General features: G+C 44.0%; 2 protein-coding genes across 4 annotated transcripts; both read right to left on the bottom strand.

Moving 5' to 3' along the window:
• Window positions 1-11,134: 11,134 nt before the first annotated feature.
• LOC310672825 (uncharacterized protein) lies at window positions 11,135-15,428 on the bottom strand (the record flags this gene model as incomplete). The annotated part of the gene is made up of 2 exons (XM_083430481.1): window positions 15,218-15,428; window positions 11,135-12,268 (listed from the first exon to the last, which is right to left on the bottom strand). Exon 2 carries the CDS (start codon window positions 12,176-12,178, stop codon window positions 11,135-11,137), a length of 1,044 nt encoding a protein of 347 aa, XP_083286607.1. The 5' UTR covers window positions 12,179-12,268; window positions 15,218-15,428.
• A 10,112-nt stretch (window positions 15,429-25,540) lies between these two features.
• LOC310670294 (uncharacterized protein) lies at window positions 25,541-57,443 on the bottom strand. Of its 3 annotated transcripts, none has more exons than XM_083425424.1 (3): window positions 56,260-57,443; window positions 52,049-53,038; window positions 25,541-26,231 (listed from the first exon to the last, which is right to left on the bottom strand). In XM_083425424.1, exons 1-2 carry the CDS (start codon window positions 57,314-57,316, stop codon window positions 52,077-52,079), a joined length of 2,019 nt encoding a protein of 672 aa, XP_083281550.1. In that variant the 5' UTR covers window positions 57,317-57,443; the 3' UTR covers window positions 25,541-26,231; window positions 52,049-52,076. The 3 variants fall into 3 exon arrangements, 2 of the variants coding, with proteins under 2 accessions (XP_083281550.1, XP_083281549.1); XM_083425423.1 differs by lacking the exon at window positions 25,541-26,231 and adding an exon at window positions 35,049-35,680; XR_014507556.1 differs by lacking the exon at window positions 25,541-26,231 and adding an exon at window positions 43,980-44,258 and having other exon boundaries at window positions 51,956-53,038; window positions 56,260-57,442.
• Window positions 57,444-60,217: the final 2,774 nt, after the last annotated feature.

The raw sequence follows: 60,217 nt of genomic DNA, 5'->3' as shown, positions 1-60,217 counted from the left end.
AAAAAGAAGGCACTTTATTATATGTAAAAAAACTTTTCAATTATCATATGGAATCCACACAAACAATAAACAACAACCCAGTTGAGGCAATGTGTTTTAGTCACTTAAAAGACTCAAGAACCTGCCCAAAGCATGTATTATGTGTGTGTATTGGGAGGTTCAGGTGGGGACGTGGCCTCTGCGTGGCTCCTGCGACGCCCAAACGATGGACACCGGGCTGAGGTCACATTCGCACCACCCCTTTAAAGCTCATTTATAGCCTTTCTATGGTTTCTTAAAAGAATTCTGGAAACAGTAGTTGGTATTTCATAGACTTACAGTTCCCAGCTCCCTTAAGAACTGAAGTTCCCGGGATTCCTTGGGGGGAAGCTTTAAAAGTATTGTGTGGATGTGACCTTTTTAGCATAGTTGAAGAAGTTACATGGTTTCCATCCGCTGTGCGTTCTCACCTTCATGAGGTCTTGATTCATCATTTAAACTCTCACTAAGATTTGAACCCTGGTTGGGCGTCTCCCTTGTGTGATGCTTTCGATGCCTCTTGAAGTCTGATTTACGGGTGAAGCTCTTTCCACATTGTTCACACTTGTACAGTTTCTCCCCTGTATGGCAAGACCTTGTATGTCTGGAAAGACCTGCGCTCTCTCTGAAGCTTTTTGTACACACAGGGCATTTGTAGGGTTTCTCTGTTGTGTGAGTTCTTTGATGTCTAAGGAGATTTGCCTCCTGACTGAAGGCTTTTCTACACTCTGAGCATTGAAAAGGTTTCTGTGCTGTGTGGGTTCTTTGATGAGTAATAAAAAGTCTCCTTGAACGGAAACATTGACTGCACTTGGAACATACATAGACTTTGTTCCATCTGTGTATGATTCTCTTATGTCTAGTAAGGACTGACGTGTTGCTGAAACATTTTCTACACCCTGAGCATTTATAAGGTTTCTCTGCTTTGTGTGCTATTCTTTTATGTTTGATAAGGTATAACCACTTACTATAGCTTTTCCCGCAAGCTGAACATTTATAGCTTTTCATGCGAATCATTTGTTGACTAGGAAGATTTGAGCTCTTACTAAAGCTTTTTCTATCCAGTGATGACTTAAAAGGTGTCTTCCTCCTGTGAAGCTTTATATGTTTAGCAAGGTTTGACTTCTGACTGAAGCACTTACCACACACTGAGCATTTATGGGGTCTTTCCCTTTTGTGAATCCTCTGATGTCTAGTAAGGTTTGACATCTTAGCAAAACATTTATTACAGACTGAACATTTGAAAGGTTTCTCCCCTGTGTGAGTTCTTTGATGTTCTTTAAGCTTTGAGCTGTTAGTGAAGCTTTTTTGGCACTCTGAACATTTGAAAGGTTTCTCCCCTGTGTGAGTTCTTTCATGTTCTTTAAGGTTTGAGCTGTCAGTGAAGCTTTTTCCGCACTCTGAACATTTGAAAGGTTTCTCCCCTGTGTGAATTCTTTGATGTCTAGTAAGGCTTGAGCTGGTAATGAAGCTTTTATCGCACTTCGAACATTTGTAAGGCTTCTCCCTTGTGTGAGTTCTTTTATGTACTGTAAGGTTTGAGCTGTCAGTGAAGCTTCTCTTGCACACTGAGCATTTGAAAGGTTTCTCCCCTGTGTGAATTCTTTGATGTTTAGTAAGGCTTGAGCTGACAGTGAAACTTTTATCGCATTTGAAACATTTGAAAGGCTTCTCCCCTGTGTGGGTTCTTTGATGTCTTGTAAGGTATGACCTGTAAGTGAAGCTTTTATCACATTCCAAACATTTGTACGGCTCCTCCCCTGTGTGGGTTCTTTTATGTAGTGTAAGGGTCCATTTCATGCGGAAGCTCTTTCCACAGTCTGCACATTTATGTGATTTCTGTGCTGTGTGACTCTTCTGATGGGCAGCAAACTGCTTCTGATACCTGAAGCTCTTTCCATAGTGCTTCACCTCTGTAGGGCATGTGGGGCTGTTTCCATTGTTTCTGCTCCCACTGCTTATTTCTCCAGATTCTGCCATTTGAATTGTTTTCTCCTCTGTGGACGCTCTCAAAGAGTCTCTGTTTTCTGGTTGGTCTCCTTGCTCAGTGAAGAAGTCACTTTGAGGAATGATGGATTCGGCTGTCTTCCGTTCTGTGTGGCTTCTCTTTCCCCTCCTTGGTCCATTGTGACTCAGGAGGTTCTGCTCTACCATCTCATCCTGTGCTTTTTTCAAAGATTTCCTTTTGTTCTGTCTCCACTGCAAAACACCTGCTGGATAAGAGAGAAGGAAAACATGGATGTCAGAGAGAGAGATGGAAAATGAAAAATTCAATGTAATATGTTTTGTCTTTTTGATACATTTCTGGGCCATTGCTGTCTTAGCGAGCAACGAGTTGCCATCATGGGTGACCTTTCTTCCCACTCCGCTCAAGATCCTGAGTCTGGTTTTGCCGTTGCGTCAGATTCACCAGCAAGTTTCTACCTGTAGAGATTTTACTCTCGAGAGCAAATATCTTCTCAGTCTGCAGGTGGAAGCTTACATTGGCTTTAGGAAGCATAGCTATATTGTTTGTCCCTCAGGAGGTTGGATCAAGATTTCTAATTCTTGATGCATTGAAACTTTTCTAATGCTCAAGAGCAGACAATAAAGCAAAAGTAACAGACTACAAGCATAGGGAAAGTAGTTGTGAAGAAATAACAAAAAATCAAAAAGTACCCAGCTAAATTGAAAAATTTATCTACAAGCTGCATGTGCGTGTGTGTGCGCACATGCACACGCACACACACACACACACACACACACACACAATTCAAGAGTAGTACAGTTTCCTCAGCAAACAGAACCTACATAGAGTGGGTTCTAGGTCCATTACTTTTAGTGGGTCTATTGTACGTTGGTGTAGCATGGGATGACCTCAAAAATAGCCCTGTGTGCTTGTCATTAAGACCTGGAAGCTCAAAAGGAATTCTGCCTGGGGCTTCCCTCCCCAATATGCATTTCCCCGGGAGTCCCATTACTCACAATTATCCATATCTCTCTGAGCTGTGGCTTCACTGGGGGCTGTTCCTTGAAAAATGGGGATCTGTCTAACCATTTCCTTATGCACAGTGCAGGAGTCTTGTTCCTTGGTGGCATCAACAGCGGGCTGGAAGGTGGATTCCTTGGGGCCTTTCCAATCTCCTCTGCCAGCAATAGGCTTAACTATATCCTCCCCTCGGTGTGTTTCCTCAGGAAACCCAATTCTGATATGGACTGTGTGCTTTTGTAGGACACCTTGGTCATACACAATGCAGATGTCTTGTCCCTTGGCAGCATCAACAACAGTCTGGGCTGGAGGTTCGCTGGGGACACTGGAGTCTAGTTTGCTGTGAACGGTACCCTCCACTGAGAGCGTTTCATGCAAACACACTTTTCTCTCACAGATGTTGGGGTTCTGCCAGATGTTTTCCTCACCTACAATGCACACATCCTGCTCCTTAGCAGTGCCAGGAACTGTCTGCACCATGATTTCCCAGGGGGATCTGCAACTTCCTCCATGAAGAAGGGGTACATCCTCCTCCTCGACTGGGTGGGATTTCTGCTGACCCCCCGTTCTCTTGTGGATGATGGGGTTTTGCCTGATGGGTTCCCCATAGACAATGCACAGGTCTGGCTCCTTCCAAGTATCAGGCATCGCCATCCTGGCTGTGGCATCAACAACATTCCGGCCTGGCGTTTTACTTGGGAAAATGGAGTCTCCTTTGCTGTAAACTGGACCCTCCCCTGAGCTGATTTTCTGCAAGCACGTCTTTCTCACGCAGGTGTTGGGGTATTGCCAGATGTTTTCCTCACCCACAATGCACACATCCTGCTCCTTAGCAGCACCAGGAATTGTCTGTACTGTGATTTCCCAGGATGCTCTGCAACTTCTTCCAGGAAAAAGGGATACATCCTCTTCCTCAACTGGGTGGGCTTTCTTCTGACCCTCCGTTCTCTTATGGATGATGGGCTTTTGCTTGATGGGTTCCCCATAGACAATGCACAGGTCTGGCTTCTTGCAAGTATCAAACATCATCATCCTGGCTGTGGTCCAACTGGGCTCCTTGCAAGCTTCTTCTTAGGCATGGGCGTCTTCTGCTTCATCTACTGGGTTGCCGCTTTTCCCTTTGCCTGTTTGAGAAAGTAGATTGTTTGAAATAAGGCATCTTGAGAAACAGGAGATGCAGAGAATTAGAAACATAAGAAGTATCCTGTTCAGCTCAGCCTTCAAAGGATATATTGTGTGCCCCATATGCACACTAGACACTCTCCATCTTACTCTTTTAGGAAAATAGCTCAGAAATGAATGTTTTCCTTCATGATCCTCATATACACAAGAGAATAGTAACTTTGGCCACTTAGCTCAGTATTGTCTACACTGACTGGAAGCAGCTCTCCAGGGTTTCATACAGGAAGCCTCTCCCAAGTCCTACATGGAGATACTGGGGATTGAACTTGCCACCTTCTGCAATTGAAGGCAGGCACCATTGAGCTGCATTCCTTCCCCCTAAGACTCTTCTGCTCTTTGCTTCAAGAAATGTCGCAACCTCCACCTGCAGAAGCCCTAATACACATCCTGTCGCTCTTTTCCTTTCTGTTGTGGACTCTGGGTTGCACGTCTGCCTTAAACAAGCTCCCCCTTAGTGAAAAATGTAGATGTAAGAGAAACAGAAAGAATTACAGGGAGAAAGTGTGGCGGAAAAGAATATAAGGTTAAAGCTTTCGCCGACCATATAGTCTTGACAGTTCAGGAACCTTTAACTTTGACAATGGAAGCATTAAAAGTAATTGAAGAATTTGGAATGTTGGCAGGATTGAAAATTCATAAGGGTAAAACAAAAACGATGGTGAAAAACATGAACATGGAACAAACAGATCACCTGCAAAGTAAAACGGAAATAACAGTGGTAAAGAAAAGAAAATATTTGGGGGTCTGGCTCTCCCCGAAAAACACAAACCTATTCAAGGACAATTATAAAACAACATGGAAAGAAAGAAAGACAAATTTGGAAATATGGGACAGATTGAAAGTGTCCTTCGGGGGAAGGATAGCAGCTGTCAAGATGAGTGTCTTACCTAAGATGCTTTTTTTTAATTCCAAACTGTGCCTATTGTTGGCGGATTAGGTCAATTCAATGAGTGGCAAAAAATGATTTCTAGGTTTGTATGGCAAGGGAAGAAACCTAGAATAAAGTTTAAACTTCTGACGGATAAAAAGGAAAGAGGAGGCTTCTCGTTACCGGATCTTAAAATATATTATGAAGCTGCTTCTATAACATGGTTAAAAGAATGGCTTAGTTTTAAGAACACAGACATATTAGATCTAGAGGGGTTTGGAAATAGATACGGGTGGCACGGGTACCTTTGGTATGACAAGGATGGAGTACACCGAGACTTTCTAGATCATATTATAAAAAGATCATTGTATGAAGTTTGGAAGAGATATAAAGAGTGGTTTGAAAGGAAAACACCATGGTGGCTGTTACCCAGAGAAGCCTTCTCAATGAAAAAATTAAATATGAAAGGAGAATGGCTAATGTACAGAAACATGTTGATAAAAGAAAATAATGTAATAAAGATCAGGCCTTACGAGGAACTAAAAGATAAATTATCAAGCTGGATGGAGTATCATCAAATGAATGACATTTTCTCAAAAGATAAAAAAGCAAGAGGTTTCGAACAAACCAAATCAATATTAGAAACTGCAGTATTACAAAACACAAAAATATTGTCCAAGGTCTGTGAGTTTTTATTAGAATGGTACACAAAAGACAAAGAAATCAAGAGCATTGTGATTAAATGGGCAATGGATGTTGGCCATAACATTGAATATGAGAAATGTATAAAACTATGGAACTGGGCTAAAATTCACAGCATGTACTTTGTTAAAAGAAAATCTGTTAAAAATGATGTACAGATGGTACCTCACTCTAACTGGAGTGTTAGAGTGACTCTGTTAAGGATGTACAAAACAGGAAAGAAGAATTGCTGCAAATGTGGGGTGAAAGAAGGTAATTTCTTTCACACGTGGTGGTCATGTGATAAGATAAAAACGTACTGGGAAAATATATACAATGAGCTAAAGAAGATCTTTAGATATATGTTTTTGAAACAAGAGGCATTCTTGTTAGGAATAGTAGGAGAAGATCTGGTTAAGAACGACCAGAAATTGTTTTTATATGCAACAAAAGCGGCGAAGTTACTGTTAGTGTAGGTTTGGAAACAGCAGCAGTTACCAACAGTAGAAGAATGGAGACAGAAGGTAATGGAATATGCAGAAATAGCCAAACTAACAGGGAAAATTCAACAACAGGGTGAGGAAACATTTAAAAAAGAATTGGAAAAATTTATGTTGTATAAAGGAAAGGAAAGATGAAATAGTAAAACTAGTAGAATTGGAAACAAACCTAATAACGGGAAAGATTAAGAAAAGTGATGGATAATGAAAATATTAAGAAGCAAAATGTATAAGGAAACTAATATAACTAACAGTAGTGGTAAATGAATACAGATTGACAACAAGAATTGTATGAACCTGAGGACTTACTTGTTTATGGATACACTATGCTCAAATACGGAAAATGATAACAATATATAAAATGGAAGAAAAAAAAGCGATAAAATTATATGTGATATAAAAAACCAGAAGAAAGGAGGAGGCAAGTCAGCACTGAAGAGCAAGTATAAATGTAAAATGTAGTACAATATGTGTATGTGGAGTATCTCATTGAAAAACTAATAAAAACACAAAAGGCAAGAGGCTGCCTTCCGGACCCCACCCCATCTCAACCTCCCAGGGGCAGAAATCTCACTCTTGCACCCTTCCTTGCTACCCACATTCCTCCTCCTGCACAGTGAGAAATCCTATGTTTTCTCTTTCTTATTCTTCCAAAGGGCTGTCATCCTTTGACTCACCCAGGTCCCCTTAGGCTTAAGGAAGGTCTACACTCGTGGCCCAGAGCAGCAGCCCCTTGTGATATCAAGTCTGCATTTCAAATACCACAAAGGAGATGAAAGAGGGGAAAAACAGGGACCCCCAGTTCAGAAATTTCTACCCAATCTCAGCATGTCTTATCTTGAGTTCTTGGTAGGCTCCAGCTCACCCCTTCAGATAGGCAGTGATGAATTCACAGACTTTCCTTCTTCATCTCAAGCCCCTTCACTGTCCCACTTGGGTGTTTGCTCAGCTAAATGGATCCAGGTGTTGATCGTTTATGTGGGAAGTGCAATGGCTGCTGGGAACTGGAGTTCACAGAAAAACATAGTGTGGCAGGGCAGAAGCGTGATCTGAAAAGAGAAATTAAACAGGAGAGAGAGAAATAATGATGATGATGATGATGATAATGATAATAATAATAATAATAATAATAATTTATTATTTATACCTCGCCCATCTGGCTGGGCTTCCCCAGCCACTCTGGGCGGCTTCCCAAAAAATATTAAAATACTATAAAACATCGAACTTTAAAAGCTTCCCTAAACAGGGCTGCCTTCAGATGTCTTCTAAAAGTCTGGTAGTTGTTCTTCTCTTTGACATCTGGTGGGAGGGCGTTCTACAGGGAGGGCGCCACTACCGAGAAGGCCCTCTGCCTGGTTCCCTGTAACTTTGCTTCTCGCAATGAGGGAACTGCCAGAAGGCCCTTGGTGCTGGACCTCAGTGTCCGGGCAGAACGATGGGGGTGGAGACACTCCTTCAGATATAAGACATAAATGCCCTCTTTTCCCTTCTTGCACTTGATTTATAGCTTTCTCCTTCTGTTTTTAAATTGTGGCTTGGTTTCACATATTGTCAACATAATGACATCATCTTTTGTAGCTTTCTTAAAAAAAGACTCCTCCTCCTCCTCCGTGTGCCTCCGACACGAGAGGCCGGGAGCCTGGCAACCTGAGAACCGGCCTTTCCTGAGGTGCCTCCTCACTTCTGGAACGCTCTTCCCAGGGATGTTCTCCTGGTGCCTTCCTTCCTTCCTTATCTTTAGGCACCAGCCTTTCAGCCAATGAGTGAATGCAGAGCTGTGAGTGATTTGTGAGTGGTTTAGATACCAGGCAATAGGAATCCCCGGAGGCCTCAAAAGCTGCTTCTCCCTTCCTTTGAGTGTACAGTGGTGCCCCGCAAGACAAATGCCTCGCAAGACGGAAAACCCGCTGGACGAAAGGGTTTTCCGTTTTTCAATGCACTTCGCAGGACGAATTTCCCTATGGGCTTGCTTCGCAAGACGAAAATGTCTTGCGAGTCTTGAGATTTTTTTTCGCTCCCCACCCCCTTTTTCTAAGCCGCTAAACTGCTAATAGCCTTTTAGCAGGTAATCCGCTAATCCCTTAAGCCTTTAATAGCCGCTAAACCGCTAATAGCGCTAATCTGCTAAGCCGCTAATAGGGTTGCTTCGCAAGACGAAAAAACCGCTAGATGAAGAGACTCGTGGAACGAATTAATTTCGTCTTGCGAGGCACCACTGTACTGATTCTGATCCTTGTGCCTTTAACAGCTGTGTAGCAGGCAGAATTTCAACAGGTCAAGCTATTTCTCAAAGGGAAATAGAACTATGGGGAAGCTTTCACATTCTGTCTGCCACAATTTCAGTTACAGGTGCGGCCACTGATTTATAGTTGATAAAGTCTTCATATATACAGAGGACCAAGTCTTGCTGAATAAAATCCAGCTTGACTTCTGCAATTCACCAATCTTTTAGGGTTCTTTGAGCAGCTAGGGCAAAGTGGTTTAACCATCAGTTCCTCTCCCCCCAGTAATGCTGGAAGCTGTGACATCGTGAGGAGAATAGCAGGTCTCCCCTAACCCATCTCAGCACCTTTAACAACCTTTAGCTCCCAGAATTCCTTGGGGGAAGCCATGACTGTTTAAAGCGGTATCCCATTGCTTTTACTACATGGTGTGAATGGGGGCTGTGTGTACTGGAAACTGCAATCTAAATTGGAAAGCTGCATCCATTTTTGTCCTGAGGAGCCAGTGAAAACAGAAGAGCACAAAGCATAATATTTACACAACTTTATTATTCAGGATTGGTAGTCTCAAAACAAATCTAAAAAGTAGAAGCAGCTACTGTGCCTATTTTACATTTCCAACGGGGAAGCCTCTGAAACTTCCCTTCCTTCCTTGGGTCAATCCTTCTCTTTGGTTTCAAGAGCCTAAATTATCCCCAACATGGTTAATTCAGCCGGATGAACAGAAGAGCCCTCACATATATTGGGGTGCCAAGAGAAATTCCCAATGTCAAGAGAGAAAGGTGCTGGTTGACTGTACTCTGGCCAAGGAAAGAGCTGAGTTTTCTCTAGGTTCACCGAAAAGCAATTTTCATAGCATAACTGATGACAATAAAGTAACTTTAATATATATATATATATATATATATATATATATATATATATATATATATATCACTATCACATGACATGCAATCTACACAAACAGTGGACACAAAACCTGAGGCAATGTGTTTTAGTCACTTAAAAGACTCAAGAACCCACCCAAAGCATGGATTATGTGTGTGTATTGGGAGATTCAGGGGGACGTGGTCTCTGTGTGGCTCCTGTGATGCCCAAGAGGTGGACTCTGAGACTGAGGTCACATTTGCACCACCCCTTTAAAGCTCCTTTGTAGCTATTATATGGCTTTTTCAAAAGAATTCTGGAAATTCTGTGTGGTTTCTTTCATGTACTTTAAGGTTCGAGATGTGTGCGAAATGTTTTCCGCACACAGAACATTTGTAGGGCTTCTCCCCTGTGTGAGATCTTTTATGTACTGTAAGGTTTGAGCTGTCAGTGAAGCTTTTCTCACACGCCGAACATTTGAAAGGCTTCTCCCCTGTGTGGATTCTTTGATGTTTAGTAAGGCTTGAGCTGTCAGTGAAGCTTTTCTCACACGCCGAACATTTGAAAGGCTTCTCCCCTGTATGGATTCTTTGATGTCTAGTAAGGTGTGAGATGTAATTGAAGCTTTTATCGCACTCCAAACATTTGTGCTGCCTCTCCCCTGTGTGGGTTCTTTTATGTAGTGTAAGGGTCCATTTCATGCGGAAGCTCTTTCCACAGTCTGCACATTTATGAGGTTTCTGTCCTATGTGAATCTTCTGATGGGCAGCAAACTGCTTCTGATTCCTGAAGCTCCTTCCACACTTCAGACAAGTAAATCGCTTCACCTCTGTAGGGCATGTGGGGCTGTTTCCATTGTTTCTGCTCCCACTGCTTATTTCTCCAGATTCTGCCATTTGAATTGTTTTCTCCTCTGTGGACGCTCTCAAAGAGTCTCTGTTTTCTGGTTGGTCTCCTTGCTCAGTGAAGAAGTCACTTTGAGGAATGATGGATTCGGCTGTCTTCTGTTCTGTGTGGCTTCTCTTTTCCCTCCTTGGTCCATCGTGACTGAGGAGGTTCTGCTCTACCATCTCATCCTGTGCTTTTTTCAAAGATTTCCTTTTGTTCTGTCTCCACTGCAAAACACCTGCTGGATAAGAGAGAAGGAAAACATGGATGTCAGAGAGAGAGATGAAAAATGAAACATTCAATGTAATATGTTTTGTCTTTTTGATACATTTCTGGGCCATTGCTGTCATAGCGAGCAGTGAGTTGCCATCATGGGTGACCTTTCTTTCCACTCTGCTCAAGATCCTGTGTCTGGTTTTGCCGTTGCGTCAGATTCACCAGCAAGTTTCCTGTAGAGATTTTACTCTCGAGAGCAAATGTTTTCTCAGTCTGCAGGTGGAAGCTTACATTGGCTTTAGGAAGCATAGCTATATTGTTTGTCCCTCAGGAAGTTAGATCAAGATTTCTAATTCTTGATGCATTGAAACTTTTCTAATGCTCAAGAGCAAACAATAAAGCAAAAGTAACAGACTACAAGCATAGGGAAAGTAGTTGTGAAGAAATAACAAAAATCAAAAAGTACCCAGCTAAATTGAAAAAAATCTCTACAAGGTGCATGCGCACACGCACACACACAATTCAAGAGTAGTACAGTTTCCCCAGCAAGCAGAACCTACATAGAGTGGGTTCTATGTCCATTACTTTTAGTGGGTCTATTGTACGTTGGTGTAGCATGGGATGACCTCAAACTAGCCTTGTGTGCTTGTCATTAAGACCTGGAGCTCAGGAGGAATTCTGGCTGGGACCTCCCTCCCCAATATGCATTTCCCCGGGAGTCCCATTACTCACAATTATCCATATCTCTCTGAGCTGTGGCTTCACTGGGGGCTGTTCCTTGAAAAATGGGGTTCTGTCTAACCATTTCCTTATGCACAGTGCAGGAGTCTTGTTCCTTGGTGGCATCAACAGCCGGCTGGAAGGTGGATTCCTTGGGGCCTTTCCAATCTCCTCCGCCAGCAATAGGCTTAACTATATCCTCCCCTGGGTGTGTTTCCTCAGGAAACCCAATTCTGATATGGACTGTGTGCTTTTGTAGGACACCTTGGTCATACACAATGCAGATGTCTTGTCCCTTGGCAGCATCAACAACAGTCTGGGCTGGAGGTTCACTGGGGACACTGGAATCTAGTTTGTTGTGAACGGGACTCTCCACTGAAAGGGTTTTCTGCAAACACACTTTTCTCTCACAGATGTTGTGGTTCTGCCAGATGTTTTCCTCACCTACAATGCACACATCCTGCTCCTTAGCAGTGCCAGGAATTGTCTGCACTGGGATATCCCAGGGGTATCTGCAACTTCCTCCATGAAGAAGGGGTACATCCTCCTCCTTGACTGGGTGGGCTTCCTGCTGACCATCAGTTCTCTTATGGATGATGGGCTTTTGCCTGATGGGTTCCCCATAGACAATGCACAGGTCTGGCTCCTTGCAAGTATCAGGCACCGTCATCCTGGCTGTGGCATCAACAACAGCCTGGGCTGGAGTTTTACTTGGGACACTGGAGTCTTCTTTGCTGTAAAGTGGACCCTCCCCTGAGCTGATTTTCTGCAAACACATATTTCTCTTGCAGGTGTTGGGGTAGTGCCAGATGTTTTCCTCACCCACAATGCACACATCCTGCTCCTTAGCAGCACCAGGAATTGTCTGTACTGTGATTTCCCAGTAGGCTCTGCAACTTCCTCCAGGAAAAAGGGATACATCCTCCTCCTCAACTGGGTGGGCTTTCTTCTGACCCTCCGTTCTCTTATGGATGATGGGCTTTTGCCTGATGGGTTCCCCATAGACAATGCACAGGTCTGGCTTCTTGCAAGTATCAAACATCATCATCCTGGCTGTGGTCCAACTGGGCTCCTTGCAACCTTCTTCTTAGGCACCGGCGTCTTCTGCTTCATTTACTGGCTGCCGCTTTCTCTTTGCCTGTTTGAGAAAGAAGATTGTTTGAAAGAAGGCATCTTGAGAAACAGGAGATGCAGAGAATTAGAAACATAAGAAGTATCCTGTTCAGCTCAGCCTTCAGAGGATATATTGTGTGCCCCATATTCACACTAGACACTCTCCATCTTACTCTTTTAGGAAAATAGCTCAGAAATGAATATTTTCCTTCATGATCCTCATATACACAAGAGAATAGTAACTTTGGCCACTTAGCTCAGTATTGTCTACACTGACTGGAAGCAGCTCTCCAGGGTTTCATACAGGAAGCCTCTCCCAAGTCCTACATGGAGATACTGGGGATTGAACTTGCCACCTTCTGCAATTGAAGGCAGGCACCATTGAGCTGCATTCCTTCCCCCTAAGACTCTTCTGCTCTTTGCTCTAGGAAATGTAGCAACCTCCACCTGCAGAAGCCCTACTGCACATCCTGTCCCTCTTTTCCTTTCTGTTGTGGACTCTGGGTTGCACGTCTGCCTTAAACAAGCTCCCCCTTAGTGAAAAATGAAACAGAAAGAATTACAGGGATAAAGTGTGGCGGAAAAGAATATAAGGTTAAAGCCTTCGCCGACCATATAGTCTTGACAGTTCAGGAACCTTTAACTTTGACAATGGAAGCATTAAAAGTAATTGAAGAATTTGGAATGTTGGCAGGATTGAAAATTCATAAGGGTAAAAGAAAAACGATGGTGAAAGACATGAACATGGAACAAACAGATCACCTGCAAAGTAAAACAGAAATAACAGTGGTAAAGAAAAGAAAATATTTGGGGGTCTGGCTGTCCCTGAAAAACACAAATCCATTCAAGGACAATTATAAAACAACATGGAAAGAAAGAAAGACAAATTTGGAAATATGGGACAGATTGAAAGTGTCCTTCGGGGGAAGGATAGCAGCTGTCAAGATGAGTGTCTTACCTAAGATGCTTTTTTTTATTCCAAACTGTTCCTATTGTTGGCGGATTAGGTCAATTCAATGAGTGGCAAAAATGATTTCTAGGTTTGTATGGCAAGGGAAGAAAATAAAGTTTAAACTTCTGACGGATAAAAAGGAAAGAGGAGGCTTCTCGTTACCGGATCTTAAAATATATTATGAAGCCGCTTCTATAACATGGTTAAAAGAATGGCTTAGTTTTAAGAACACAGACATATTAGATCTAGAGGGGTTTGGAAATAGATACAGGTGGCACGCGTACCTTTGGTATGACAAGGATGGTGTACACCGAGACTTTCTAGATCATATTATAAAAAGATCATTGTTTGAAGTTTGAAAGAGATATAAAGAGTGGTTTGAAAGGAAAACACCATGGTGGCTGTTACCCAGAGAAGCCTTCTCAATGAAAAAATTAAATATGAAAGGAGAATGGCTACTGTACAGAGACATGTTGATAAAAGAAAATAATGTAATAAAGATCAGGCCTTACGAGGAACTAAAAGATAAATTATCAAGCTGGATGGAGTATCATCAAATGAATGATATTTTCTCAAAAGATAAAAAAGCAAGAGGTTTCAAACAAACCAAATCAATATTAGAAACTGCAGTATTACAAAACACAAAAATGTTGTCAAAGGTCTGTGAGTTTTTATTAGAATGGTACACAAAAGACAAAGAAATCAAGAGCATTGTGATTAAATGGGCAATGGATGTTGGCCATAACATTGAATATGAGAAAGGTATAAAACTATGGAACTGGGCTAAAATTCACAGCATGTGCTTTGTTAAAAGAAAATCTGTTAAAAATGATGTACAGATGGTACCTCACTCTAATTGGAGTGTTAGAGTGAATCTGTTAAGGATGTACAAAACAGGAAAGAAGAATTGCTGCAAATGTGGGGTGAAAGAAGGTAATTTCTTTCCCATGCGGTGGTCATGTGATAAGATAAAAACGTACTGGGAAAATATATACAATGAGCTAAAGAAGATCTTTAGATATATGTTTTTGAAAAAGCCAGAGGCATTCTTGTTAGGAATAGTAGGAGAAGATCTGGTTAAGAACGACCAGAAACTGTTTTTATATGCAACAAAAGCGGCGAAGTTACTGTTAGTGTAGGTTTGGAAACAGCAGCAATTACCAGCAGTAGAAGAATGGAGACAGAAGGTAATGGAATATGCAGAAATAGCCAAACTAACAGGGAAAATTCAACAACAGGGTGAGGAAACATTTAAAAAAGAATTGGAAAAAATTATATTGTATAAAGGAAAGAAAAGATGAAATAGTAAAACTAGTAGAATTGGAAACAAACCTAATAACGGGAAAGATTAAGAAAAGTGATGGATAATGAAAATATTAAGAAGCAAAATGTATAAGGAAGCTAATATAACTAACAGTAGTGGTAAATGAATACAGATTGACAACAAGAATTGTATAAACCTGAGGACTTATTTGTTTATGGATACACTATGCTCAAATATGGAAAATGATAATATATAAAATGGAAGAAAATAATGCGATAAAATTATATGTGATATAAAAAAACCTTAAGAAAGAAGGAGGTAAGTCAGCTTTGAAGAGCAAGTATAAATGTAAAATGTAATTCAATATGTGTATGTGGAGTACCTAATTGAAAAACTAATAAAAACACAAAAGGCAAGAGGCTGCCTTCCGGACCCCACCCCATCTCTACCTCCCGGGGCAGAAATCTCTCTCTTGCACCCTTCCTTGCTACCCACATTCCTCCTCCTGCACAATGAGAATTCCTATGTTTTCTCTTTCTTATTCTTCCAAAGGGCTGTCATCCTTTGACTCACCCAGGTCCCCTTAGGCTTAAGGAAGGTCTACACTCGCGGCCCAGAGCAGCAGCCCCTTGTGATATCAAGTCTGCATTTATATCACAAAGGAGATGAAAGAGGGGAAAAACAGGGACCCCCAGTTCAGAAATTTCTACCCAATCCCAGCATGTCTTATCTTGAGTTCTTGGTAGGCTCCAGCTCACCCCTTCTGGTGGATATTGGTGAATTCACTGACTTTCCTTCTTCATCTCAAGCCCCTTCACTGTCCCACTTGGGTGTTTGCTCAGATAAATGGGGCCAGGTGTTGATCGTTTATGTGGGAAGTGCAATGGCTGCTGGGAACTGGAGTTCACAGAAAAACATAGTGTGGCAGGGCAGAAGCGTGATCTGAAAAGAGAAATTAAACAGGAGAGAGAGAAATGATGATGATGATGATGATGATGATGATGATGATAATAATAATAATAATAATAATAATAATAATAATAATAATAATTTATTATTTATACCTCGCCCATCTGGCTGGGCTTCCCCAGCCACTCTGGGCGGCTTCCCAAAAAATATTAAAATACTATAAAACATCGAACTTTAAAAGCTTCCCTAAACAGGGCTGCCTTCAGATGTCTTCTAAAAGTCTGGTAGTTGTTCTTCTCTTTGACATCTGATGGGAGGGTGTTCTACAGGGCAGGTGCCACTACTGAGAAGGCCCTCTGCATGGTTCCCTGTAACTTGACTTCTTGCAATGAGGGAACTGCCAGAAGGCCCTTGGTGCTGGACCTCAGTGTCCGGGCAGAACGATGGGGGTGGAGACACTCCTTCAGATATAAGACATAAATGCCCTCTTTTCCCTTCTTGCACTTGATTTATAGCGTTCTCCTTTTGTTTTTAAATTGTGGCTTGGTTTCACATATTGTCAACATAATAACATCAACTTTTGGAGCTTTCTTAAAAAAAGACTCCTATTCCTCCGTGTGCCTCCAACACGAGAGGCCGGGAGCCTCTCAACCTGAGAACAGGCCTTTCCTGAGGTGCCTCCTCACTCCTGGAACGCTCTTCCCAGTGATGTTCTCCTGGTGCCTGCCTTCCTTATTTTTAGGCACCAGCCTTTCAGCCAATGAGTGAATGCAGAGCTGTGAGTGATTTGTGAGTGGTTTAGATACCAGGCAATAGGAATCCCCTGAGGCCTCAAAAGCTGCTTCTCCCTTCCTTTGAGTGTACAGTGGTGCCGTGCAAGACGAATGCCTCGCAAGACGGAAAACCCGCTAGATGAAAGGGTTTTCCGTTTTTCAATGTGCTTTGCAGGACGAATTTCCCTATGGGCTTGCTTCGCAAGACGAAAATGTCTTGCGAGTCTTGAGATTTTTTCCCGCTCCCCAACCCCTTTTTCTAAGCCGCTAAACCGCTAATAGCCTTTTAGCAGCTAATCCGCTAATCCGCTAAGCCTTTAATAGCCGCTAATAGCCGCTAAACCGCTAATAGCGCTAAGCCGCTAATAGGGTTGCTTCGCAAGACGAAAAAACCGCTAGACGAAGAGACTCGTGGAACGAATTAATTTCGTCTTGCGAGGCACCACTGTACTTATTCTGATCCTTGTGCCTTTAACAGCTGTGTAGCAGGCAGAATTTCAACAGGTCAAGCTATTTCTCAAAGGGAAATAGAACTATGGGGAAGCTTTCGCATTCTGTCTGTCACAATTTCAGTTACAGGTGCGGCCACTGATTTATAGTTGATAAAGTCTTCATATATACAGAGGACCAAGTCTTGCTGAATAAAATCCAGCTTGGCTTCTGCAATTCACCAATCTTTTAGGGTTCTTTGAGCAGCTAGGGCAAAGTGGTTTAACCATCAGTTCCTCTCCCCCAGTAATGCTGGAAGCTGTGACATCGTGAGGAGAATAGCAGGTCTCGCCTAACCCATCTCAGCACCTTTAACAACCTTTAGCTCCCAGAATTCCTTGGGAGAAGCCATGACTGTTTAAAGCGGTATCCCATTGCTTTTACTCCATGGTGTGAATGGGGGCTGTGTGTGCTGGAAACTGCAATCTAAATTGGAAAGCTGCATCCATTTTTGTCCTGAGGAGCCAGTGAAAACAGAAGAGCACAAAGCATAATATTTACACAACTTTATTATTCAGGATTGGTAGTCTCAAAACAAATCTAAAAAGCAGAAGCAGCTACTGTGCCTATTTTACATTTCCAACGGGGAAGCCTCTGAAACTTCACTTCCTTCCTTGGGTCAATCCTTCTCTTTGGTTTCAAGAGCCTAAATTATCCCCAACATGGTTAATTCAGCCGGATGAACAGAAGAGCCCTCACATATATTGGGGTGCCAAGAGAAATTCCCAATGTCAAGAGAGAAAGTTGCTGGTTGACTGTACTCTGGCCAAGGAAAGAGCTGAGTTTTCTCTAGTTTCGCCGAAAAGCAATTTTCATAGCATAACTGATTACAATAAAGTAACTTTATTATATATATATATACCACTATCACATGCAATCTACACAAACAGTGGACACAAAACCTGAGGCAATGTGTTTTAGTCACTTAAAAGACTCAAGAACCCACCCAAAGCATGGATTATGTGTGTGTATTGGGAGATTCAGGGGGACGTGGTCTCTGGGTGGCTCCTGTGATGCCCAAGAGATGGACTCTGAGACTGAGGTCACATTTTCACCACCCCTTTAAAGCTCCTTTGTAGCTATTATATGGCTTTTTCAAAAGAATTCTGGAAACAGTAGTTTGAACCTCATAGGTCTAAATTCCAGACACCTTTACGAACACCATTAAATTCCCAGTATTCTTTAGAGGGAAGCTTTAAATATATTGTGTGGATGCGACCTTCTTAGGATAGTTGAGGAAGTTACATGGTTTCCATCCGTTGTGCGCTCTCACCTTCGTGAGGTCTCGATTCATCATCTAAACGCTCACTGAGATTTGAATCCTGATTGGGTGTCTCCCTTGTGTGGTGCTTTTGATGCCTCTGCAGGTCTGATTTATGGGTGAAGCTCTTTCCACATTGTTCACACTTGTACAGTTTCTCTCCTGTGTGGGTTCTTTCATGTACTTTAAGGTTCGAGTTTTGTGCGAAGTGTTTTCCACACACAGAACATTTGTAGGGCTTCTCCCCTGTGTGGGTTCTTTTATGTACTGTAAGGTTTGAGCTGTCAGTGAAGCTTTTCTCACACGCCGAACATTTGTAAGGCTTCTCCCCTGTGTGAGTTCTTTTATGGTTAGTAAGGTTTGAGCTCACATTGAAGCTTTTATCGCACACCGAACATTTGTAAGGCTTCTCCCTTGTGTGAGTTCTTTTATGTTTAGTAAAGTTTGAGCTGTCAGTGAAGCTTTTCTCACACTTTGAACATTTGAAAGGCTTCTCCCCTGTGTGGGTTCTTTTATGTACTTTAAGGTTCCATTTCTTGCAGAAGCTCTTTCCACAGTCTGCACATTTATGTGATTTCTGTCCTGTATGAATCTGTTGATGGGCAGCAAACTGCTTCTGATTCCTGAAGCTCCTTCCACACTCCAAACAAGTAAATCGCTTCACCTCTGTAGGGCATGTGGGGCTGTTTCCATTGTTTCTGCTCTCACTGCTTATTCCTCCAGATTCTGCCGTTTGAATTGTTTTCTCCTTTGTGAATGTTCTCAAAGCACCTCTGTTTTCTGCTTGTTCTCCTTGCTCAGTGAAGAAGCCACTTTGAGGAATGATGGATTTGTCTGTTTTCAATTTTCTGTGGCTTTTCTTTTCCCTCTTTGGTGCATTGTGACTCAGGAGGTTCTGCTCCATCTGTGCTTTTTTCAAAGATTTCCTTTTGTTCTGTCTCCACTGCACAACACCTGCTGGATAAGAGAGAAAGAAAATATGGATGTCAGAGAGAGAGATGGAAGTTGACACATTCAATGTAATATGTTTTGTCTTTTTCATACACTTTTGGGCCATTGTTGTCTAAGCGAGCAATGAGTTGCCATCTTGGGTGACCTTTCTTTCCACTCTGCTCAATATCCTGAGTCTGGTTTTGCCGTTGCGTCAGATTCACCAGCAAGTTTCTACCTGTAGAGATTTTACTCTCGAGAGCAAATATTTTCTTAGTCTCCAGGTGGAAGCTTACATTGGCTTTAGGAAGCATAGCTATACTATTTGTCCCTCAGGAGGTTAGATCAAGATTTCTAATTCTTGATGCATTGAAACTTTTCTAATGCTCAAGAGCAGACAATAAAGTAAAAGTAGCAGACTACGAGCATAGGGAAAGTAGTTGTGAACAAACAAAAGAACAAAAATTACAAAGCGAAATTGAAAATTTCTGCACAAGGCGCATGCACACACACACACACATGCACACACACACACACACACACACACACAGACAGACACACCTCAAGAGCAGTACAGTTTCCCCAGCAAACAGAACCTACGTAGAGTGGGTTCTGTGTCCGTACATTACTTTTAGTGGGTCTACTGTAAGTTGGTGCAGCATGGGATGACCTCAAACTAGCCTTGTGTGCTTGTCATTAAGACCTGAAGCTCAGGAGGAATTCTGCCTGGGGCTTCCCTCCCCAATATGCATTGCCTGGGAGTCCCATTACTTACCAGTATCCATACCTCTCTGAGCTGTGGCTTCACTGGGGGCTGTTCCTTGAAAAATGGGCTCCTGTCTAACCATTTCCTCATGCACAACGCAGGAATCTTGTTCTTTGGTGGCATCAACAGCAGGCTGGAAGGTGAATTCTTTGGGGCCTTTCCAATCTCCTCCGCCAGCAATAGGCTTAACTACATCCTCCCCTGGGTGTGTTTCCTCAGGATACCCAATTCTGATATGGACAATGTGCTTTTGTAGGACACCTTGGTCATACACAATGCAAGTGTCTTGTCCAGCAGCATCACCCACAGTCTGGGCTGGAGGTTCACGGGGGACTCTGGAGTCTAGTTTGCTGTGAATGGGACCCTCCACTGAGAGCGTTTCCTGCAAACACGCTTTTCTCTCACAGATGTTGGGGTTGTGCCAGATGTTTTCCTCACCCACAACACACACGTCCTGCTCCTTAGTAGTACCAGGAACTGTCACCACCATAATTTCCCAGGGGGATCTGCAACTTCCTCCATGAAGGAGGTGTACATCCTCCTCCTCCTCCTCGACTGGGTAGTCTTCCTGCTGACCCTCAGTTCTCTTATGGATGATGGGCTTTGGCTTGATGGATTCCCCATAGACAATGCACAGGTCTGGCTCCCTAGAAGTATCAAACATCATCATCCTGACTGTGCCATCAACAACAGTCTGGGCTGGAGTTTTACTTGGGACACTGGAGTCTCCTTTGCTATCAACTGGACCCTCTACTGAGTGGGTTTCCTGCAAACACACCTTTCTCTCGCAGGTGTTGGGGTAGTGCCAGATGTTTTCCTCACCTACAATGCACACATCCTGCTCCTTAGCAGCACCAGGAATTGTCTGTACCGTGATTTCCCAAGAGGCCCTGCAACTTCCTCCAGGAAAAAGGGATACATCCTCCTCCTCAACTGGGTGGGCTTTCTTCTGACCCTCTGTTCTCTTGTGGATGATGGGCTTTTGCCTGATGGGTTCCCCATAGACAATGCACAGGTCTGGCTTCTTGCAAGTATCAAACATCATCATCCTGGCTGTGGTCCAACTGGGGTCCTTGCAACCTTCTTCGTACGCACGGGCGTCTTCTGTTTCATCTACTGGTTGCCGCTTTCCCTTTGCCTGTTTGAGAAAGTAGATCGTTTGAAATAAGGCATCTTGAGAAACAGGAGATGCAGAGAATTAGAAACATAAGAAGTATCCTGTTCAGCTCAGACTTTAAAGTATATATTGTGTGCCCCATATGCACACTAGACACTCTCCATCTTACTGTTTTGGGAAAATAGCTCACAAATGATTCTTTTCCTTCATGACCCTCATATACAGAAGGGAATAGTCACTTTGGCCACTTAGCTCCAGACTGTCTACACTGACTGGCAGGAGCTCTCCAGGGTTTCATACAGGAAGCCTCCCCCAAGCCCTACATGGAGATACTGGGGATTGAACTTGCCACCTTCTGCAATTGAAGGCAGGCACCATTGAGCTGCATTCCTTCCCCCTAAGACTCTTCTGCTCTTTGCTTCAAGAAATGTTGCAACCTCCACCTGCAGAAGCCCTAATACACATCCTGTCGCTCTTTTCCTTTCCGTTGTGGACTCTGGGTTGCAGGTCTGCCTTAATTAGGGAATGATATAGGGCTAATTATCTCTGCTGACACCCCAGCGTAAGGGGGGACTGGCCATGACCCGCAGATCGTCTGTTATCTGCCGCTCACTTCAGAATGTGGGGCAGGGCCGGTGGGTGTGCCCTTTGTGAACTGGGAACTCTCCAGAGCCAGCCGCCATGAGCCAGGAGATCCCTGTTTTTAAAAATTATTTAATTCGGACTAAGAAACAGGCGTGTTCTGGAAAGAAAGAGATGGAAAAGATCTGCTAAACCAACCAATCACTGGATGCCAAGGTTTGGACTTGAAAAGGCCTCTCATCTTTGTGCTTTGATTTATGAGGTGAGCGGCAGCCGTTTTTGTACATTCTTTATATTTGCTATTTCATGATATGGCGAACCGCGCCAATAAATAATCAAATATCTAAAGGAATTGCAGGAGGACGTGTAAAAATTAGTTGGATACATGGCTGCCCAGTCCCCGGGAGAGAGTCCCAATTAGAACTGGCAAAACAAGATCAGATATGAAAGTGGCTCAAGCTGAGGAGTAAAAAAATGGAGACGGCTGTTGCACAGGAAGAAGAAGAAAAAAACCGGCCTCCCCTACCGGGGGCGGTGGGGGGGCGGTGGGCAAGGGGCTGGTGATATTTGATGGAAAAAAGGGAAGAGAAGAGAATTGTAACTTTGGCCACTTAGCTCCGTACAGTCTACACTGACTGGAAGCTGCTCTCCAGGGTTTCATACAGGAAGCCTCTCCCAAGCCCTACATGGAGATACTGGGGATTGAACCTGCAATCATCTGCAAGGAAAAGCAGGTACTCTCCCACTGAACTGCATTCTTTCACTCTAAGACCTTGTTGATCTTTGTTCTACGAAATGCAACATTTTTGCTCCTGAAATGTGGCATCCTCTATCTGCAGAAGCCCTTATACACACCCTGTCCCTCTTTTCCCTTCTGATATTACTCTGAGTTGCAGCTCCCCAAGGACTCTCCCTTAAGCAATCATGCTCCTACATGGACACTGCCCCTTAGTGAAATAGTTAATTAATGCAAAAGCCAAGACCCCACCCCTGTTTACCCATCCACGGGAAGAATTCCCTCTCTTGCATTTTCCCTTGCTGACCATATTCCTCCCCCCACAAAACTGGGGACCCCCTTGTTGTCACTTTCTCATTCCTCCAGAGGAATGCCAGCCTCCTTTGACTCACCCAGGTCATCTTAGGACTAAGGCAGGTCTACATTTGAGGCCCAGAGCAGCAGCCCCTTGTGAGATCAAGTCTGCATTTCAAATGCCACAAAGGAGATGAAATAGGGGAAAAATAGGGACCCCCAGTTCAGAGGTTTCTACCCAATCTCAGCATATCTTATCATGAGTTCTTGGTAGGCTCCAGCTCACCTGTTCTGTAGACATTGGTGAATTCAGAGACTTTCCTTCTTCATCTCAAGCCCCTTCACTGACCCACTAGGGTGTTTGCTCAGATAAATGGATCCAGGTGTTGATCGTTTATGTGGGAAGTGCAAAGGCTGCTGGGAATTGGAGTTCACAGAAAAACAAACTGTGGCAGGGCAGTAGTGTGATCTGAAAAGAGAAATTAATCACCAGAGAGAATCATAGAATCATAGAACCATAGAATTGGAATAGACCACAAGGGCCATCGAGTCCAACCCCCTGCCAAGCAGGAAACACCATCAGAGCACTCCTGACATATGGTTGTCAAGCCTCTGCTTAAAGACCTCCAAACAAGGAGACTCCACCACACTCCTAGGCAGCAAATTCCACTGTCGAACAGCTCTTACTGTCAGGAAGTTCTTCCTAATGTTTAGGTGGAATCTTCTTTCTTGTAGTTTGGATCCATTGCTCAGTGTCCGCTTCTCTGGAGCAGCAGAAAACAACCTTTCTCCCTCCTCTATATGACATCCTTTTATATATTTGAACATGGCTATCATATCACCCCTTAACCTCCTCTTCTCCAGGCTAAACATGCCCAGCTCCTTTAGCCGTTCCTCATAAGGCATCGTTTCCAGGACTTTGACCATTTTGGTTGCCCTCCTGTGGACACATTCCAGTTTGTCAGTGTCCTTCTTGAACTGTGGTGCCCAGAACTGGACACAGTACTCCAGGTGAGGTCTGACCAGAGCAGAATACAGTGGCACTATTACTTCCCTTGATCTAGATGCTATACTCCTATTGATGCAGCCCAGAATTGCATTGGCTTTTTTAGCTGCCGCGTCACACTGGTGGCTCATGTCAAGTTTGTGGTCAACCAAGACTCCTAGATCCTTTCACATGTACTGCTCTCAAGCCAGGTGTCACCCATCTTGTATTTGTGCCTCTCATTTTTTTTGCCCAAGTGCAATACTTTACATTTCTCCCTGTTAAAGTTCATCTTGTTTGTTTTGGCCCAGTTCTCTAATCTGTCAAGGTCGTTTTGAAGTGATCCTGTCCTCTGGGGTGTTAGCCACACCTCCCAGTTTGGTGTCATCTGCAAATTTGATCAGGATGCCCTTGAGTCCATCATCCAAGTCGTTGATAAAGATGTTGAATAAGACCGGGCCCAAGACAGAACCCTGTGGCACCCCGCTAGTCACTCTTCTCCAGGATGAAGAGGAACCATTGATGAGCACCCTTTGGGTTTGGTCAGTCAGCCAGTTACAAATCCACTGAGTGGCAGCATAGTCAAGACCGCATTTTACCAACTTCTTTACAAGAATATCATGGAGCACCTTGTCGAATGCCTTGCTGAAATCAAGGTAGGCTACATCCACTGCGTTCCCTTCATCTACCAGACTTGTAATTCTGTCAAAAAACGAGATCAGGTTAGTCTGACATGACTTATTTTTCAGAAATCCATGCTGACTATTGGTGATCACAGCATTCCTTTCTAGGTGCTCACAGACTGTTTGCATAATGATCTGCTCCAGAATCTTCCCTGGTATTGATGTCAGACTGACTGGGCGATAATTATTTGGGTCCTCTCTTTTCCCCTTTTTGAAAATAGGGACAACATTTGCCCTCCTCCAGTCTGCCGGGACTTCGCCTGTTCTCCAGGAATTCTCAAAGATGACTGCCAGTGGTTCTGAGATCACTTCTGCCAGTTCTTTTAATACTCTTGGATGCAGTTCATCTGGCCCTGGAGACTTGAATACATCTAAACTAGCCAAGTATTCTTGTACTATCTCCTTAGTTATTCTGGGCTGTGTTTCCTTCTGCTGAATCATTTGCTCCAAATTCTTCAGGTCGGGCATTGTTTTCTTTATCGGAGAAGACTGAGAAGAAAAAGACAGAAATGCCCTCTTTTCCCCTCTTGCACTTTGGTTTATAGCTCTCTTCTTTTGGCTTGGTTTCACATATTGTCATCATAATAACATCAACTTTTGTGGTTTTCTTAAAAAAAGACTCCTATTCCTCCATGTGCCTCCAACACGAGAGGCTGGGAGCCTCGCAACCTGAGAACCGGCCTTTCCTGAGGTGCCTCCTCTCTCCTGGAACGCTCTTCCCAGGGAAGTTCTCCTGGTGCCTTCCTTCCTTCCTTATTTTTAGGCACCAGCCTTTCAGGCAATGAGTGAATTCAGAGCTGAGAGTGATTTGTGAGTGGTTTAGATACCAGGCAATAGGAATCCCCTGAGTCCTCAAAAGCTGCTTCTCCCTTCCTTTGAATGTACTTATTCTGATTCCTGTGCCTTTAACAACTGTGTAGCAGGCAGAATTTCAACAGGTTAAGCTATTTCTCAAAGGGAAATAGAACTATGGGGAAGCTTTCGCATTCTGTCTGTCACAATTTCAGTTACAGGTGCGGCCAATGATTTATGGTTGATAAAGTCTTCATGTATACAGAGGACCAAGTCTTACTGAATAAAATCCAACCTGTCTTCTGCAATTCACCAATCTTGTAGGGTTCTTTGAGCATCTAGGCAAAGTGCTTTAATCATCAGTTTCTCTCCCCCAGTAATGCTGGAAACTGTAGCTCTGTGAGGAGAATAGCAGGTCTCCTGTAATCCATCTCAGCACTCTTAACAACCTTTAGCTCCTAGAATTCCTTGGGGGAAGCCTTGACTGTTTAAAGCGGTATCATATTGCTTTCACTGCATGGGAAACCCAGCAATATAGACGGGGTATAAATAATAAATTATTATTATTATTATTATTATTATTATTTATTTATTTATTTTATTATTATTATTATTATTATTATTATTATTAAAATGTGTGCTGTGTGCTGGAAACTGCAATCTAAATTGGAAAGCTGCATTTTTGTTGTGAGGAGCCAGTGAAAACAGAAGAGCACAAAGGATAATATTTACACAACTTTATTATTCAGGATCGGTAGTCTCAAAACAAATCTAGAAAGCAGCAGCAGCTACTGTGCCAATTTTACATTTCCAACGGGGAAGCCTCTGAAACTTCCCTTCCTTCCTTGGGTCAATCCTTCTCTTTGGTTTCAAGAGCCTAAATTATCCCCAACATGGTTAATTCAGCCGGATGAACAGAAGAGCCCTCACATTTATTGGGGTGCCAAGAGAAATTCCCAATGTCGAGAGAGAAAGGTGCTGGTTGACTTTGCTCTGGCCAAGGAAAGAGCTGAGTTTTCTCTAGGTTCTCCCAAGAGCAATTTTCATAGCATAACTTATTAAAAAGAAGGTACTTTATTATATGTAAAAAAACTTTTCAACTATCACATGTAATCCACACAAACAATAAACAACAACCCCGTTGAGGCAATGTGTTTTAGTCACTTAAAAGACTCAAGAACTTGCCCAAAGCATGTATTATGTGTGTGTATTGGGAGGTTCAGGTGGGGACGTGGCCTCTGGTGGCTCCTGCAACGCCCAAACGATGGACACCGAGGCTGCGGTCACATTCGCACCACCCCTTTAAAGCTCATTTATAGCCTTTCTATGGTTTCTCAAAAGAATTCTGGAAACAGTAGTTGGTACTTCATAGACTTACAGTTCCCAGCTCCCTTAAGAACTGAAGTTCCCAGGATTCCTTGGGGGGAAGCTTTAAAAGTATTGTGTGGATGTGACCTTTTTAGCCTAGTTGAAGAAGTTACATGGTTTCCATCCGCTGTGCGTTCTCACCTTCATGAGGTCTTGATTCATCATTTAAACTCTCACTAAGATTTGAACCCTGGTTGGGCATCTCCCTTGTGTGATGCTTTCGATGCCTCTTGAAGTCTGATTTACGGGTGAAGCTCTTTCCACATTGTTCACACTTGTACAGTTTCTCCCCTGTATGGCAAGACCTTGTATGTCTGGAAAGACCTGCGCTCTCTCTGAAGCTTTTTGTACACACCGGGCATTTGTAGGGTTTCTCTGTTGTGTGAGTTCTTTGATGTCTAAGGAGATTTGCCTCCTGACTGAAGGCTTTTCTACACTCTGAGCATTGAAAAGGTTTCTGTGCTGTGTGGGTTCTTTGATGAGTAATAAAAAGTCTCCTTGAACGGAAACATTGACTGCACTTGGAACATACATAGACTTTGTTCCATCTGTGTATGATTCTCTTATGTCTAGTAAGGACTGACGTGTTGCTGAAACATTTTCTACACCCTGAGCATTTATAAGGTTTCTCTGCTTTGTGTGCTATTCTTTTATGTTTGGTAAGGTATAACCACTTAGTATAGCTTTTCCCGCAAGCTGAACATTTATAGTTTTTCATGCGAATCATTTGTTGACTAGGAAGATTTGAGCTCTTACTAAAGCTTTTTCTACCCAGTGATGACTTAAAAGATGTCTTCCTCCTGTGAAGCTTTAAATGTTTAGCAAGGTTTGACTTCTGACTGAAGCACTTACCACACACTGAGCATTTATGGGGTCTTTCCCTTTTGTGAATCCTCTGATGTCTAGTAAGGTTTGACATCTTAGCAAAACATTTATTACAGACTGAACATTTGAAAGGTTTCTCCCCTGTGTGAGTTCTTTGATGTTCTTTAAGGTTTGAGCTGTCAGTGAAGCTTTTTTGGCACTCTGAACATTTGAAAGGTTTTTCCCCTGTGTGAATTCTTTGATGTCTAGTAAGGCTTGAGCTTTTCATGAAGCTTTTATCGCACTCCGAACATTTGTAAGGCTTCTCCCATGTGTGAGTTCTTTTATGTACTGTAAGGTTTGAGCTGTCAGTGAAGCTTCTCTTGCACACTGAGCATTTGAAAGGCTTCTCCCCTGTGTGAGTTCTTTGATGTTTAGTAAGGCTTGAGTTGACAGTGAAACTTTTATCGCACTCCAAACATTTGAAAGGCTTCTCCCCTGTGTGGGTTCTTTTATGTAGTGTAAGGTTCCATTTCTTGCGGAAGCTCTTTCCACAGTCTGCACATTTATGTGATTTCTGTCCTGTGTGAATCTTCTGATGGGCAGCAAACTGCTTCTGATACCTGAAGCTCTTTCCATAGTGCTTCACCTCTGTAGGGCATGTGGGGCTGTTTCCACTGTTTCTGCTCCCACTGCTTATTTCTCCAGATTCTGCCGTTTGAATTGTTTTCTCCTTTGTGGATGTTCTCAAAGCATCTCTGTTTTCTGGTTGTTCTCCTTGCTCAGTGGGGAAGCCACATTGAGGAATGATGGATTCGGCTGTCTTCCGTTTTCTGTGGCTTCTCTTTTCCCTCCTTGGTGCATCGTGACTCAGGAGGTTCTGCTCCACCATCTCATCCTGTGCTTTTTTCAAATATTTCCTTTTGTTCTGTCTCCACTGCACAACACCTGCTGGATAAGGGAGAAGGAAAACATGGATGTCAGAGAGAGAGATGGAAACTGAGACATTCTATGTAATATGTTTTGTCTTTTTGATACACTTTTGGGCCATTGCTGTCTAAGCGGGCAGTAAGTTGCCATCATGGGTGACCTTTCTTTCCACTCTGCTCAAGATCCTGAGTCTGGTTTTGCCGTTGCGTCAGATTCACCAGCAAGTTTCTACCTGTAGAGATTCTACTCTCGAGAGCAAATATTTTCTCAGTCTGCAGGTGGAAGCTTACATTGGCTTTAGGAAGCATAGCTATATTGTTTGTCCCTCAGGAGGTTAGATCAAGATTTCTAATTCTTGATGCATTGAAACTTTTCTAATGCTCAAGAGCAGACAATAAAGTAATAGTAGCAGACTACGAGCATAGGGAAAGTACAGTGGTGCCCCGCAAGACGAATGCCTCACAAGATGGAAAACCCGCTAGACGAAAGGGTTTTCCGTTTTGGAGGTGCTTCGCAAAATGAATTTGCTATGGGCTTGCTTCGCAAGACGAAAATGTCTTGCGATTCCTGTGGTTTTTTTTCCGCTCCCACCCCCTTTTTCTAAGGCACTAAGCTGCTAATAGCCTTTTAGCAGCTAATCCGCTAATCCCTTAAGACTTTAATAGCCGAATAGCCGCTAAACCGCTAATAGCGCTAATCCGCTAATCCGCTAATGGGCTTGCGTCGCAAGACGAAAAAACCGCTAGACGAAGAGACTCACAGAAAGGATTCTTTTTGTCTTGTGAGGCACCACTGTAGTTGTGAACAAACAAAAAAACAAAAATTACAAAGCAATATTGAAAAATTTCTGCACAAGGCGCATGCACGCACACACACACGCACACACACACCTCTCTCAAGAGCAGTACAGTTTCCCCAGCAAACAGAACCTACATAGAGTGGGTTCTATGACAGTCCATTACTTTTAGTGGGTCTACTGTAAGTTGGTGTAGCATGGGATGACATCAAACTAGCCTTGTGTGCTTGTCATAAGACCTGGAGCTCAGAAGGAATTCTACCTGGGGCTTCCCTCCCCAATATGCATTGCCTGGGAGTCCCATTACTTACCAGCATCCATATCTCTCTGAGCTGTGGCTTCACTGGGGGCTCTTCCTTGATAAATGGGCTTCTGACTAACCATTTCCTCATAGGAGGAGTCTTGTTCCTTGGTGGCATCAACAGCAGGCTGGAAGGTGGATTCCTTGGGGCCTTTCCAATCTCCTCCGCCAGCAATAGGCTTTATATCCTCCCCTGGGTGTGTTTCCTCAGGAAACCCAATTCTTATATGGATTGTGTGCTTTTGTAGGACACCTTGGTCATACACAATGCACATGTCTTGTCCTTTAGCAGCATCCACAACAGTCTGGGCTGGAGGTTCACGGGGGACACTGGAGTCTAGTTTGCTGTGAACGGGACCCTCCACTGAGAGAGTTTCCTTCAAACAGGCTTTTTTCTCACAGAAGTTGGGCTTGCGCCAGATGTTTTCCTCACCTACAATGCACACATCCTGCTCCTTAGCAGTGCCAGGAACTGTCTGCACCATGATTTCCCAGGGGGATCTGCAACTTCCTCCATGAAGAAGGGGTACATCCTCCTCCTCCTCGACTGGGTGGGATTTCTGCTGACCCCCCGTTCTCTTATGGACGATGGGCTTTGGCCTGATGGGTTCCCCATAGACAATGCACAGGTCTGGCTCCTTGCAAGTATCAGGCATCGCCATCCTGGCTGTGGCATCAACAACATTCCGGGCTGGCGTTTTACTTGGGACACTGGAGTCTCCTTTGCTGTAAACTGGACCCTCCCCTGAGCTGATTTTCTGCAAACACATATTTCTCTTGCAGGTGTTGGAGTACTGCCAGATGTTTTCCTCACCCACAATGGACACATCCTGCTCCTTAGCAGCACCAGGAATTGTCTGTACTGTGATTTTCCAGGATGCTCTGCAACTTCTTCCAGGAAAAAGGGATACATCCTCTTCCTCAACTGGGTGGGCTTTCTTCTGACCCTCCGTTCTCTTATGGATGATGGGCTTTTGCCTGATGGGTTCCCCATAGACAATGCACAGGTCTGGCTTCTTGCAAGTATCAAACATCATCATCCTGGCTGTGGTCCAACTGGGCTCCTTGCAAGCTTCTTCGTATGCACGGGCGTCTTCTGCTTCATCTACTGGTTGCCGCTTTCCCTTTGCCTGTTTGAGAAAGTAGATTGCTTGAAATAAGGCATCTTGAGAAACAGGAGATGCAGAGAATTAGAAACATAAGAAGTATCCTGTTCAGCTCAGCCTTCAGAGGATATATTGTGTGCCCCATATTCACACTAGACACTCTCCATCTTACTCTTTTAGGAAAATAGCTCAGAAATAAATGTTTTCCTTCATGATCCTCATATACACAAGAGAATAGTAACTTTGGCCACTTAGCTCAGTATTGTCTACACTGACTGGAAGCAGCTCTCCAGGGTTTCATACAGGAAGCCTCTCCCAAGTCCTACATGGAGATACTGGGGATTGAACTTGCCACCTTCTGCAATGCAAGGCAGGCACCATTGAGCTGCATTCCTTCCCCCTAAGACTCTTTTGATCTTTGCTCCAGGAAATGTTGCAACCTCCACCTGCAGAAGCCCTAATACACATCCTGTCGCTCTTTTCCTTTCCGTTGTGGACTCTGGGTTGCAGGTCTGCCTTAAACAAGCCCCTCCACCCATGGACTTCTGGTTTCCTGGGCATGGGAAATGGCTGCTTTCCCCATCACATCAGACCCTACCGTGAAGGTTATTAGGGATGATATGGGGCTAATTATCCCTGCAGACACCCCAGCGTAAGGGGGGACTGGCCATGACCCGTAGATCGTCTGTTATCTGCCGCTCACTTCAGAATGTGGGGCAGGGCCGCTGGGTGTGCCCTGCTCGAACTGGGAACTCTCCAGAGCCAGTCGGCATCAGCCAGGAGATCCCTGTTTTTAAAAATTATTGAATTCCGACTAAGAAACAGGCGTGTTCTGGAAAGAAAGAGATGGAAAAGATCTGCTAAACTAACCAATCACTGGATGCTAAGGTGTGGACTTGAAAAGGACTCTCATGTTTGTGCTTTGATTTATGAGGTGAGCAGCAGCCGTTTTTGTACATTCTTTATGTTTGCTATATCATGATATGGCGAACCGCGCCAATAAATAATCAATTATCTAAAGGAATTGTAGGAGGAACTGTAAATATTAATTGGATACATGGCTGCCCGGTTTCTGGCGGAAAGCCCCAATTAGAACTGGCAAAACAAGATCAGATATGAAAGCGGCTCAGGCTGAGGTGGAAAAAAATGGCCACGGCTGTTGCTCAGGAAGAAAAACAAAACCGGCCTCTCCTACAGGGGGGGGGGGCAGGCAAGGGGCTGGAGATATTTGATGGAAAAAAGGGAAGAGAAGAGAATTGTAACTTTGGCCACTTAGCTCCGTACTGTCTACACTGACTGGAAGCTGCTCTCTAGGGTTTCATACAGGAAGCCTCTCCCAAGCCCTACATGGAGATACTGGGGATTGAACCTGCAACTATCTGCAAGGCAAAGTAGGTACTCTCCCACTGAACTCCATTTCTTCCCCCTAAGACTTTGTTGATCTTTGTTCTACGAAATGCAGTATTTTTGCTCCTGAAATGTGGCATCCTCTATTTGCAGAAGCCCTTATACACACCCTGTCCCTCTTTTCCCTTCTGATATTACTCTGAGTTGCAGCTCCCCAAGGACTCTCCCTTAAGCAATCATGCTCCTACATGGACACTGCCACTTAGTGAAATATTTAATTAATGCAAAAGCCAAGAGGCTACCCTCTCGACCCCACCCCTGTTTACCCATCCACGGGAAGAATTCCCTCTCTTGCATTTTTCCTTGCTGATCATATTCCTCCTCCCACAAAACTGGGGACCCCCTTGTTGTCACTTTCTCATTCCTCCAGAGGAATGCCAGCCTCCTTTGACTCACCCAGGTTCTCTTAGGAATAAGGCAGGTCTACATTTGAGGCCCAGAGCAGCAGCCCCTTGTGAGATCAAGTCTGCATTTCAAATGCCACAAAGGAGAAGAAAGAGGGGGAAAATAGGGACCCCCAGTTCAGAGGTTTCTACCCAATCTCAGCATATCTTATCATGAGTTCTTGGTAGGCTCCAGCTCACCCGTTCTGTAGACATTGGTGAATTCAGAGACTTTCCTTCTTCATCTCAAGCCCCTTCACTGACCCACTTGGGTGTTTGCTCAGATAAATGGATCCAGGTGTTGATCGTTTATGTGGGAAGTGCAAAGGCTGCTGGGAATTGGAGTTCACAGAAAAACAAACTGTGGCAGGGCAGTAGTGTGATCTGAAAAGAGAAATTAATCACCAGAGAGAATCATAGAATCATAGAACCATAGAGTTGGAAGAGACCACAAGGGCCATCGAGTCTAACCCCCTGCCAAGCAGGAAACACCATCAGAGCACTCCTGACATATGGTTGTCAAGCCTCTGCTTAAAGACCTCCAAAGAAGGAGACCCCACCACACTCCTAGGCAGCAAATTCCACTGTCAAACAGCTCTTACTGTCAGGAAGTTCTTCCTAATGTTTAGGTGGAATCTTCTTTCTTGTAGTTTGGATCCATTGCTCCGTGTCCACTTCTGTAGCAGCAGAAAACAACCTTTCTCCCTCCTCTATATGACATCCTTTTATATATTTGAACATGGCTATCATATCACCCCTTAACCTCCTCTTCTCCAGACTAAACATGCCCAGCTCCTTTAGCCGTTCCTCATAAGGCATCGTTTCCAGGCCTTTGACCATTTTGGTTGCCCTCCTCTGGACACGTTCCAGTTTGTCAGTGTCCTTCTTGAACTGTGGTGCCCAGAACTGGACACAGTACTCCAGGTGAGGTCTGACCAGAGCAGAATACAGTGGCACTATTACTTCCCTTGATCTAGATGCTATACTCCTATTGATGCAGCCCAGAATTGCATTGGCTTTTTTAGCTGCCGCGTCACACTGTTGGCTCATGTCAAGTTTGTGGTCAACCAAGACTCCTAGATCCTTTTCACATGTACTGCTCTCAAGCCAGGTGTCACCCATCTTGTATTTGTGCCTCTCATTTTTTTTTGCCCAGGTGCAATACTTTACATTTCTCCCTGTTAAAGTTCATCTTGTTTGTTTTGACCCAGTTCTCTAATCTGTCAAGGTCGTTTTGAAGTGATCCTGTCCTCTGGGGTGTTAGCCACCCCTCCCAGTTTGGTGTCATCTGCAAATTTGATCAGGATGCCCTTGAGTCCATCATCCAAGTCGTTGATAAAGATGTTGAATAAGACCGGGCCCAAGACAGAACCCTGTGGCACCCCACTAGTCACTCTTCTCCAGGATGAAGAGGAACCATTGATGAGCACCCTTTGGGTTTGGTCAGTCAGCCAGTTACAAAGCCACTGAGTGGCAGCATAGTCAAGACCGCATTTTACCAACTTCTTTACAAGAATATCATGGAGCACCTTGTCGAATGCCTTGCTGAAATCAAGGTAGGCTACATCCACTGCGTTCCCTTCATCTACCAGACTTGTAATTCTGTCAAAAAACGAGATCAGGTTAGTCTGACATGACTTATTTTTCAGAAATCCATGCTGACTATTGGTGATCACAGCATTCCTTTCTAGGTGCTCACAGACTGTTTGCTTAATGATCTGCTCCAGAATCTTCCCTGGTATTGATGTCAGACTGACTGGGCGATAATTATTTGGGTCCTCTCTTTTCCCCTTTTTGAAAATAGGGACGACATTTGCCCTCCTCCAGTCTGCCAGGACTTCGCCTGTTCTCCAGGAATTCTCAAAGATGACTGCCAGTGGTTCTGAGATCACTTCTGCCAGTTCTTTTAATACTCTTGGATGCAGTTCATCTGGCCCTGGAGACTTGAATACATCTAAACTAGCCAAGTATTCTTGTACTATCTCCTTAGTTATTCTGGGCTGTGTTTCCTCTGCTGAATCATTTGCTCCAAATTCTTCAGGTCGGGCATTGTTTTCTTTATCGGAGAAGACTGAGAAGAAAAAGACAGAAATGCCCTCTTTCCCCCTCTTGCACTTTGGTTTATAGCTCTCTTCTTTTGGCTTGGTTTCACATATTGTCATCATAATAACATCAACTTTTGTGGTTTTCTTAAAAAAAGACTCCTATTCCTCCATGTGCCTCCGACACGAGAGGCCGGGAGCCTCGCAACCTGAGAACCGGCCTTTCCTGAGGTGCCTCCTCACTCCTGGAACGCTCTTCCCAGGGAAGTTCTCCTGGTGACTTCCTTCCTTCCTTATTTTTAGGCACCAGCCTTTCAGCCAATGAGTGAATGCAGAGCTGAGAGTGATTTGTGAGTGGTTTAGATACCAGGCAATAGGAATCCCCTGAGTCCTCAAAAGCTGCTTCTCCCTTCCTTTCAGTGTACTTATTCTGATCCTTGTGCCTTTAACAGCTGTGTAGCAGGCAGAATTTCAACAGGTTAAGCTATTTCTCAAAGGGAAATAGAACTATGGGGAAGCTTTCGCATTCTGTCTGTCACAGTTTCAGTTACAGGTGCGACCACTGATTTATGGTTGATAAAGTCTTCATATCTACAGAGGACCAAGTCTTACTGAATAAAATCCAACCTGTCTTCTGCAATTCACCAATCTTGTAGGGTTCTTTGAGCATCTAGGCAAAGTGCTTTAATCATCAGTTTCTCTCCCCCAGTAATGCTGGAAACTGTAGCTCTGTGAGGAGAATAGCAGGTTTCCTCTAATCCATCTCAGCACTCTTAACAACCTTGAGCTCCTAGAATTCCTTGGGGGAAGCCTTGACTGTTTAAAGCGGTATCATATTGCTTTCACTGCATGGGAAACCCAGCAATATGGATGGGGTATAAATAATAAATTATTATTATTAATTATTATTATTAATTATTATTATTATTAATAATAATAATTGTTATTAAAATGTTTGCTGGAAACTGCAATCTAAATTGGAAAGCTGCATTTTTGTTGTGAGGAGCCAGTGAAAACAGAAGAGCACAAAGGATAATATTTACACAACTTTATTATTCAGGATCGGTAGTCTCAAAACAAATCTAGAAAGCAGCAGCAGCTACTGTGCCAATTTTACATTTCCAACGGGGAAGCCTTTGAAACTTCCCTTCCTTCCTTGGGTCAATCCTTCTCTTTGGTTTCAAGAGCCTAAATTATCCCCAACATGGTTAATTCAGCCGGATGAACAGAAGAGCCCTCACATTTATTGGGGTGCCAAGAGAAATTCCCAATGTCGAGAGAGAAAGGTGCTGGTTGATTTTGCTCTGGCCAAGGAAAGAGCTGAGTTTTCTCTAGGTTCTCCCAAGAGCAATTTTCATAGCATAACTTATTAAAAAGAAGGTACTTTATTATATGTAAAAAAACTTTTCAATTATCATATGGAATCCACACAAACAATAAACAACAACCCAGTTGAGACAATGTGTTTTAGTCACTTAAAAGACTCAAGAACTTGCCCAAAGCATGTATTATGTGTGTGTATTGGGAGGTTCAGGTGGGGACGTGGCCTCTGGGTGGCTCCTGCAACGCCCAAACGATGGACACCGAGGCTGAGGTCACATTCGCACCACCCCTTTAAAGCTCATTTATAGCCTTTCTATGGTTTCTCAAAAGAATTCTGGAAACAGTAGTTTGTACTTCATAGACGTACAATTGCCAGCTCCCTTAAGAACTGAAGTTCCCGGGATTCCTTGGGGGGAAGCTTTAAAAGTATTGTGTGGATGTGACCTTTTTAGCCTAGTTGAAGAAGTTACATGGTTTCCATCCGCTGTGCGTTCTCACCTTCATGAGGTCTTGATTCATCATTTAAACTCTCACTAAGATTTGAACCCTGGTTGGGCGTCTCCCTTGTGTGATGCTTTCGATGCCTCTTGAAGTCTGATTTACGGGTGAAGCTCTTTCCACATTGTTCACACTTGTACAGTTTCTCCCCTGTATGGCAAGACCTTGTATGTCTGGAAAGACCTGCGCTCTCTCTGAAGCTTTTTGTACACACCGGCCATTTGTAGGGTTTCTCTGTTGTGTGACTTCTTTGATGTCTAAGGAGATTTGCCTCCTGACTGAAGGCTTTTCTACACTCTGAGCATTGAAAAGGTTTCTGTGCTGTGTGGGTTCTTTGATGAGTAATAAAAAGTCTCCTTGAACGGAAACATTGACTGCACTTGGAACATACATAGACTTTGTTCCATCTGTGTATGATTCTCTTATGTCTAGTAAGGACTGACCTGCTGCTGAAACATTTTCTACACCCTGAGCATTTATAAGGTTTCCCTGCTTTGTGTGCTATTCTTTTATGTTTGGTAAGGTATAACCACTTACTATAGCTTTTCCCGCAAGCTGAACATTTATAGTTTTTCATGCGAATCATTTGTTGACTAGGAAGATTTGAGCTCTTACTAAAGCTTTTTCTACCCAGTGATGACTTAAAAGATGTCTTCCTCCTGTGAAGCTTTAAATGTTTAGCAAGGTTTGACTTCTGACTGAAGCACTTACCGCACACTGAGCATTTATGGGGTCTTTCCCTTTTGTGAATCCTCTGATGTCTAGTAAGGTTTGACATCTTAGCAAAACATTTATTACAGACTGAACATTCGAAAGGTTTCTCCCCTGTGTGAGTTATTTGATGTTCTTTAAGGTTTGAGCTGTCAGTGAAGCTTTTTTCGCACTCTGAACATTTGAAAGGTTTTTCCCCTGTGTGAATTCTTTGATGTCTAGTAAGGCTTGAGCTTTTCATGAAGCTTTTATCGCACTTTGAACATTTGTAAGGCTTCTCCCATGTGTGAGTTCTTTTATGTACTGTAAGGTTTGAGCTGTCAGTGAAGCTTCTCTTGCACACTGAGCATTTGAAAGGCTTCTCCCCTGTGTGAGTTCTTTGATGTTTAGTAAGGCTTGAGTTGACAGTGAAACTTTTATCGCACTCCAAACATTTGAAAGGCTTCTCCCCTGTGTGGGTTCTTTTATGTAGTGTAAGGTTCCATTTCTTGCGGAAGCTCTTTCCACAGTCTGCACATTTATGTGATTTCTGTCCTGTGTGAATCTTCTGATGGGCAGCAAACTGCTTCTGATACCTGAAGCTCTTTCCATAGTGCTTCACCTCTGTAGGGCATGTGGGGCTGTTTCCATTGTTTCTGCTCCCACTACTTATTTCTCCAGATTCTGCCGTTTGAATTGTTTTCTCCTTTGTGGATGTTCTCAAAGCATCTCTGTTTTCTGGTTGTTCTCCTTGCTCAGTGAGGAAGCCACATTGAGGAATGATGGATTCGGCTGTCTTCCGTTTTCTGTGGCTTCTCTTTTCCCTCCTTGGTGCATCGTGACTCAGGAGGTTCTGCTCCACCATCTCATCCTGTGCTTTTTTCAAATATTTCCTTTTGTTCTGTCTCCACTGCACAACACCTGCTGGATAAGGGAGAAGGAAAACATGGATGTCAGAGAGAGAGATGGAAACTGAGACATTCTATGTAATATGTTTTGTCTTTTTGATACACTTTTGGGCCATTGCTGTCTAAGCAGGCAGTAAGTTGCCATCATGGGTGACCTTTCTTTCCACTCTGCTCAAGATCCTGAGTCTGGTTTTCCGTTGCGTCAGATTCACCAGCAAGTTTCTACCTGTAGAGATTCTACTCTCGAGAGCAAATATTTTCTCAGTCTGCAGGTGGAAGCTTACATTGGCTTTAGGAAGCATAGCTATATTGTTTGTCCCTCATGAGGTTAGATCAAGATTTCTAATTCTTGATGCATTGAAACTTTTCTAATGCTCAAGAGCAGACAATAAAGTAATAGTAGCAGACTACGAGCATAGGGAAAGTACAGTGGTGCCCCGCAAGACGAATGCTTCGCAAGATAGAAAACCCGCTAGAAGAAAGGGTTTTCCGTTTTGGAGGTGCTTCGCAAAACGAATTTGCTATGGGCTTGCTTCGCAAGACGAAAATGTCTTGCGATTCCTGTGGTTTTTTCCCCGCTCCCACCCCCTTTTTCTAAGGCACTAAGCTGCTAATAGCCTTTTAGCAGCTAATCCGCTAATCCCTTAAGACTTTAATAGCCGCTAATAGCCGCTAAACCTCTAATAGCGCTAATCCGCTAATCCGCTAATGGGCTTGCGTCGCAAGACGAAAAAACCGCTAGACAAAGAGACTCACAGAACGGATTCTTTTTGTCTTGCGAGGCACCACTGTAGTTGTGAACAAACAAAAAAAAACAAAAATTACAAAGCGATATTGAAAAATTTCTGCACAAGGCGCATGCACGCACACACACATGCACACACACACACCTCTCTCAAGAGCAGTACAGTTTCAACAGCAAACAGAACCTACATAGAGTGGGTTCTATGACAGTCCATTACTTTTAGTGGGTCTACTGTAAGTTGGTGTAGCATGGGATGACATCAAACTAGCCTTGTGTGCTTGTCATAAGACCTGGAGCTCAGAAGGAATTCTACCTGGGGCTTCCCTCCCCAATATGCATTGCCTGGGAGTCCCATTACTTACCAGCATCCATATCTCTCTGAGCTGTGGCTTCACTGGGGGCTGTTCCTTGATAAATGGGCTTCTGACTAACCATTTCCTCATAGGAGGAGTCTTGTTCCTTGGTGGCATCAACAGCGGGCTGGAAGGTGGATTCCTTGGGGCCTTTCCAATCTCCTCCACCATCAACAGGCTTAAACACATCCTCCCCTGGGTGTGTTTCCTCAGGATACCCAATTCTGATATGGACTGTGTGCTTTTGTAGGACACCTTGGTCATACACAATGCAGATGTCTTGTCCTTTAGCAGCATCACCAACAGTCTGGGCTGGAGGTTCACGGGGGACTCTGGAGTCTAGTTTGCTGTGAACGGGACCCTCCACTGAGAGCGTTTCCTGCAAACACGCCTTTCTTATACAGTTGTTGGGGTTCTGCCAGATGTTTTCCTCACCCACAATGCACACATCCTTCTCCTTAGCAGCACCAGGAATTGTCTGCACTGGGATATCCCAGGGGGATCTGCAACTTCCTCCATGAGAAAGGGGTACATCCTCCTCCTCAACTGGGTGGGATTTCTGCTGACCCCCCGTTCTCTTGTGGATGATGGGCTTTGGCCTGATGGGTTCCCCATAGACAATGCACAGGTCTGGCTCCTTGCAAGTATCGGGCATCATCATCCTGGCTATGGTCCAGCTGGGCTCCTTGCAAGCTTCTTCGTATGCACGGGCGTCTTCTGCTTCATTTACTGGCTGCCGCTTTCTCTTTGCCTGTTTGAGAAAGAAGATTCTTTGAAATAAGGCATCTTGAGAAACAGCAGATGCAGAGAATTAGAAACACAAGAAGTATCCTGTTCAGCTCAGCCTTCAAAGTATACATTGTGTGCCCCATATTCACACTAGACACTCTCCATCTTACTGTTTTAGGAAAATAGCTCAGAAATGAATGTTTTCCTTCATGATCCTCATATACACAAGAGAATAGTAACTTTGGCCACTTAGCTCAGTATTGTCTACACTGACTGGAAGCAGCTCTCCAGGGTTTCATACAGGAAGCCTCTCCCAAGTCCTACATGGAGATACTGGGGATTGAACTTGCCACCTTCTGCAATTGAAGGCAGGCACCATTGAGCTGCATTCCTTCCCCCTAAGACTCTTTTGATCTTTGCTCTAGGAAATGTAGCAACCTCCACCTGCAGAAGCCCTAATGCACATCCTGTCCCTCTTTTCCTTTCTGTTGTGGACTCTGGGTTGCACGTCTGCCTTAAACAAGCTCCCCCTTAGTGAAAAATGAAACAGAAAGAATTACAGGGATAAAGTGTGGCGGAAAAGAATATAAGGTTAAAGCCTTCGCCGACCATATAGTCTTGACAGTTCAGGAACCTTTAACAATGGAAGCATTAAAAGTAATTGAAGAATTTGGAATGTTGGCAGGATTGAAAATTCATAAGGGTAAAACAAAAACGATGGTGAAAAACATGAACATGGAACAAACGGATCACTGCAAAGTAAAACGGAAATAACAGTGGTAAAGAAAAGAAAATATTTGGGGGTCTGGCTCTCCCTGAAAAACACAAACCTATTCAAGGACAATTATAAAACAACATGGAAAGAAAGAAAGACAAATTTGGAAATATGGGACAGATTGAAAGTGTCCTTCGGGGGAAGGATAGCAGCTGTCAAGATGAGTGTCTTACCTAAGATGCTTTTTTTTATTCCAAACTGTGCCTATTGTTGGCGGATTAGGTCAATTCAATGAGTGGCAAAAAATGATTTCTAGGTTTGTATGGCAAGGGAAGAAACCTAGAATAAAGTTTAAACTTCTGACGGATAAAAAGGAAAGAGGAGGCTTCTCGTTACCGGATCTTAAACTATATTATGAAGCCGCTTCTATAACATGGTTAAAAGAATGGCTTAGTTTTAAGAACACAGACATATTAGATCTAGAGGGGTTTGGAAATAGATACGGGTGGCACGCGTACCTTTGGTATGACAAGGATGGAGTACACCGAGACTTTCTAGATCATATTATAAAAAGATCATTGTATGAAGTTGGGAAGAGATATAAAGAGTGGTTTGAAAGGAAAACACCATGGTGGCTTTTACCCAGAGAAGCCTTCTCAATGAAAAAATTAAATATGAAAGGAGAATGGCTAATGTACAGAGACATGTTGATAAAAGAAAATAATGTAATAAAGATCAGGCCTTACGAGGAACTAAAAGATAAATTATCAAGCTGGATGGAGTATCATCAAATGAATGACATTTTCTCAAAAGATAAAAAAGCAAGAGGTTTCGAACAAACCAAATCAATATTAGAAACTGCAGTATTACAAAACACAAAAATGTTGTCAAAGGTCTGTGAGTTTTTATTAGAATGGTACACAAAAGACAAAGAAATCAAGAGCATTGTGATTAAATGGGCAATGGATGTTGGCCATAACATTGAATATGAGAAATGTATAAAACTATGGAACTGGGCTAAAATTCACAGCATGTACTTTGTTAAAAGAAAATCTGTTAAAAATGATGTACAGATGGTACCTCACTCTAATTGGAGTGTTAGAGTGACTCTGTTAAGGGTGTACAAACAGGAAAGAATTGCTGCAAATGTGGGGTGAAAGAAGGTAATTTCTTTCCCATGCGGTGGTCATGTGATAAGATAAAAACGTACTGGGAAAATATATACAATGAGCTAAAGAAGATCTTTAGATATATGTTTTTGAAAAAGCCAGACGCATTCTTGTTAGGAATAGTAGGAGAAGATCTGGTTAAGAATGACCAGAAACTGTTTTTATATGCAACAAAAGCGGCGAAGTTACTGTTAGTGTAGGTTTGGAAACAGCAGCAATTACCAACAGTTGAAGCATGGAGACAGAAGGTAATGGAATATGCAGAAATAGCCAAACTAACAGGGAAAATTCAACAACAGGGTGAGGAAACATTTAAAAAAGAATTGGAAAAAATTATATTGTACAAAGGAAAGAAAAGATGAAATAGTAAAACTAGTAGAATTGGAAACAAACCTAATAACGGGAAAGATTAAGAAAAGTGATGGATAATGAAAATAAGAAGCAGCAAAATGTATAAGGAAGCTAATATAACTAACAGTAGTGGTAAATTACAGACAACAGAATTGTATAAACCCCTGAGGACTTATTTGTTTATGGATACACTATGCTCAAATATGGAAAATGATAATATATAAAATGGAAGAAAATAATGCGATAAAATTATATGTGATATAAAAAAACCTTAAGAAAGAAGGAGGTAAGTCAGCTTTGAAGAGCAAGTATAAATGTAAAATGTAATACAATATGTATATGTGTATGTGGAGTATCTAATTGAAAAACTAATAAAAACACAAAAGGCAAGAGGCTGCCTTCCGGACCCCACCCCATCTCTACCTCCCAGGGGCAGAAATCTCTCTCTTGCACCCTTCCTTGCTACCCACATTCCTCCTCCTGCACAGTGAGAAATCCTATGTTTTCTCTTTCTTTTCTTCCAAAGGGCTGTCATCCTTTGACTCACCCAGGTCCCCTTAGGCTTAAGGAAGGTCTACACTCGCGGCCCAGAGCAGCAGCCCCTTGTGATATCAAGTCTGCATTTCAAATGCCACAAAGGAGATGAAAGAGGGGAAAAACAGGGACCCCCAGTTCAGAAATTTTTACCCAATCTCAGCATGTCTTATTCTGAGTTCTTGGTAGGCTCCAGCTCACCCCTTCAGATAGGCAGTGGTGAATTCACAGACTTTCCTTCTTCATCTCAAGCCCCTTCACTGTCCCACTTGGGTGTTTGCTCAGATAAATGGGGCCAGGTGTTGATCGTTTATGTGGGAAGTGCAATGGCTGCTGGGAACTGGAGTTCACAGAAAAACATAGTGTGGCAGGGCAGAAGCGTGATCTGAAAAGAGAAATTAAACAGGAGAGAGAGAAATGATGATGATGATGATGATGATGATGATAATAATAATAATTTATTATTTATACCTCGCCCATCCGGCTGGGCTTCCCCAGCCACTCTGGGCGGCTTCCCAAAAAATATTAAAATACTATAAAACATCAAACATTAAAAGCTTCCCTAAAGAGGGCTGCCTTCAGATGTCTTCTAAAAGTCTGGTAGTTGTTCTCTTTGACATCTGGTGGGAGGCCACTACCGAGAAGGCCCTCTGCCTGGTTCCCTGTAACTTTGCTTCTTGCAGGGAGGGAACTGCCAGAAGGCCCTTGGTGCTGGACCTCAGTGTCCGGGCAGAACGATGGGGGTGGAGACACTCCTTCAGATATAAGACATAAATGCCCTCTTTTCCCTTCTTGCACTTGATTTATAGCTTTCTCCTTTTGTTTTTAAATTGTGGCTTGGTTTCACATATTGTCAACATAATAACATCAACATTTGTAGCTTTCTTCAAAAAGGACTCCTCCTCCGTGTGCCTCCGACACGAGAGGCCGGGAGCCTGGCAACCTGAGAACAGGCCTTTCCTGAGGTGCCTCCTCACTCCTGGAACGCTCTTCCCAGGGAAGTTCTCCTGGTGCCTTCCTTCCTTCCTTATTTTTAGGCACCAGCCTTTCAGCCAATGAGTGAATGCAGAGCTGTGAGTGATTTGTGAGTGGTTTAGATACCAGGCAATAGGAATCCCCTGAGTCCTCAAAAGCTGCTTTCCCTTCCTTTGAGTGTACTTATTCTGATTCTTGTGCCTTTAACAATTGTGTAGCAGGCAGAATTTCAACAGGTTAAGCTATTTCTCAAAGGGAAATAGAACTATGGGGAAGCTTTCGCATTCTGTCTGTCACAATTTCAGTTACAGGTGCGGCCACTGATTTATGGTTGATAAAGTCTTCATATATACAGAGGACCAAGTCTTGCTGAATAAAATCCAGCTTGACTTCTGCAATTCACCAATCTTTTAGGGTTCTTTGAGCAGCTAGGGCAAAGTGGTTTAACCATCCGTTCCTCTCCCCCAGTAATGCTGGAAGCTGTGACATCGTGAGGAGAATAGCAGGTCTCCCTTAACCCATCTCAGCACCTTTAACAACCTTTAGCTCCCAGAATTCCTTGGGGGAAGCCATGACTGTTTAAAGCGGTATCCCATTGCTTTTACTGCATGGTGTGAATGGGGGCTGTGTGTGTGCTGGAAACTGCAATCTAAATTGGAAAGCTGCATCCATTTTTGTCCTGAGGAGCCAGTGAAAACAGAAGAGCACAAAGCATAATATTTACACAACTTTATTATTCAGGATTGGTAGTCTCAAAACAAATCTAAAAAGTAGAAGCAGCTACTGTGCCTATTTTACATTTCCAACGGGGAAGCCTCTGAAACTTCCCTTGCTTCCTTGGGTCAGTCCTTCTCTTTGGTTTCAAGAGCCTAAATTATCCCCAACATGGTTAATTCAGACGGATGAACAGAAGAGCCCTCACATATATTGGGGTGCCAAGAGAAATTCCCAATGTCAAGAGAGAAAGGTGCTGGTTGACTTTGCTCTGGCCAAGGAAAGAGCTGAGTTTTCTCTAGGTTCACCGAAAAGCAATTTTCATAGCATAACTGATTACAATAAAGTAACTTTATTATATATATATATATATATACCACTATCACATGCAATCTACACAAACAGTGGACACAAAACCTGAGGCAATGTGTTTTAGTCACTTAAAAGACTCAAGAACCCACCCAAAGCATGGATTATGTGTGTGTATTGGGAGATTCAGGGGGACGTGGTCTCTGTGTGGCTCCTGCGATGCCCAAGAGATGGACTCTGAGACTGAGGTCACATTTGCACCACCCCTTTAAAGCTCCTTTGTAGCTATTATATGGCTTTTTCAAAAGAATTCTGGAAACAGTAGTTTGAACCTCATAGGTCTAAATTCCAGACACCTTTACGAACACCATTAAATTCCCAGTATTCTTTAGGGGGAAGCTTTAAATATATTGTGTGGATGTGACTTTCTTAGGATAGTTGAGGAAGTTACATGGTTTCCATCCGTTGTGCGCTCTCACCTTCGTGAGGTCTCGATTCATCATCTAAACGCTCACTGAGATTTGAATCCTGATTGGGTGTCTCCCTTGTGTGGTGCTTTTGATGCCTCTTGAAGTCTGATTTATAGGTGAAGCTCTTTCCACATTGTTCACACTTGTACAGTTTCTCTCCTGTGTGGGTTCTTTCATGTACTTTAAGGTTCGAGATTTGTGCGAAATGTTTTCCACACACAGAACATTTGTAGGGCTTCTCCCCTGTGTGGGTTCTTTTATGTACTGTAAGGTTTGAGCTGTCAGTGAAGCTTTTCTCACACGCCGAACATTTGTAAGGCTTCTCCCCTGTGTGAGTTCTTTTATGGTTAGTAAGGTTTGAGCTCACATTGAAGCTTTTATCGCACACCGAACATTTGTAAGGCTTCTCCCTTGTGTGAGTTCTTTTATGTTTAGTAAAGTTTGAGCTGTCAGTGAAGCTTTTCTCACACTTTGAACATTTGAAAGGCTTCTCCCCTGTGTGGGTTCTTTTATGTACTTTAAGGTTCCATTTCTTGCAGAAGCTCTTTCCACAGTCTGCACATTTATGTGATTTCTGTCCTGTATGAATCTGTTGATGGGCAGCAAACTGCTTCTGATTCCTGAAGCTCCTTCTGCACTCCAAACAAGTAAATCGCTTCACCTCTGTAGGGCATGTGGGGCTGTTTCCATTGTTTCTGCTCTCACTGCTTATTCCTCCAGATTCTGCCGTTTGAATTGTTTTCTCCTTTGTGAATGTTCTCAAAGCACCTCTGTTTTCTGCTTGTTCTCCTTGCTCAGTGAAGAAGCCACTTTGAGGAATGATGGATTTGTCTGTTTTCCATTTTGTGTGGCTTCTCTTTTCCCTCTTTGGTGCATTGTGACTCAGGAGGTTCTGCTCCATCTGTGCTTTTTTCAAAGATTTCCTTTTGTTCTGTCTCCACTGCACAACACCTGCTGGATAAGAGAGAAAGAAAACATGGATGTCAGAGAGAGAGATGGAAGCTGACACATTCAATGTAATATGTTTTGTCTTTTTGATACATTTTTGGGCCATTGTTGTCTAAGCGAGCAATGAGTTGCCATCATGGGTGACCTTTCTTTCCACTCTGCTCAAGATCCTGAGTCTGGTTTTGCCGTTGCGTCAGATTCACCAGCAAGTTTCTACCTGTAGAGATTCTACTCTCGAGAGCAAATATTTTCTCAGTCTGCAGGTGGAAGCTTACATTGGCTTTAGGAAGCATAGCTATATTGTTTGTCCCTCAGGAGGTTAGATCAAGATTTCTAATTCTTGATGCATTGAAACTTTTCTAATGCTCAAGAGCAGACAATAAAGCAAAAGTAACAGACTACGAGCATAGGGAAAGTAGTTGTGAAGAAATAACAAAAAATCAAAAAGTACCCAGCTAAATTGAAAAAATTCTCTACAAGCTGCATGTGCGTGTGCGTGCGCACACGCACACACACACACACACACACACACACACACACACACACACAATTCAAGAGTAGTACAGTTTCCTCAGCAAACAGAACCTACATAGAGTGGGTTCTAGGTCCATTACTTTTAGTGGGTCTATTGTAAGTTGGTGTAGCATGGGATGACCTCAAAAATAGCCCTGTGTGCTTGTCATTAAGACCTGGAAGCTCAAAAGGAATTCTTTCTGGGGCTTCCCTCTCCAATATGCATTTCCCCGGGAGTCCCATTACTCACAATTATCCATATCTCTCTGAGCTGTGGCTTCACTGGGGGCTGTTCCTTGAAAAATGGGGATCTGTCTAACCATTTCCTTATGCACAGTGCAGGAGTCTTGTTCCTTGGTGGCATCAGCAGCGGGCTGGAAGGTGGATTCCTTGGGGCCTTTCCAATCTCCTCCGCCAGCAATAGGCTTAACTATATCCTCCCCTGGGTGTGTTTCCTCAGGAAACCCAATTCTGATATGGACTGTGTGCTTTTGTAGGACACCTTGGTCATACACAATGCAGATGTCTTGTCCCTTGGCAGCATCAGCAACAGTCTGGGCTGGAGGTTCACTGGGGACACTGGAATCTAGTTTGCTGTGAATGGTACCCTCCACTGAGAGCGTTTCCTGCAAACACACTTTTCTCTCACAGATGTTGTGGTTCTGCCAGATGTTTTCCTCACCTACAATGCACACATCCTGCTCCTTAGCAGTGCCAGGAATTGTCTGCACCATGATTTCCCAGGGGTATCTGCAACTTCCTCCATGAAGAAGGGGTTCCTCCTCCTCCTCCTCAACTGGGTGGGATTTTTGCTGACCCCCCGTTCTCTTGTGGATGATGGGCTTTGGCCTGATGGGTTCCCCATAGACAATGCACAGGTCTGGCTCCTTGCAAGTATCAGGCATCGTCATCCTGGCTGTAGCATCAACAACATTCCGGGCTGGCGTTTTACTTGGGACAATGGAGTCTCCTTTGCTGTAAACTGGACCCTCCCCTGAGCTGATTTTCTGCAAGCACGTCTTTCTCACGCAGGTGTTGGAGTACTGCCAGATGTTTTCCTCACCCACAATGCACACATCCTGCTCCTTAGCAGCACCAGGAATTGTCTGTACTATGATTTCCCAGGATGCTCTGCAACTTCCTCCAGGAAAAAGGGATACATCCTCCTCCTCAACTGGGTGGGCTTTCTTCTGACCCCCCCTTCTCTTGTGGATGATGGGCTTTTGCTTGATGGGTTCCCCATAGACAATGCACAGGTCAGGCTTCTTGCAAGTATCAAACATCATCATCCTGGCTATGGTCCAACTGGGCTCCTTGCAAGCTTCTTCGTATGCACGGGCGTCTTCTGCTTCATCTACTGGCTGCCGCTTTCCCTTTGCCTGTTTGAGAAAGTAGATTATTTGAAATAAGGCATCTTGAGAAACAGGAGATGCAGAGAATTAGAAACACAAGAAGTATCCTGTTCAGCTCAGCCTTCAGGGGATATATTGTGTGCCCCATATTCACACTAGACACTCTCCATCTTACTCTTTTCGGAAAATAGCTCAGAAATGAATGTTTTCCTTCATGATCCTCATATACACAAGAGAATAGTAACTTTGGCCACTTAGCTCAGTATTGTCTACACTGACTGGAAGCAGCTCTCCAGGGTTTCATACAGGAAGCCTCTCCCAAGTCCTACATGGAGATACTGGGGATTGAACTTGCCACCTTCTGCAATTGAAGGCAGGCACCATTCAGCTGCATTCCTTCCCCCTAAGACTCTTCTGCTCTTTGCTCCAGGAAATGTTGCAACCTCCACCTGCAGAAGCCCTAATACACATCCTGTTGCTCTTTTCCTTTCCGTTGTGGACTCTGGGTTGCAGGTCTGCCTTAAACAAGCCCCCCCACCCATGGACTTCTGGTTTCCTGGGCGTAGGAAATGGCTGCTTTCCCCATCACATCAGACCCTACCGTGAAGGTTATTAGGGATGATATAGGGCTAATTATCTCTGCTGACACCCCAGCGTAAGGGGGGACTGGCCATGACCCGCAGATCGTCTGCTTTCTGCCGCTCACTTCAGAATGTGGGGCAGGGCCGCTGGGTGTGCCCTGCTCGAACTGGGAACTCTCCAGAGCCAGTCGGCATCAGCCAGGAGATCCCTGTTTTTAAAAATTATTGAATTCGGACTAAGAAACAGGTGTGTTCTGGAAAGAAAGAGATGGAAAAGATCTGCTAAACCAACCAATCACTGGATGCCAAGGTTTGGACTTGTAAAGGACTCTCATCTTTGTGCTTTGATTTATGAGGTGAGCGGCAGCCGTTTTTGTACATTCTTTATATTTGCTATATCATGATATGGCGAACCGCGCCAATAAATAATCAAATATCTAAAGGAATTGCAGGAGGACGTGTAAAAATTAGTTGGATACATGGCTGCCCGGTTTCTGGCGGAAAGCCCCAATTAGAACTGGCAAAACAAGATCAGAAATGAAAGCAGCTCAGGCTGAGGTGGAAAAAAATGGCCACGGCTGTTGCACAGGAAGAAGAACAACAAAACCGGCCTCCCCTACCGGGGGGGGGGGGGTGGGCAAGGGGCTGGAGATATTTGATGGAAAAAAGGGAAGAGAAGAGAATTGTAACTTTGGCCACTTAGCTCCATACTGTCTACACTGACTGGAAGCTGCTCTCCAGGGTTTCATACAGGAAGCCTCTCCGAAGCCCTACATGGAGATACTGGGGATTGAACCTGCAACTATCTGCAAGGAAAAGCAGGTACTCTCCCACTGAACTGCATTCCTTCCCCCTAAGACCTTGTTGATCTTTGTTCTACGAAATGCAGCATTTTTGCTCCTGAAATGTGGCATCCTCTATCTGCAGAAGCCCTTATACACACCCTGTCCCTCTTTTCCCTTCTGATATTACTCTGAGTTGCAGCTCCCCAAGGACTCTCCCTTAAGCAATCATGCTCCTACATGGACACTGCCCCTTAGTGAAATAGTTAATTAATGCAAAAGCCAAGACCCCACCCCTGTTTACCCATCCACAGGAAGAATTCCCTCACTTGCATTTTTCCTTGCTGACCATATTCCTCCCCCCACAAAACTGGGGACCCCCTTGTTGTCACTTTCTCATTCCTCCAGAGGAATGCCAGCCTCCTTTGACTCACCCAGGTCCTCTTAGGAATAAGGCAGGTCTACATTTGAGGCCCAGAGCAGCAGCCCCTTGTGAGATCAAGTCTGCATTTCAAATGCCACAAAGGAGAAGAAAGAGGGGGAAAATAGGGACCCCCAGTTCAGAGGTTTCTACCCAATCTCAGCATATCTTATCATGAGTTCTTGGTAGGCTCCAGCTCACCCGTTCTGTAGACATTGGTGAATTCAGAGACTTTCCTTCTTCATCTCAAGCCCCTTCACTGACCCACTTGGGTGTTTGCTCAGATAAATGGATCCAGGTGTTGATCGTTTATGTGGGAAGTGCAAAGGCTGCTGGGAATTGGAGTTCACAGAAAAACAAACTGTGGCAGGGTGGAAGTGTGATCTGAAAAGTGGTTTTCTTAAAAAAATATTTTGACCTTGATAATGTTAGCTTGACCATAAGCTAGTCCAGCATTCTATTTTCTACAGTGGCCAATCGGATAGCTCTAGGAAGACCAGTTACTGGACGTAGAAGACCCAGAATCTGGTGTTCAGAAGTTGAGGGGTACTGAACATGATGGTACTATTGTGCATCAAACCTTTTGTAGCAATGAATTTTATACACTGTAGGGTTGCCATACGTCTGGGAAAACCTGGACATGTCCTCTTTGGGTGCGCAACATGGCCACCTGGGCAGACTTTTTCTTTTTAAAGGAAATGTCTAGGTTTGGGGAGTGTTATTTGGGCTCAGGCAGCTGGAGACAGGCCTGCTGCTCCAATGGTTTTAACTGTTTTACCTTTGTGTGTGTTTGGCTGTTCTCTGTTATTATTGAGGGAGGGGAGATGTGTCTGGAAGGAGAGAAGCTGGGAAGAATAGCAGGGTCCCCCATCACAGTGGTTCAGGGTAGGGGGAGGTGAGGGAGACCGGGTTATGCCCAGATGGCACACCCCCTGCTGGTGTTAACCCTTCAAGCCGTCTTCAAGCCATCAGGCTGAAGCCAGATAGACGGATAGGACCAGTGCCTAAGCCAATACCGCTCTTACCTGTAACCAATAAAGTTGTGGCCAATTTTAGCCCATTAACCTTAATTGTGGTGTCTTGTGTCATTATTTACCACTGGTTGAAGGCAGGAAATCGCCATGCAAAGCCACTTCCAACCTCCAGAGGAGGTGGTGTTGCAGGCTCACGCCCCCAACACACGCGCGGTGGCTGGCTTGCAGCCCCGCGCAAACTGGGGAATCCTTGGGCTGGTTCGTGGTGTGTGGCTTGCCCCATTTAAGGCAAGCGCGGCCCTCTTTCGGATTGCTCAGCTGAACGGTTTCCCACCCACCCGCCCTTCAAGGTTTCCTTCTGACCTTGCTACGGACTTTGGTTGGTCGTCGTTAAGGGGCCTGGTAGGAGTTTTTCCCACTTAGCAAATTGGCACTGGCCATTTGGTTTTTTGCCTACCTCGAAGCAAATCGTCACAACTTCTCTGGTCTTGGCAGTTAGGTATTGGTAGGGGGATTGTTATGTAGAAGAGATGGGGGGAGGAGCGCCATCACCTCCCCCAAATATTGAAGGGTAGTCTGGTAAAGGATTCCGGGGGGCATTGCCTTGTCTGAAGCCTATGGAGGTCAGGGCCTAAAGCATGCCCCGGAGCGGTGACCCCGGTGGAGTTACCTAGTTGATGTGCATCAGCAGGGCTCCCCCTGCTGGTGTTAACCCTTGCCGGTCTTCAAGCCATCAGGCTGAAGCCAGATAGACGGATAGGACCAGTGCCTAAGCCAATACCGCTCTTACCTGTAACCAATAAAGTTGTGGCCAATTTTAGCCCATTAACCTGAATTATGGTGTCTTGTGTTATTTACCACTGGCCGGAGGACACTCAGAGTTTGGGGGTCTTGCAGGCACCCCCAGGGCATTTTCCAACCATCAGCACCAAGGCGACTGGTTGTGGATGTCATAATGACTATGGGGCTGTCCCCACATGTCACCGCCCGAGGCATGTGGCCGGCCACACTCTGGACCTTGTTTTATCAATTGGGCTGTAAGAGGGTGTTGCAAAACTGGGGGCTATTGACAGCAGTCCCATTTAGGGAACCTGAGAACCGGCCTTTCCTGAGGTGCCTCCTTGCTCTTCCCAGGGAAGTTCTCCTGGTGCCTTCCTTCCTTCCTTATTTTTAGGCACCAGCCTTTCAGCCAATGAGTGAATGCAGAGCTGTGAGTGATTTGTGAGTGGTTTAGATACCAGGCAATAAGAATCCCCTGAGTCCTCAAAAGCTGCTTCTTCCTTCCTTTGAGTGTACTTATTCTGATTCTTGGGCCTTTAACAGCTGTGTAGCAGGCAGAATTTCAACAGGTTAAGCTATTTCTCAAAGGGAAATATAACTATGGGGAAGCTTTCGCATTCTGTCTGTCACAATTTCAGTTACAGGTGCGGTCACGGATTTATGGTTGATAAAGTCTTCATATATTCAGAGGACCAAGTCTTGCTGAATAAAATCCAACTTGTCTTCTGCAATTCACCAATCTTTTAGGGTTCTTTGAGCATCTAGGCAAAGTGGTTTAACCATCAGTTCCTCTCCCCCAGTAATGCTGGAAACTGTAGCTCTGTGAGGAGAATAGCAGATCTCCCCTAACCCATCGCAGCACTCTTAACCTTTAGCTCCCAGAATTCCTTGGGGGAAGCCTTGACTGTTTAAAGCGGTATCACATTGCTTTCACTGCATGGGAATAATAAATTTTTATTAATATTATTATTTATAATTACTATGTTGTGAATGTGTGCTGGAAACTGCAACCTAAATTGGAAAGCTGCATCCATTTTTGTTGTGAGGATCCAGAGAAAACAGAAGAGTACAAAATGTAATATTTATACAACTTTATTATTCAGGATTGGTAGTCTCAAAACAAATCTAAAAAGCAGAAGCAGCTACTGTGCCAATTTTACAATTCCAACAGGGAAGCCTGTTGGAATTCTGGAAAAAGTAGTTTGTACTTCATAGACCTACAATTGCCAGCTCCCTTAAGAACTGAAGTTCCCAGGATTCCTTGGGGGGGGGGAGCTTTAAAAGTATTGTGTGGATGCGACCTTCTTAGCATAGTTGAAGTTACACGGTTTAAATCCGCTGTGTGTTCTCACCTACATAAGGTCTCGATTCATCATCTAAACTCTGACTGAGATTTGAACCCTGGTTGGGCGTCTCCCTTGTGTGGTGCTTTTGATGCCTATTGAGGTTTGATTTACGGGTGAAGCTCTTTCCACATATTGAGCATTCATGGGGTCTCTGCCCTTTGTGAGTCCTCTGATGACTAGTAAGGTTTGACGTCTGAGCAAAACATTTATTACAGACTGAACATTTGAAAGGTTTCTCCCCTGTGTGAGTTCTCTTATGTACTGTAAGGTATGAGCTGTGTGCGAAACGTTTCCCACACTGAGAGCATTTGTAGGGCTTCTTCTTTGTGTGAGTTCTTTTATGTGCATTAAGGTATGAGCTGCGTGCGAAACGTTTCCCACACGCAGAACATTTGTAGGGCTTCACCCTTGTGTGAGTTATTTGATGTGCATTAAGGTTTGATCTCACATTAAAGCTTTTCTTGCACACTGTACATTTGAAAGGCTTCTCCCCTGTGTGGATTCTTTTATGTACTTTAAGGTTCCATTTCTTGCGGAAGCTCTTTCCACAGTTTGCACATTTATGTGATTTCTGTCCTGTGTGAATCTTCTGATGGGCAGCAAAGTGCTTCTGATTCCTGAAGCTCTTTCCATACTGCTTCACCTCTGTAGGGCATGTGGGGCTGTTTCCATTGTTTCTGCTCCCACTGCTTATTTCTCCAGATTCTGCCATTTGATTTGTTTTCTCCTTTGTGGATGTTCTCAAAGCATCTCTGTTTTCTGGTTGTTCTCCTTGCTCAGTGAAGAAGCTACTTTGAGGAACGATGGATTTGTCTGTTTTCCGTTTTCTGTGGCTTCTCTTTTCCCTCCTTGGTCCTTTGTGACTCAGGAGGTTCTGCTCCACCATCTCATCCTGTGCTTTTTTCGAAGATTTCCTTCTGTTCTCTCTCCATTGCACGGCACCTGCTGGATAAGAGAGATGGAAAACATGGATGTTATAGAGAGATGGAAACAGAGTGATTCAATCTAATATGTTTCGTATTTTGTTACACTTTTGGGGCCATTGCTGCCAAGGTGGGCAATGAGTTGCCATCATGGGTGACCTTTCTTTCCACTCTGCTCAATATCCTGAGTTTGGTTTTGCCATTGCATCAGATTCACCAGCAAGTTTCTAATCTTTAGAGGAAATATTTTCTCAGTCTGCAGGTGGAAGCTTACATTGGCTTTAGGAAGCATAGCTATATTTTTTGTCCATCATGAGGTTAGATCAAGATTTCTAATTCTTGGTACTTTGAAACTTTTCTAGGTCTCAAGAGCAGACAATACAGCCAAAGTAGCAGACTACGAAGATAGGGAAAGTAGTTGTGAAGAAATAACAAAAAATCAAAAAGTAACCAGCTAAACTGAAAATTTTGTCTACAAGGCTTACTGTATTTTTCGCTCAATAAGACACCTTTTCCCCCTCCTAAAAAGTAAGGGGAAGTGTGTGTGCGTCTTATGGAGCGAATGCAGGTGGGAGGCTCTGCTCAGTGCTCCCCTTAAAGAGCCGTGTGGAGCGTGTGTGTGGCTCTTGGGGGCTTTTCCCCCGAGGAGGAAAAGCGCTGCGATCCCACTGGCTGTCTTGGCTTCTTGCTTAGCTGCGCACAGCCTCTCTTGGGCAGAGGCTGTGCGTGGCTACCCCATAAGCCAGGGCTGCACAGTGATCCCTCTTGCTGTCCTTGCTTCTGGGATTCAGATTCCCCCCCCCCCTTGTTTTCCTCTTCCAAAAACTAGGTGCGTCTTATGGTCTGGTGCGTCGTATAGAGCAAAAAATAAGGGGTTTGTGTGCACACACACACATACTGTATACAACTCAAGAACAGTACAGCTTCCCCAGCCAACAGTCCTGCTGTTTCCCCAGCAAGCAGAACCTAAATAGAGTGGGTTGTATGACAGAGCCAAAGTTTCATCAGTCTCCAGTTGTAAGCTTAGATTGGCTTTAGGGAGCATAGCTATGTTGTTCGTCCTGGTTAGAGCAAGATTTCTGATTCCTGATGCATTGAAACTGTCAGGGAACTGCCATCAGCTCAGAGGTGAGTGGCGGAAGAGCAGTTGTGTTACAGGGAGCCTCTGAAGATCTTGCGAAGCAGTTCTTCCTCTGCGAGGAGGGAAGCCCGGCCTCCAGTGGGGAAGGGGCGCAGGGATCAGAAGATGCTAGGGAGAGCCTCAACATCGAGCCTGAGCAAAGGGGAGGGGAGGCAAGTACCCCTTTGCCAGTGTTCACGTTGTGTAGTAGGTTTGCTCACAGAGAGAGAGGAGAAGGATGGGGGTCACAGGACTGTTATGCTGGGTAAGGTATAAGAACTGCCCACTCCCAGATTCTGCTAGCGACTGAGCAGACATGGACTTGTGACGCTCTGCACTGTAAGATAGGTTGTACAGATAATAAAGCCTGGAAAAGACAGGTTGGAGTCTTGCCTGTTTGCTCTTGAGCAACCACGCCATCACCTGACAGAAACTTTTCTAGTTCTTAAGAGTAGAAAATACAGCAAAATACTATGAGCAACAAATGAAACATCAAAAAGTACATAGTTAAATTGAGAAATTTCTGCACAAGCCTTTGTTAGCAATTTCACTCTTCCGAGGCTGCATTTTGTGATTAGGGGAAATCACACGGTCTGTCGGAGAGGAAGCGTGAGAACCGGATATAGTCCTATCTATATGTATTATGTGATGTGCTTTCACTTTTGCCTGTTCTCTTTCGGAGCTGAATGAGAGAGAGCGTCATGATTCTGTGTCTGTGTAATACAGTGTAAATAAATACATAGTTTAGATCTACAGATGGTTCATTCTTCTTGCTGTGCATTGCCAGAAGATTAGGGTGCATAAATCAAGTTGGTTTATGTCGCTGGAGCGCCCTGGAGAAGAAGGGAATGCCTTTCCAGAGCTATGCTCTCCGGAGGACGCTCGGAGATCCGTGTGTGTGTGTGTGTGTGTGTGTGTGCTGCAGATAGCCCGGAATGCTCTCCCAGCAGCCTTACATATATACAAAACTCAAGATCCTGTATTTATTCCAAATGATTCTGGTAATTAAAGGACCAGGGCAATTTATGGAATGACAAAGCGTACTACCGAGGTTCATCTGGCAAAGGAAAAAACCAAGGATAAAATCTAAACTTTAAATAGATAAAAAAAGAAAGAGGTGGATTCTCAATGCCAGATTTGAAACTCTATTACGAGGCATCCTGCCTGTGTTGGTTGAAAGAGTGGATAACATTGGAAAATACGGATTTATTAAACTTGGAAGGTTATGATAACAGATCTGGGTGGCATTCTTACCTTTGGTATGACAAAGTAAAAGTGTATAAAGGGTTTCTAAATCACGCGATAAGAAAGTCAATTTATGAAGTTTGGGACAAATATAAAAATCTGTTAGAATGGAAAACACCATGGTGGCTATCGTCAATAGGGGCATTGAGTGTTAAAAAATTAAATATGGAGGTAAGGTGGGCCACCTACGGTGAGATATGGATGGAAACCGATAAAGGATTAAAACTTCAATCATATAATCAAATAGAAGAAGTACTTACGGGTTGTAAATGATATATTTAAGGGAGATAAAAGAAATTTAGATTTTGAAAATAAAAAATCTAGATTTCAAACTGAATTGTTGGAGCTCAAAGTTAAATTGCTATCAGAGATGTATGCAGTGGTACCTCGGGTTGCATACGCTTCAGATTACAGACTCCGCTAACCCAGAAAGAGTACCTTGGGTTAAGAACTTTGCTTCAGGATGAGAACAGAAATTGCGGTGCGGTGGTGCAGCGGCAGCAGGAGGCCACATTAGCTAAAGTGGTGCTTCAGGTTAAGAACAGTTTCAGGTTAAAAACGGACCTCCGGAACGAATTAAGTACTTAACCTGAGGTACCACTGTATATAATTTCTTTTTAAAAATTTCTGCACAAGCCACACACACACACAAACACACACACAAACACACACACAGTACTCAAGAGCAGTATTGTTTCCCCAGCAAAGAGTACCTACATAGGGTGGGTGTACTTTTAGTGGGTGTACTCTAAGTTGGTGTAGCATGGGATGATCTCAAACTAGCCTTCTGTTCTTGTCATTAAGGCCTGGAGCTCAGAAGGAATTCAGCCTGGGACCTCCCTCCCCAGTATGCATTACCCAGGAGTCCCATTACTCACCAGTATCCATACCTCTCTGAGCTGTGGCTTCACTGGGGGCTCTTCTTTGAACAATGGGCTTCTGACTTTCCATTTCCTCGTACCCAACGCGGGAGTCTTGTTCCTTGGTAGCATTAAGAACGGCTTGGAAAGTAGATTCATTGGGGCCTTTCCAATCTCCTCCGCCAGCAACAGGCTTAACTATATCCTCCCCTGGGTGTGTTTCCTCAGGATACCCAATTCTGATATGGACTGTGTGCTTTTGTAGGACACCTTGGTCATACACAATGCAGATGTCTTGTCCCTTAGCAGCATCCACAACAGTCTGGGCTGGAGGTTCACTGGGGACATTGGAGTCTAGTTTGCTGTGAACGGGACCCTCCACTGAGTCGGTTTCCTGCAAACACGCTTTTCTCTCACAGATGTTGGGGTTCTGCCAGATGTTTTCCTCACCCACAATGCACACATCCTGCTCCTTAGCAGCGCCAGGAACTGTCACCACCATGATTTCCCAGGCGGATCTGCAACTTCCTCCATGAAGAAGGTGTACATCCTCCTCATCCTCCTCAACTGGGTGGGCTTTCTTCTGACCCTCAGTTCTCTTGTGGACGATGGGCTTTGGCCTGATGGGTTCCCCATAGACAATGCACAGGTCTGGCGTCTTGCAAGCATCAGGCATCGTCATCCTGGCTGTGGCATCAACAACGGTCTGGGCTGGAGTTTTACTTGGGACACTGAAGTCTCCTTTGCTATCGAGTGGACCCTCCACTGAGTGGGTTTCCTGCAAACACACCTTTCTCTCGCAGGTGTTGGGGTTCTGCCAGATGTTTTCCTCACCTACAATGCACACATCCTGCTCCTGAGCAGCACCAGGAATTGTCTGTACTGTGATTTCCCAGGAGGCCCTGCAACTTCCTCCAGGAAAATGGGATACATCCTCCTCCTCCTCCTCGACTGGGTGGGCTGGGTGGGCTTTCTTCTGACCCCCCGTTCTCTTGTGGATGATGGGCTTTTGCCTGATGGGTTCCCCATAGACAATGCACAGGTCTGGCTTCTTGCAAGTATCAAGCATCATCATCCTGGCTGTGGTCCAACTGGGCTCCTTGCAACCTTCTTCTTAGCCACAGGCGTCTTCTGTTTCGTCTACTGGTTGCCGCTTTCCCTTTGCCTGTTTAGGAAAGTAGATTGTTAGAAACAAAGCATCTTGAGAAACAGGAAATACAGAGAATTAGAAGCACAGGAGTATCCCCGTATGCACACTAGACACTCTCCATCTTACTGTTTTAGGAAAACAGTTCAGAAATGAATCTTTTCCTTCATGATCCTCATGTACACAAGAGAATAGTAACTTTGGCCACTTAGCTCAGTACTGTCTACACTGACAGGCAGCAGCTCCCAGGGTTTCATATGGGAAGCCTCTCCCAAGCCCTACATGGAGATACTGGGGATTGAACTTGCCACCTTCTGCAATGCAAGGCAGGCACGCCACCATTGAGCTGTGTTCCTTCCCCCTAAGTCTCCTCTGATCTTTGCTCCAGGAAATATCGCAACCTCCACCCGCAGAAGCCCTAATACACATCCTATCCCTCTTTCCCTTTTTGTTGTGGACTCCAGGCTGCATCTCTATCTTAAGCAAGATCCCCCTTCTTAGTGAAAATTGTAAATAACGCAAAACACAAATGGCAAGAGGATGCCTTCCGGACCCCACCCCATCTTAACCTCCCTGGGGAAGAAATCTCTCTCTTGCACCCTTCCTTGCTACCCACATTCCTCCTCCTGCACAATGAGAAATCCCTTGTTTTCACTTTCTCATTCTTCCAAAGGGCTTTCATCCTTTGATTCACCCAGGTCCCCTTAGGGATGCTGCGGAGGGGAGTGTTGTGTCCGTGTGATCTGAAGTCTGAAGTGAAAGAGACAAAGGAAGATCTCTAATTGTTAATATGGAGAAACCTGTGCTGTCTAAAAGGGACAAAGTGAATAAACGTGAGATTGTAGATAGATGATCTTCTCAGTTATGTTTCTGAAAGTAAAGCTATTTGGAATATAAATAGTCTGGACATTGCACATGATCGACAGACAAGCACGCCAACCTTTCCTTCATGATCCCCCCCCCCATCGTTGATCTTCATTCCTTCCAGCTAAGACTGTTGATATTTGCTCCTGAAATGTAGAATCCTTTACCTGCAGAATCCTATCCCTCTTTTCCCTTCTGTTATTGTCTCTGGGTTGCAGCCCTCTCTGGGTTGAGAGCCAGTGTGGTGTAGTGGTTAAGAGCGGTGGACTCCTAATCTGGGGAACCGGGTTCGCGTCTCCACTCCTCCACATGCAGCTGCTGGGTGACCTTGGGCCAGTCACACTTCTTTGAAGTCTCTCAGCCCCACTCACCCCACAGAGTGTTTGTTGTGGGGGAGGAAGGGAAAGGAGAATGTTAGCCGCTTTGAGACTCCTTAAAGGGAGTGAAAGGCGGGATATCAAATCCAAACTCTTCTTCTTCTTCTTCTTCTTCCCTTAGGCAATCGAGGCCCAGAGAAGCAGCCCCTTGCAGAGGTGTGAGATCAAGTCTGCATTTCAAATTCCACAAAGGTGAAGAAAGAGGGGGGAAACAGGGACCCCCAGTTCAGAATTTTCTGCCCAATCTCAGCACGTCTTATCTTGAGTTCTCGGTAGGGTACTTTGAGTGCTGCATATATACCCTAGATTTCTGACATTCCGCATGTTATTGTTTTATGAAAATAGCTCACAATATAATATTTCCTTCATGATCCTACACAAGAGAATAGGAATGTTGGCCACTTAGTTTAGGACTGTCTGCATGGACTGGATTGAACCTGCAACTATCTGCAAGCCAAAACAGGTACTCTCCCACTGAACTGCATTCTTTCACTCTAAGACCTTGTTGATCTTTGTTCTATGAAATGCAGCATTTTTGCTCCTCAAATGTAGCATCCTCCATCTCCAGAAGCCCTTATACACACCCTGTCCCTCTTCCCTTCTGATATTACTCTGAGTTGCAGCTCCCCAAGGACTCTCCCTTAAGCAATCATGCTCCTACATGGACACTGCCGCTTAGTGAAATATTTAATTAATGCAAAAGCCAAGAGGCTACCCTCTCGACCCCACCCCAGTTTACTCATCCATTGGAAGAATTTCCTCTCTTGCACTCTTCCTTGCTGATCATATTCCTCCTCCCATAAAACTGGGGACCCGCTTGTTGTAACTTTCACATTCCTCCAGCCTCCTTTGACTCACCCAGGTCATCTTAGGACTAAGGCAGGTCTACATTTGAGACCCAGAGCAGCAGCCCCTTGTGAGATCAAGTCTGCATTTCAAATGCCACAAAGGGGAAGAAAGAGGGGAAAAATAGGGACCCCCAGTTCAGAAATTTCTACCCAATCCCAGCATGTCTTATCTTGAGTTCTTGGTAGGCTCCAACTCACCCCTTCAGACAGGCAGTGGTAAATTCACAGACTTTCCCTCTTTATCTGAAGCCCCTTCACTGTCCCACTTGGGTGTTTGCTCAGATAAATGGGGCCAGGTGTTGATCGTTTATGTGGGAAGTGCAAAGGCTGCTGGGAATTGGAGTTCACAGAAAAACAAACTGTTGGAGTGAGGAAGCATGACCTGAAAAGAGAACTCAAACAGCAGAGATAGATAGAGCGAGCAATGGATAGATGATAGATAGATAGATGATAGATAGATAGATGATAGATAGATAGATAGATAGATAGATAGATAGATAGATAGATAGATATAGATGATAGAGATAGATGATTGATTGATAGATAGATAGATAGATAGATATAGATATAGATAGATAGATGATAGATAGATAGATAGATGATAGATAGATAGATAGATAGATAGATAGATAGATGATAGATATCCTCTTTTCCCTGTGCACTTTGATATATTGCTTTCTTGTTTTCTTTTGTTTTGTTTTGAATTTGTTGTTGCCTGGGCTATTGTCCTCCATCTTAGG

This window comes from Podarcis tiliguerta (genome assembly GCF_965153285.1).
Source record: "Podarcis tiliguerta genome assembly, chromosome: 2".
NCBI classification, from domain to species: Eukaryota; Metazoa; Chordata; class Lepidosauria; order Squamata; family Lacertidae; genus Podarcis; species Podarcis tiliguerta.
This window is presented reverse-complemented; position numbering and strand designations above follow the sequence as displayed.

Bases quoted from the DNA above. Each gene is read 5' to 3' on its own strand.
- LOC310670294 (XM_083425424.1), bottom strand. From the start codon at position 57,316: ATGATGATGCTTGATACTTGCAAGAAGCCAGACCTGTGCATTGTCTAT. The intron at 53,039-56,259 runs GTGAGTAATGGG...TCTCTTATCCAG, and splicing joins TCAGAGAGGTATGGATACTG to CAGGTGCCGTGCAATGGAGA.